Source organism: Vicia villosa, linkage group LG7 (genome assembly GCF_029867415.1).
Source record: "Vicia villosa cultivar HV-30 ecotype Madison, WI linkage group LG7, Vvil1.0, whole genome shotgun sequence".
NCBI classification, from domain to species: domain Eukaryota; kingdom Viridiplantae; phylum Streptophyta; class Magnoliopsida; order Fabales; family Fabaceae; genus Vicia; species Vicia villosa.
The window spans coordinates 14916064-14988152 of NC_081186.1; the positions used below are offsets into that span (position 1 = coordinate 14916064).

Sequence of the window (72089 nt, forward strand, 5' to 3'; positions counted from 1 at the left end):
TAGGTCGACCTAAGCACTACAAGTGGTCGACCTAACTGATCAAGAAAGTTCAAAAATCAGTTTTTCTTGGTTCTAACTGTTATGCAATCATATATATTGTACAAGGGTAATTATTCATGCAACACCAACGACTGAAAGATACACAAACGCTTCTCATCTTCGTTCTTCATCATCTCCAACACAATTACACATAATCATTCTTGCGTTGCGGGTTAGTGATGAGTTCGATAACGTCCATGGAACGGAATTGAAGATTCCTAGTGGGTGAAGGTTTGTGGGGTTTGTTGGTGAATAAAATCTGCGGGTTTTGTCCTCCACGACGGGTGGTTCTTGGGGGTTTTTATCAAGAGGCGTTCATTGAGGATTCGGCTGAGTGTAACGATTGAGGAACGGGGAGTTCAAGGAATCAAGACACTGCAGAAGGGAATCAAAGTGAAGCTCTTGGATAACCTTGATCTGGCTCAAGATTAAGGGGGAAGAAGATTCAAAGGATCGACATAATTGGTTTATCGTTTATCGCTTTGTTATCTTCTTTGTATATACTACTTTCAACATTAATGAAAGATTACCCAATTTCAATTTGGAATTGGGGGCAGACGTAGTCGTAGCGAGGACGATCGACGAACTGCCTAAACAAATATCGTGTTCTTGTCCCTTTTACTTTCTCTTTTACTTTCTGTTCATAATTGGTTATAAGTGCAAAATTGATCAACGATTCAAGTGTTAAAATTGTGAATTAAAGTTCTGCACAAACATCACAATTCACCACAACTTGAATCACTATCAATTTGAACGTATCACCAAGTGTTTGTGTTTTTGCTTAATCCAATCTTACTGCATTGCAAATCAAAGTTGTCAATCTAGAAGTTAATTGGTTTTCAGTTGTAAAACGTATTGTTTAGCTATCATATTACTTCACCATCAAATTCCACTTACTCTTTGGTTTTGAAACACATACGACCTTTGCAATAGCGGTCCAGAATAGACGCAAGTCGATTCAGAACCGCTTTCGCTCGAGTCAGTAGAAAAATCCTTAAAAACTAAGAGAGATCTATTCACCCCCCCCCCTCTAGATCTTTAGGCCAGCGTCTAACAAGTGGCATCAAGAGCTCTGGTTTATTCCGTGCTACGTGAAACACTTATTGGAAAGATGGCTTCTGGACCTAAAGGGGCTCATAATAGAGCTCCAGTTTTCAACGGAGAAAACTACGGCTATTGGAAGGATTGTATGTGTGTCCATATCAATGCAATTGATAGGAACATCTGGACAGCTATTGTCAATGGTCCATTTCAGATCACTATGACAAATGCAGCTGGTGCAGTTGTTCCAAAACCAGAAGATACTTGGAATGCTGAAGATGAAAAGAAATATGCATACGATTGGAAAGCGAGAAACATTCTAATCTCAGCTCTAGGAGTTGATGAATACTATCGCGTTTCCCATTGTAGATCAGCTAAAGCTATGTGGGACACATTGCAAGTTGCCCACGAGGGAACGGATGATGTCAAACTAGCTAGGATCAATACGTTAACTCAAGAGTTCGAGCTTTTCCACATGGAAGATGGTGAAACCATCGAAAGCATGCAGAAAAGATTCGTTCACCTGAAAAATCGATTAAATTCTCTTGATAGACCTGTTTCCAATGCAGTTGCTACTAACAAAATCTTAAGGTGTTTGAACAGGGAATGGCAGCCCAAAGTTACAGCAATTAAGGAAGCAAATGATCTCAACACTTTAGACATTACCACTCTCTTTGGTAAACTAGAGGAACATGAACAGCATCTTAAATGCCTTGACATGCATGAGAAGAGGACAAAGAAAGAAAAGAACATGGAGAAAGAGGTAGAGAAGAAGTCAATAGCTCTAAAAGCTTCGAGCTCCAAGACCTCAAAACGAGAGCCAAAGGATAGTGACACAAGTGATGACGAAGACTCCGATGATGAGGAAATGGGACTGTTTGTGCGAAGATACAACAAATATCTAAAGAAAAATGGAGCAAAACATTCCGACAAAGGATTGATCAACTATAGAAAGCAATCAAACATGTTCAAACAAGATGACGACAACAAAGGAAAGATCAAAGGTCTTTGCTTCAATTGTGGGAAAGCCGGTCACTACAAACCGGATTGTCCATACCTTAAGAAAGAAAAGGAGAAGAACCAAAGCAAAGGTCATAACAAATCTAAAAGAGCTTACATAGCATGGGAAAGTGATTCATCTAGTGAAAGCTCGTCAAGCGATGAAGAAGAATCAGCAAACCTATGTTTCATGGCTCATCAAAACAAGAAAAAGAAAGTTGTAAGTCATCTTAAACCTGAACTCGTAGATAAGGTATCTCATTCTCAACTAAAACTTGCTTTTGAAGAATTACATAGAGATGCAATTAAAGCTTTCAAACTTTTGGCCTCAAATAAGAAAATATTTTCATATCTTGAATCAAAAGTTGAGAAAACCGAAAGGGATATGGAAGCTTTAAAAAAATCTATGCTAGACATTCAAAAGGACAAAGTTGAGTTAGATCCTACATCATGGTTTGGTTGTGAGACATGTCACATTTGGCAAAAAGAAGTGAGAGATCTAAAAGCCAAGTTAGACATGGCTCTACAACCAAAAGTGACTTTTGCGGTTGATCCAAACAAGTTCAAAAGATCGTATACTCCTTTATATAGTAAATACACTTTTGTACCAAAAGTATAAACTAGCAAAACTCCATATTCTCATCATATTACCTGTCATTATTGTTGCAAAAAGGGACATACCATTGAAAAATGCAAATTTAGGAGAATTTTAGTTCCTAAAGGAGTATTTCAATGGTTGCCTAAGTGCAACAAATTGTGTACTCACTACCAAGGACCCAATGAAAATTGGGGACCTCCCTCTTTAAATTAATCTTGCAGGAAAAGTGTCTTGACATTGCCGAAAGGTTGTGGTTCCTTGATAGCGGATGTTCAAGACACATGACTGGAGACCTATCTCTTTTCGTTGAGTTTCAAGCAAAGAAAAAGGGGTATGTCACCTATGGAGATAACAATCGGGGAGCCATACTTGGTAAAGGAAGTGTAGGTAACCCTTCTACCACTACTATAACTGATGTGCTGCTAGTAGAAGGTCTTAAACATAATCTTTTAAGTATAAGTCAATTGTGCGACAAAGATTTTAAAGTAATGTTTACAAATTCTGGATGCACAATAGAACATACTAAGAAAAGAGACATTATGTTTAAGGGATTAAGAGTAAACAACATCTACATGCTAAACTTGGATGAGGTATCTAAGTCTAGTACCAAATGTCTAGTTGCTCTAGGCGATGACTCATGGCTTTGGCATAGACGTCTCGCCCACATAAATTTTGACTTACTAAATAAAGTTGTCTCAAAAGATTTAGTAATCGGCTTACCCAAAATGAAGTTTTCAAAAGATCATCTATGTGATGCTTGTCAAAAGGGAAAGCAAACAAAAATCTCTTTTAAATCAAAGAACGTGGTTTCAACATCACGCCCTCTTGAACTACTTCACATGGATCTCTTTGGCCCTTCAAGGACTAAAAGCATAGGTGGAAACACCTATGGTTTTGTCATTGTCGACGATTACTCGAGATTTTGTTGGACAATCTTTTTACCTAGTAAGGATCAAACTTTTCCAGCCTTTACACAATTTGCAAGATTATGTCAAAACAAAATGAACAACAAAATAGTTGCAATTCGAAGTGATCACGGTGGAGAATTTGAAAACATTCTTTTTGAAAAATACTGTGATAAACATGGAATTGAGCATAACTTTTCAGCTCCTAGAACACCTCAACAAAACGGAGTAGTTGAACGTAAAAATCGAGTTCTAGAGGAGCTGGCAAGAACAATGCTGAATGAGGGTAATCTACCAAAGTATTTCTGGGCTGACGCGATTAGTACAGCATGTTATGTTTTGAATAGGATAACAATACGTCCTATACTGAACAAAACTCCCTATGAATTACTAAAGGGTAGAAAACCAAATGTATCTCATCTCCATGTATTCGGTTGCAAGTGTTTTGTTTTGAACAATGGTAAGGATAATCTTGGCAAATTCGATGCTAAAGCTGATGAGGGCATATTCCTTGGTTACTCACAATCTAGCAAAGCATATCGAATATATAATAAGAGATTACTTATAGTAGAAGAGTCAGTACACGTTTCTTTTGATGAATCTTATGCAAAATATGTCGAGAAAGGTCTTTCATTTAATGGTGCAGGCCCATCCACTGAAGACATTGTCAAGGATAAGGAAGATGAGGATGAAAGTATTGTAAAGAAAGATGCTGAGAGAGAGAAAGATGAGTCTCACGATGAAAATGAAAAAGAAAGCATCTCAAACAATGAAGAACTTCCCAAGGCCTGGACAAACGTGAAAGACCATCCAATTGACAATATAATAGGAGACATCTCAAGGGGCGTTACAACACGCTCAAAGATAAGTAACTTCTGCCATCATTTTGCTTTTGTTTCACAAGTTGAGCCGAAAAACGCTAAGGACGCATTACTTGATGAGCATTGGCTAATGGCCATGCAAGAAGAATTAAACCAATTTAAACGGAATGATGTTTGGGACTTAGTCCCTCATCCGGGAGATCATCAAGTAATAGGCACTAGATGGGTTTTTCGTAACAAACTTGATGAAAACGGTGTTATTACTAGAAACAAAGCTAGATTAGTTGCCCAAGGTTACAATCAAGAGGAAGGTATTGATTATGAAGAGACATACGCTCCTGTAGCACGTCTCGAAGCTATTCGCCTCTTACTTGCTTATGCTTGTTCTAAAGACTTCAAACTATTCCAAATGGATGTTAAGAGTGCCTTTCTAAATGGCTATATAAATGAAGAAGTCTATGTTGCTCAGCCACCCGGCTTTGAGAATTACATGTATCCAACTCATGTTTATAAGCTGAAACGTGCTCTATACGGTCTTAAACAAGCCCCTCGGGCTTGGTACGAACGTTTGAGCAAATTTCTCCTTAGTCAAGGGTACTCTAGAGGTAAAGTTGATACTACTCTCTTTATTAAAATAAAAGATAAGGATATTCTCTTAGTCCAAATTTATGTAGATGATATTATATTTGGGTCCACTAATACAAAACTTGTCAAAGACTTTTCTAAGCTTATGCAGAGTGAATTTGAGATGAGTCTCATGGGTGAGCTAAATTTCTTCCTTGGCCTACAAATCAAGCAACTCAGTCATGGAACGTTTGTGAATCAAACTAAATATTGTACGGAGCTGCTCAAAAGATTTGGAATGAGTGAAGCAAAGGAAATTGACACACCTATGGCAACAAATACAAATCTAGACAAAGATGAGAAAGGTAAAGAGGTTGACGTGAAATTATACCGAGGTATGATAGGTTCACTATTGTATCTTACTGCCTCAAGACCAGACATTATGTTTAGTGTGTGTATGTGTGCAAGATATCAATCTTGTCCAAAAGAATCTCACTTGAAAGCTGTCAAAAGAATTCTGCGATACTTACGTGGAACTACTACATATGGCCTATGGTATCCAAAAGGAAATGAGTGTCATTTGGTAGGATTCTCCGATTCAGATTTTGCTGGCTGCAAATCTGATAGAAAAAGCACTAGTGGAACGTGTCATCTATTCTCAAACTCATTAATAAGTTGGCATAGTAAGAAACAAGTATCGGTTGCATTATCCACTGCTGAGGCAGAATATGTAGCTGCTGGAAGCTGCTGTGCACAAATATTATGGCTCAAGAAACAACTTCTTGACTTTGGTATTAAGCTTGATCACATACCTATCATGTGCGACAACACAAGCGCCATAAACTTAAGTAAAAATCCTGTCTTACACTCACGTACCAAACATATTGAAATAAGGCATCACTTTCTACGAGATCATGTAGAGAAAGGAGACGTTACTTTTGAACATGTAGAAAGCAAGAAGCAACTAGCTGACATCTTCACCAAACCGCTAGCAACGGAGCAATATTTCAACATTCGTAGGGAATTAGGGATACTCGATATCTCTAATTTGGGCTAATTACGTTTGTTTTCTCTTAATATTATTTCTTTACTTTATGTATATATCTATTTGTCTTGCTAACATTTTTTTTGGCATAAAGGTAGTTCATCATCAAGCCAGGCGTCATATTGAAAAAGCGGTAACGTAATTGTTGTTCACTTCCAAAAATATTATTGATACTATAATATGCTATCAATTAACATGCTTATAGTGACCTCATGCATAAAAACTGCTCCTGCTCACATATGTGTCTCATTCTACCATTAACTACCTTTTACCTACTATACGATACATGCTAGCATTATTACCTATGGTTCTCTTGTTACTCTTCTATTCTCCTGTTTTCTCTTTTTGATGTTGACAAAGGGGGAGATAGATGCTGGATGTACGGGGGAGCTTTGTTGAGAGATTGCCCTGTTGAGAGATAGATGCTGGATGTACGGGGGAGCTCTCCTGAGTCTTTATCATTTACTACCAAAGCTTAGTCGAATGGTTTGCCATCATCAAAAAGGGGGAGTATGTGAATACAAGATTACACTCAAAGATGTTTTTGATTCATGGCAAACTTAAATAAGCATTCAAACAACAAGACGGAAGCAGAAAACTTAAAGAAAAGCAAGCATTGATCACTCATAGGTCAACCCATTATGTTTATATGTTTATAGGTTGCCTCAACACAAGCAAAACAAGAAGAATGCAGAAAAACAGCAGTTAGGTCGACCTACCATCAACCCAGGTCGACCTAAAATGGAGAAAAACTCATATATCCCTGCTAGGTCGACTCACACATCATTTAGGTCGACCTAAATTGATGAATTCCACATACCAGTCTGTTAGGTCGACCTACACATCAACTAGGTCGACCTAATCTGTGAAAATGTCCCCAGAATGCATCAGAAGAGGATTCTGGTCGACCTACTCCTTCAACAGGTCGACCTAACTGGGAGCAAAATTCTGCAAGCTCTGTTAGGTCGACCTAAGCACTACAAGTGGTCGACCTAACTGATCAAGAAAGTTCAAAAATCAGTTTTTCTTGGTTCTAACTGTTATGCAATCATATATATTGTACAAGGGTAATTATTCATGCAACACCAACGACTGAAAGATACACAAACGCTTCTCATCTTCGTTCTTCATCATCTCCAACACAATTACACATAATCATTCTTGCGTTGCGGGTTAGTGATGAGTTCGATAACGTCCATGGAACGGAATTGAAGATTCCTAGTGGGTGAAGGTTTGTGGGGTTTGTTGGTGAATAAAATCTGCGGGTTTTGTCCTCCACGACGGGTGGTTCTTGGGGGTTTTTATCAAGAGGCGTTCATTGAGGATTCGGCTGAGTGTAACGATTGAGGAACGGGGAGTTCAAGGAATCAAGACACTGCAGAAGGGAATCAAAGTGAAGCTCTTGGATAACCTTGATCTGGCTCAAGATTAAGGGGGAAGAAGATTCAAAGGATCGACATAATTGGTTTATCGTTTATCGCTTTGTTATCTTCTTTGTATATACTACTTTCAACATTAATGAAAGATTACCCAATTTCAATTTGGAATTGGGGGCAGACGTAGTCGTAGCGAGGACGATCGACGAACTGCCTAAACAAATATCGTGTTCTTGTCGCTTTTACTTTCTCTTTTACTTTCTGTTCATAATTGGTTATAAGTGCAAAATTGATCAACGATTCAAGTGTTAAAATTGTGAATTAAAGTTCTGCACAAACATCACAATTCACCACAACTTGAATCACTATCAATTTGAACGTATCACCAAGTGTTTGTGTTTTTGCTTAATCCAATCTTACTGCATTGCAAATCAAAGTTGTCAATCTAGAAGTTAATTGGTTTTCAGTTGTAAAACGTATTGTTTAGCTATCATATTACTTCACCATCAAATTCCACTTACTCTTTGGTTTTGAAACACATACGACCTTTGCAATAGCGGTCCAGAATAGACGCAAGTCGATTCAGAACCGCTTTCGCTCGAGTCAGTAGAAAAATCCTTAAAAACTAAGAGAGATCTATTCACCCCCCCTCTAGATCTTTAGGCCAGCGTCTAACACTGCATACTCTCGAATCTAAGGGATTTCCATTGGCGTGTCATAACATCTGTCTTGCAAGGATTTCACTAGGGTCTAATGTCGCCTCTAAGGCTATTCCTAGGATTACATGTTACACATCTGCATTGTATACACGGAGTTATAATACAAGGAGTCTCTCGCATACGCATGCGTTTGCATTTTCATGCATTCATACATTTTCATATCCATCTCCGCCTGCATCCACACTTTTCGTGCTAGCCGATTTCCCGAGACTCATGGAGGAAAATCAAAGGATCGTAGACTATGGAGAAAGGAGGACAAATTATCGAGAACGAACTCGGTCTCACAAGGAGGAAAAAGGATGCCTTTCGTCATGCCACGTGTCCATGCCTTGTCGCAACAAGATTATAAATGCAACCAAGGTTATCGTCAAGCAAGGATTAGTTCAACAAAGAAGTTCCTCATAGATACACTCAAGATGTATCTAGTCAAAAAGAGGTTCATCTCAGAACATATCAAGTTTACAAGGACGCTCTACGATAACCTGGAGGCAAGGGTCAGTCCAACTGGGGCAATACCCTGAACAAAGATGCCTATCTACAATGGGGAAAAGCGACATATGTTAACCCCCCATCAAGGGTCAAAAAGGGTCATAAGTGTTCTTTGTCAATTTACAAACGCTGAAGGTTGCGAATGGTGTGATACTATCCTTTAGAAAAAGCAAAAGAGGTTCAGTCAAAGGAAGCTCATGAAGTTCCGATACGACGAAAACCCACCGCTAACAAATTTATTCCCGACAGATTCGACATGCCTAAGGAAAATTCGAGGTTGCCCTCACTTCTACAAGTCTAAAGAACTAAGGAGTGAAACAAGGTCAGTGGATCTACAAAGGAGATTATCCCTAGGATCACTAGGTGTTTATCATGCTCGGAATTTCGACCCCGGCGATCGCTTAGTGTTACTCAAGAAGTTGTACCTTCGGATTAGCAATTCTAATAGGATGACCATGCAGGTTTTGGAGTCAATTCATTTTCTCACTACTACGACTTTCCAGTCGCACACTTCTATTTTTAGGATTATTAACAAACTTAAGGGAGAATGACGAATACAAATAACTAAGTCTAGCTAAACATATGCTTTCAAGGTAAGACCGAGCCGAGGATGTACAGGCATTGTTTCATTTCCCAAACAGTGGAGATATAAGGATGTTAATCCCTCGTTACCCCCTCGAGCCAGGAGTTGGAGTTTTGTTTCTACTGTTCAAAAAAAACCTTGATTTTAACCAGGGGCAGGGTAGATGTCAACTAATTCAATGATGTATTTTGGTTGCCAAGAGAATCAGTCCATCCAAGCATAAGGTTCAAGCGTATCTTCTTCCTCGCATTCATCCAAGATTGAGGAAGCAATGGAGATAACATTCACAAACATCTTCTTCCTCAATACGTCATTCAGGATCGAGGAAGTATCAAAGTCGAAGCTTGCAAATCAAAGTCGACATGGCAGTCACAATATTCAATATCCAAGGATCAATCTCAAAAGGAGTATTCAAAAGAAAAAGGAAAAAAAGCGCCCGCTAAGTCAAAAATTCCATGAATAAAAAAAACGACTTAGGCAAAATTTAGGGCATCCCGATGGATCAAATTCAAAAGAATTGGTTCATGCAAAAATAAGGGATAAAAACAAAGGCTAAATACAATGGATAATCTGGTGACTGCTAAATCATCAAAGCTTCGCATCCATGCTTGGATCTTTACAACATTTTTCATCAGTGCTTGGATCTCTACTAGGGCTTCTGCTCAACATCGAAACTGAAACAATTCTCTTGCAAACAAAGCACATCCATTGGATTAGTAGAATTTTTAGGATCTGGAGAACATCAAGGAGAAAGGGGTGGGATAAATAAAATTTTGAGCCTTATATCCATTGTTTCTTAAAACATGAACCAGGCCAAGTTACAACATTTAAAAGTCCTAATTGAGGCAAGGTTAACCATGAAAGCATGTTAAGCAGGATTTGTTATACTGACTCCTATGTTTGTTAAAACTACTTCTAATCACTATGCTTCTTCAAGCATTCTTTTCAAAACCATCCAGTCCTAATTCATAACGGACTTCGATTTCAAAACTTGCATACGCATTCCATTGGAGCTACTTCTCAAAAAGTACAACACCATCTACGAGTATACACTTAGCATCGAGGAAATCTCGAAATGGGCTAATCAAAGGTGATCATTTCTAATAAAGACCCTGGAGTCGGGGGAACCACATCTAGGGGGTTCTCCTAAACAGGGGCAAAAATTTCAAGGAGCACAGGGGCATACAATCGAACATCCTATCAACTAGGGGCACTCTTCCTAAGGTTCAATCGACTTGGGGCACATCTCAAAGCAATCTCAAACAGGGGCATGTCAGACATGGGAAGAATTCAAATTCAAAGGATAGAACACTATGGATAACCTTCCATGACCTGGAGATCAGGGGCACACCCTTCAATCTAAACATCGAAGCATATGACAAGGCTATTCCCTGGGGCACTTCCTTCATAAGCATCTTTCTCCATGAAAATACTGGGGCAATGGATATCAAATCCGCAAGACACACAACAAAAGGAAAAAGGCGTTCTCGCACTTTACAACATCGAACAAATTCTTTCTCCTAACTACGATCTTCCGAGCTCAAACAAGACAGGTATTGGGAAATCGCGCTAGCATCACACCCCATCCTAGCAAACAGACCTGCAACTCCAGCGAACTATATACGCTTTGGTTATTAATAACCTACCGTCGGAGCATCACACAAATACATACAAATCACGCATTACATACATTGGTTGATACATTACACCGTAACTCTTTATGTGGTCTTCTGCAAGACAAACATTCACATCCATTCAAAAGACCTTTTTCGGGTAATCTTACAGAAGAAATTACTTCGTTCCACTCATTACGTCAACCAAGCATACGCATATGCATAAGCATACATAAACATTACAAAGCCAGCATAAGCATAGTCAGGGTATAGGTGCAAGCATGGAATAAACAAGTTCAAAGGGTTTGAGGAGATAAAACCATGAGATTGCATCAGCATTAGCATACATGCATACGCATTAGCATGAGCATATACATATCACAAAAGCCCAATTGGCAATCCAAACCATTACAAAGTCCAGTTCCCGTCTGGTAGTCAGTCCTCGTCTGACCGTTTCATCAGTATACATACAACATATACATGTGTAAGCATTCACACATACGCATTATACAAACAACAGGGGCATGTGCATAACGCATAAGCATGATGCATACGCATTCACAAAACAAAATTCTACATAGGTAAATTTCGCGATAACACTCGCGGATAACCCTATTGGTGGTACAGGTAAATTCTGCGATAACACTCGCAGATAACCCTGATAACATAGGTAAATTTCGCGATAACACTCGCGGATAACCCTATTGGTGGTACAGGTAAATTCTGCGATAACACTCGCAGATAACCCTGATAACATAGGTAAATTTCGCGACAACACTCGCGGATAACCCTATTGGTGGTACAGGTAAATTCTGCGATAACACTTGCAGATAACCCTGATAACATAGGTAAATTTCGCGACAACACTCGCGAATAACCCTATTGGCGGTACAGGTAAATTCTGCGACAACACTCGCAGATAACCCTGGTGACATAGGTAAATTTCGCGACAACACTCGCGAATAACCCTATTGGTGGTACAGGTAAATTCTGCGATAACACTAGCAGATAACCCTGGTGAAACAGGTAAATTCTGCGATAATATTCGCCGATAACCCTGTCGGTGCAGGTGAACTTGCTAGAATTATAGCAAGCAATCCTATTGGGGTCCAAACTGCGATGTAACTTGCCAGAACTATGGTAAGTGAGAGGTACAAACTGCGATGTAACTTGCCAGAACTATGGTAAGTGAGAAGTTCACAAACTGCGAGTAGCTTACCAGCACTATGGTAAGTGAGAAGTTCACAAACTGCGATTAACTTACTAGCATTATAGTAAGTGGGGGTTCACAAACTGCGGAAGCTTGCTGACCATAGCAAGCCAATTACACAACCAACAGAAGGTCCTCGCTATTCCTTTTCAGGAACCTTTCCACGAAGTCTTCTTCAAGACGTATTCCATCCTTTCTAGGAGCTTTTCCAGGCACACAAGGTTTTTCAAATGATTCCTCAACTGGGTTTATCACGTTAGTCCCTCGGCAGTGATCTTCTCCGTCAACAACAATCAGAGGTGTTATTTTTCTTTTCAGAATTACTAACACACCTCATTCACACATATTGCATATACATACACCGCTCTCATTTATTTTGAGAAACTCACTGCATCATGCATCGCATGCATCATAAACATTGCATAAAGTCAAAGTTGCCTTTTTAGGCCACGCTACGATCTAAATGCGTAGCTCCTTCAAAAAAAGAGAGCGTCTGCTTCATAGTAAAAAAAAGAGAAGAGAGAGAAGAATGGTATTCACCTTTGGTGGCATCTGTAAGCCCATCTCTCACAGAACTTCTTCCCAACAAGAGCAAATTTCAGGGCATTCTCAGTGTTCAATCATTTTCTACCTTTAGATCACGATAGGCAGACGTGCCTATCCGACTCTTCAAGTTTAAGAAGATTGAACAGGGGCAGCTGTAATACCCCAAAATTTGCCCAATCAAATCTATGTCTTTTAAGTCATAAAGGATCAAAATTAAGAGTCATGGGTTTTGACATTCTTATTGTCAAACCCGTTCTCTTATAAAATATCCTGAGACAAAATGGGGTGCAATTAACAGGTGCTTTGGGATCCAAACCTCGGGGCCCAATTATTACAAGGGTTTTATCCTTTTTTGGGGATTATAGTTTTTTTACTAACATTTGTTTTTATTAATTTTATTATTACTAATTATTAGTATTAATATTATTAATTTTACTAATTAATTATTGTTAATATTAGAATTGTCATTAGAGATTATTAGTGTTATTATTAGAATTAGTATTAATGTAAATATTATTATAATTAGGATTTTTATAGTTTTTTATAATTAAATTAGTTGGGCAATAGGCCCATTAGGTGTAGAAAGACCTAATCTAAACATTATAAATAGGGTGTTTTTTTGTCAATTAGGGGAGGCCAATTTTCACTAACCCTTATTTCATTCACCTACAAACATTCTCTCACGTAGAAACAACAATTTTTCTACCCCACACATGTGTTATACTGTAGCAATACATCTTTTTTATAGCAATTCTTTTTCATGTGTAAACCCTTTTCTATAAACTAACCTTTTTCCTACAATTTCTATCAAGCTTTCACCAAAAAATAACAACAAAAGCAAAAAAGAAAGAATAGAATAGATATATTAGATCGCAAGCCACACTGTGTTCTCTTTTCTATAATAATACTTGAAACAACTACAAAGAAAAAAGGAAGAACTGAAACCATTGTTGTATCGCTACGAAGATCTCATCACCGCCGTTACTCAACCACGGAGCCGCATAAAATCCGCTCAACACGCTGCTTCAACCGCGAACAGCCACTGATCTCGTCGCCGTTCCCGAGCACCGCCGCGAGTTTCATCTCGATTCATAACCAACGCCATCAATCGCATCATCCCGCGAATTCAAGATTCGAATCTTTTTAGCTTAAATTTTCGTTCATGGAGAAGTTGTTGTGTGGTTGACTGTTCAGTAACTGAAGATTGCAGAGAAAAAAAGAAAGTAAACAAAGAAGAGGAACAGTGCACGCTCTTGTTCTATCTTGGATTTTTGATACGGTTTCGCTTGATACTTATAGCTTTTGAAGTATCCTTATGTCAACATGGAGAAGTAGCACAGTTGGTTATGCGTATGGTGGCAAGAGGGTAAACCCCAGATCGATTCCCAGGGGCGCCACTATTTTTATCAGTTTGTTTATACAAAGGTGCCACCGGATCCAGTGTGTTTCACATAAGGGCGCACATGATGCTCCCTCACATCACAACCATAGGATCATACCAGATCCAGATCTAACGCTCCAGGAGAAAGGCATATACCATGGACCCTCAATAGCACCCACACAGGATGATTGCCAGGTTCTTTTTATAATATATTTATTTATTTACTATCTATTTATTTAGATTAATACATTTGATTCAATTAGTTTATTTTAATTAGGATTAGAATAAATTAGGATTAAAACTAGGATTAGGGGTAGGAGTACAATATTTTCCCGATTATTTTGATTACTCGATTATTCGAGTTAATTAATTTAATTTATTTTAACTATAAAAATCACAAAAAAACCCTAGAAAGGTTTATTCACCCATTTGGGTTTGTCCAATCCCATTTGGCAAAGAATATTAACCTTCGAATAATTCTCTCCTCGACCCGACTAAAGCTATTAGTCGCATTAGACGAGAGATAAAATAATAAAAACAATAAACTCTAACTTCCCCTTTAACGGATAAATGGCGGATGAATATCTATTTCATCCCGCTTTCGAATTAGTCGACTCTCTATGTCGTACTGATCAAATATCTGAATAAAGGAGTAAAATAATTTAATTAATCCTTTATTTAAATTCTCTCCTCGACCCGACTAAACCTATTAGTCGCATTAGACGAGAGATAAAAATATACATAAATTAAAATACGTTTAATTTGCTGCCCGCGACGATCAATCTATCGATCCGAGTAACCAGCAATGCCCATTAATCCGTTAACTATAATGATCAAACCTATTGATCACTGCAACTAACGGTGACATATTAAATCAGGGTTGTACGCCCAAATCTCAAAATACACTAAACCACGACACTACAGAAATTCACTTCTTCAAATACTGCGATGTTCAAACTACGATAAGGTAATTCAAAATACCTTCGAACTTCGCATTTCAAAACTGCGATAGGCCATTCAAAAGCCTTTAAAACAATTTTCAACCATAACAAATCAAATTCAATTCTAAGGCGTACAACCCTGTGCCCGAACTACGTTGACTCTGATTCTCCATAAGGAGATACGTAGGCACTTGGATAACCAAGGCGAGTCCCCCTCCCTAAAATCTCAATTTTCCCCCTATTCAATTCTTTAGCTATTGAACCTAAATTTTAGCCATAAAACCTTTACCTTAGATTCAAAACCTTTAGGAAAGGGTTGAGGGTGCCTAACACCTTCCCTCGACCTGAATATAGTATCTTACCCTGATCTCTATACTGCGTAGGGTTTCCTATTCGCCCTTCAGAATAGGTGGCGACTCGAAAGCTGAAATTTTTAGGCAGGTTGCTACAGGGTCCAATTGCTTTTTCATCCTTCTTGTGTGGTATAATTCTGGATCAGTACCCAAACATTCTCAATGAACATGATGTAGTGTGCAAAAGAGAAAGTTCCTTGGCATTCCATTACAAACTGTTTCAGGGTAAGCATGTTCCAGACATTGTCATGACATCAGCTGAAACTTCCAAATCTGGAGCATCAGTCAGCACACTAGAAGTCATAGCAATGCTAAAAGAGACATGCAAAGAACTGGAATCTAAAAAAATATCTCTTGAAAAAATGATACGTATTCTGGAAATGGATGAGAATGAGGAATTTGCAGATACTAAAGAGATGGAAGATAAAGATGAACAAGAATTGGAAGAAGAAAATGCCAGTCCGGCTGATGACTCTGAGAAAGAAAGTTCTTCAGACACCTCAAGTGGGTCTGAATCTGGGCAATAATTGCAGCTGGAGTCCTATTTGTTTTGTTTTGTTTTTGTTTGATTTGTTCTCTTTCAGTTAGTTCCGTCTGTTTTATTTGCTTTAGTTCAATTTAAATTTTTGTTGAACTTATTTAAACTTGGTGGGGGAGAAGACATTTCTGTTGGCTTTGGCAACTTTTATGGCCAAACAGGGGGAGAGGTAATACATGTCACCCCAGAACAACAAGAATGGTGGATGTGTGTGATCAACAATACTAATTTGCTTATTTTTGTGTTGACCTGTTTGTGCTTGTGCTACTCTTGTGGCTGTTTGTCTGGTTTGTCTAAGCACTGTGTGCATACTGGTGATGTATGCTGTCAGTTGTGTATTAGCTTGTTTTTATTGTGTTTTGGTTATCTTGTGTCCGCTGCAAGTATTTCTCTGGTATGGTGTGACAGGTTGTTTTAGCCAAAAATTTGTGAAAGGGGGAGATTGAAGGTGTTTTCATATTGGCTGCATTAATGGTAAAACATACCTGGTTGATATTGTATTATGTAGGTTGCATATGTGTGAAGCTAATACAGGTTTTGTAGTGAATGTCATGATCGATGTCATGACATCCGTGTGTGACAGCAGGAGCTGTTATTATTTATTAAATGTGTTTCCTGATTTATCTCAATTATCAGTTTAGGAAACCTTTTATTGAGTGCTGAATATTTCGTCCAGAAGATCCTGCTGACAGCACATTTTGTAATAGACAGATGGCGTGGGAATTAGGTTAACTTGGTTAACCCTAGTTTGTTTCTTAAAAAGCCTAAGACCCAAGACTGCATATAAAAGGACTGCAATCCTATTTTGAAACGCAGACAGAAGATTTTGTATTGTGAAGAACTATTGTTCCGTAGCTATCTCGTGTTATCCAAGCAATTATGCTTGATGATTGCGTTGGATTAAGTTGTGTATGTGTAATGTCACTCTAAGCTTTTAAACAGGAGTCTGTGTCTCTTGATTGAAGCTTTTAAGCAGATCAAGGTGTGTTTTTGAAGAGTGTCTTCTCTCTGTAATTGTTATTTGTTTATGTGTAATCACTGCTGTGATTGAGGGGGAGTGGAATGGAGATATTCCATATCTAGGGAGAACCTGGGTAGAAGGGTCATTGGGTAGTGATTAAGTGAGAAGTTGTAAACGGGGGAGTTTAACTTTGAATTGATACTACTAATAGTGGACTTCATCTCTGGCTTGGTAGCCCCCAGAGTAGGTTGTTTGAACCAAACTGGGTAAACAATTCTGTGCGTTCTTTATTGTTTTTATGTTGTTCTGTTATTACTATATGTGCTGCGTAATTGTGGATGTCATAACATCCAGTTTGACATCGAGCGTGTGTTACTAGAATTTTCAAAAAGTATCATAAAAATACTAACACATTCTTATGTGTTTTTTTATGAAGGAATTCAATTAACCTAAAGTCTACTATTTTTTATGAGTTTTTAATGTCAACAATCACCTAAAAATCTAACAACATTTTTATGGTTTTAATTACATTTTATTCCTAAAAAAACTACCCAAAAATATATGGTTTTTATCATGTTTTTATCAACTAAAAATAATAGAAAGAAGACTATGTGAAAGAAACTAAATCTAAGATGAATTAAAGGAGTCAGGGGGTGAAATGCATATTGTGGTATTACAAGCAATAAGGCGCTGAGCCCAAAGGAAATGTCCCAACATTGTTTTTTTGTTACAGACTTTATTCTATGTCAAAAACGGTTGTAATGGGCGCAGGGGTGTGCAGAATTCGCATGGCTCAAAGGATTTTCAATCCATTCAGATCTATCATATAAGAAAATTATATGTTCTGGATTTTACCAAAATACCCTGCTTGCTCTTAGATTTGACACGTGGCTGCCTTGTCCATCCATCATTCTTTTTGTCTTTCTTCCAACATCTCACACCATGTGAGTAAAATGATGATGACAATGCTATATAAAACCATTTTCTCTTTCTTCCAACATCTCACACCATGTGAGTAAAATGATGATGACAATGTTATATAAAACCAGAATATTGTATTATTTTTATGATTTTTTTAATTATTGTTTAATAGACTTTAATTATTTTAATTATTAATTAATACCATCCTAACTTATCAAATAAATACGGGGGTAGTACTATCATATATATTTCTATATATTTTTTATTTTTTCAGTAAAAAAAGACTAAATTATTGTGTTACCTTTTAATTAATATATTATTTTTAAATTTATTTTGCTTATATATTTTTCATAAAATTTCAATTTAGGGAATGATAGAAATTAATGGGAACCTGAAGTTACTGATTAAAATATTGAATATTAACGGGAACATGAAATTACTGATCAAATTATTGAATATTAACGGGAACCTGAAGTTACTGATTAAAATATTGAATATTAACGAGAACATGAAATTACTTATCAAATTAGTGAATATTAACGGGAACATTAAAATATTGAATGTTAACGAGAACATGAAATTACTGAACAAAATATTGAATATTAACAGAACATAATATTACTGATCACAATATTGATTATTAACGGGAACCTAAAGTTATTGATTAAAATATTGAATATTAACGAGAAGATGAAATTACTGGTCAAAATATTAAATACTAACGAGAACATGAAGTTACTGACCAAAATATTGAATACTAACGCGAACATGAAGTTACTAATCACAATATTGAATATTAACGGAAACATGGAGTTACTAATCACAATATTGAATATTAACAGAAACATGAAGTTACCGATCACAATATTGAATATTAACGGGAACCTGGAGTTACTGATTAAAATATTGAATATTAACGGGAACATGAAGTTACTGATCAAAATAGTGAATATTAACAAGAATATGAAATTATTGATCACCATATTGAATATTAACGGGAACCTGAAGTTAGTGATTAAAATATTGAATATTAACGAGAACATAAAATTAGTAATCAAAATATTGAATATTAACGGGAACATGAAGTTACTGATCACAATATTGAATATTAACGGGAACTTGAAGTTATTGATTAAAATATTAAATATTAGTGGGAACATGAAGTTACTAATCACAATATTGAATATTAATGGGAACTTGGAGTTACTGATTAAAATATTGAATATTAGCGGAAACTTGAAATTACTGATTAAAATAGTGAATATTAACGGGAACATGAAATTACTAATTACCATATTGAATATTAACGGGAACCTGAAGTTATTGATTAAAATATTGAATATTAACGGGAACTTGAAGTTACTGATCAAAATAGTGAATATTAACGGGAATATGAAGTTACTGATCACAATATTGAATATTAACAGGAACCTGAAGTTACTGATTAAATTATTGAATATTAATAGAAACATGAAGTTACTGATCAAAATAGTGAATATTAACAGGAACATGAAATTACTGATCACAATATTGAATATTAACGAGAACTTGAAATTACTGATTAAAATATTGAATACTAACGCGAACATGAAGTTACTTATCACAATATTGAATATTAACGGGAACATGAAATTACTGATCACAATATTGAATATTAACGGGAACCTGGAGTTACCGATTAAAATATTGAATATTAACGGGAACATGAAGTTACTAATCAAAATAGTGAATATTAACGGAAACATGAAGTTACAAAAGGCTATTTAGACACAATTTAATTTTGGTGGTTTCAAATTTGTTCTTTGATTTTTTCTAGACACAATTTAATGTTATATTTTTTTTAATTTTTTTTCAAAAAAAAAATGTTAATTACTTTTAATATACATTTTTTCTTATTAAAAATATACATGTGAAACAAATGCACGTTCCATACCGTGCGAACGCACGAGTTTATTAATAGTTTTATATTATGGTGATTCACTTAATTGGACCTTAATTAAGAGGTTAATCATATCAGAATTAATTCCATCCAATACAATTAACCATAATTAATATCAATTAATCAAAAAATAAAATAAAATAAGAAGAGGCTTAGGCTATGTTTGGATATCACGAAATGAACGGAGCGGAATGAAGCGGAGCGGAGTGGGATGGAGCGGAATGGAATGGAGCGGAACGAATGTACCATTCCATTGTTTGGAAATTTTAGGACGCATTAAGACAAATTGTTCATTCCTCCCAAATCGGAGGGGAAGGAATATGGTGGTAAGTGATGGAATGGAATGGAATCTATACCACTCCTTTCCGCTCCGCTCCATCCGTTTTTAAATTATCCAAACAACGGAATATCATTTTATTCAATTCCATTCCGCTCCGCTCCATCCGATTCCATCAATCCAAACAAAGCCTTAGGGTTATTATCTGTGCGACACACCAGCTTTCCAATGAAGCTTCTTTTTCTTCCCCTGGCTCAGACGATCGGCGCGCGGCGGGCTCCATCTCTTCCGATCGAACTCATCGACACAGCCGCGAGAGATTTCCCCTCAGCCTCACATCTCGTCTCTTTTCTCCGACGAAACTCTCAATCTCTCTCGACTCAAACATTCGCCGCGGAGGCTGGAGGAATCAACCTTCTCCGACGAAGACTCGGCCTACGTTGCCGTGAAACCAAGGACGAAGCAATGCTTCACTTCTGCGGCCTTTTTCTGATTTGTTTCCGTTGTAGCAATTCCTAATGCGGATGATGCTACGTTATTGTTGCTGTGTACAACGATGAGGATGAACGAAGCATTGATGTGTGAGGTTGAGGCTGCTGAAGTTAGGAAGCGGATTGAAGTGTGAAGATGGAAAGTAATTGCATCTTTTATGATTGAAACGATGACGAAGATGATGATGATTCAAAGTTACCGATGATCTCGCGGTGAGTTTTCTTGTTACAACCTTTTTCTTGATATACTTTCCTGTGAATCTCTTCTTTTTTCCGTTGAACTTTGTTGCCTTCTTGTTGTTGAAGGTTGCTGAAGATCGTTGTCGCTTGCAGTGAAGAGGATGTGAGGATTGATGAGGCATACGATTTGCAATGGAGTGAGGATTTTCCTTGGAGAATTCTGATATCAGGTTGTGAATATTGCAGAGACTTGAATGGAGATTATTTTTTGGTTTTCTTCTGCAGATTCGTTAAGATTTTCTTGTTGGTGATTGAATCAAGAGATTTTTCTTGCAGGATTTTGGAAGATGAATGAAGTGTTTGAAGATAAGTTTGAGGAATGGTGAAGACCGGATTTAATGAATTCTCAAGAGTGAAGAGGAAGAGAGAAAGAAGAAGTTGTTAAATTGTGGAGAATGAAGGTCAAGGAGATTGAAGAGAGTATGGTGAGGTTGTGGATTGAAGAAGTGATGGAAGAAGGTGAAGGAGATTGAAGTTGAAGAAGATGGATTGTGAGAGAGTGAAGGAAGAGAATTGAAGAATGTGGAGAAAGAGATCGAAAGATAAAAATTCAAGAAGTTGGTTCCGGTTCAGTTTTTTGAAGAGATCGAAAGATAAAAATTCAAGAAGTTTGTTCCGGTTCAGTTTTTTGAGGTGAGTTTCTCTTTTTCAGATTTCTGTTAAATTTCTCCTCTCCCTGATTTTTTCTGTTATGCTGTTGTGTGTTAGTTAGTTATACTGAATGATGTTAGGTTAGTTATAGATTGTTATGATTCTTTTTTTGGTTCTAGGTACAGTTACATGTTAGTTAGACGTTAGAAGGTTTTGGAGGTTAATTTGACAGTTAGGATTGGTCACTGTTAGTTTTGATTAGGTGCACCTAACTGGTTTTCCTCTTTGTATTTACTGATGCGGTTCTTTTCTTTGCAGAATTTTGGTTTTCTGTTAGTTGGCTATTGTTAGGACAGTTGGGAAATTTGAATGTGGTAAGTGATGTGTAACTCATGGGTGAATTTGTTGATGAAAACTGCTGGGCTGAATTGATTATTGTTTGAACTATTTTCATGGATGCAGGTATGGTTGGTTTGGCATGAGAATGAACATGAGTTTTGCATGATGGAATGAAGATGAAATCTGGAGGAAAAATAGGATCTTGGCATAATTTAGTTTTTTGTTTTGGCATGCTTGGAGAAGAAGATGACTAGTTTAGGAATTAGGGCCCTTGGTAGACTTTGTATAAGTTTGTATGGATTGTAATGAAGTGTAATGGATGATGGATTTTTGTAATGACAATTGAATTTGTAGCGGGACATAGCTTGTAACAGACTATCTTTCCCTTTTTTATGAATGGGATTGAATTAACGGGATGAACGGAATTGATGTAATGCGATCTTATTCGGATGATAGGTTGGTATGTAATTCTTCTCTTTTTCTTGTATGTGTAATCATCTTTTTTTTTTTTGATGTAGTGATTTTTGGATGTGGAAATTTGTAATGAACTTTTGTCTTTTGGTATGGAGACTAGCTTTGTAATATGTCTTGTGCTTGCATCTTGAATTCCAAACAATCACCATGAATGAATCTTTACACATGCATATTTGAAATGACTTTTGGTGTCATGGAGAAATCGTGTTTGAGAACCTTGATTGTGCCACTTGAGAATTATTCTGCCTTTTCTCTTTTAATCTCTCAAGAACAAACGACTTCGTAACTTGCAATAGTGGTAATGGACATAAACCAAATACTTGCACCGAATTTGTGAATAAGATTAAAGTAACTCTCCTTAATATGAAAACCATAGCCATATGCCTTGTGATCTAAACAATAAGCCGTTTCTTTGAATTGATGAAAGACGACTTCCATAAAATTTCCTTACACAATGGGATAATCCTTGATATAAAACCATGAAGAAGTTTATACATCCTCTTGCAACCCTTGAGTTAACAAGAAGAAAGCCATATGATCCTTGAGTCAACCCTAGTTCGCGTTAACCTCAGTTGATATTTTGGTTGATGCACACCTTGTAATTTGATGAAGAAAGAATCAATGAACCAAACCTCAGCTTCCAACTATGACGAATGAGGAAATAACTTGAGTCAGCCTTTGAATGAAGGTGAGAGCCTCAAAGCATTAGGGGAACCCTAGATATTTCCAGATCCTTAATCCCAGTGCCAAATTTATTGATTTAAATGAATGTATGATATGCTAGATGACCTAATAGAGGTATGCAAGTGAAATGAGAAGCATGGGCCGGATAAAAAGAAAGGGTAGGGACAAATTTGGGGTATGACAACATACTTCAGCGGGAGAAATCACACGAGGCATCACTATTATGAGAAAAATCATTCTTAATAGAGATAGAGGAGTAAACTATGATGTAAATTGGAATGATGATAACCAACTAATTGAGCCTAATGGTGCAAAGTTGACAAGTTACATTGATACACTTGCTCGTATGCACATTCCAATCACTGCTGATAGATGGACTAAAGAAGAGTTGGATTCCGGTAAAGATAGAATTTGGACTGACATAAAGGTACCATATATGATTGTTGTTATTTTCTTTTTGTTGATGATAATGTGTTTAAATTGCTTATAATAACACACTCTATGCGTATGTTTTTTCGTAGATGTCTTTTAACAATGAAGATAACCGAAAAAAGTATTGTCTTCAATTGGCCAGAAAAAGACACCGAGGGTGGAGAGCTTTTTTAACAAACAAGTATCTTAAGGATAAGCAAGGAAATTTCCTTAAAGCGGAACGTCCAATGAAGTATAGAGTCTTCATTGGACTTGGAGAATGGGATGATTTTGAAGCAAAACAAGTAGAAGATGAGAAATTCAAGAAAGAGAGTGACATAAATCACCAGAGAGCATCAAAACCCACGTATCCATACAAAAAAGGGCGTTTGGGATATGCACGCTTACAGCGAAAAATTGTAAGTATATATAAATGCTACGATCTTATTAATTGTCTCAATATGTTATAATTGATGATCTTATTATTTGTGTCAATGCGTAGTTAGACGAGACGAAAAGTGACGAAACATCACTTCCTGTACATTTTTTGTGGAAGGAAGCTCTTGTGGGCAAGGATAGAGTCGTTAGTGTCATACCCCAAATTTGTCCTACCCTTTAACTTCTAACTGGCTTAGGCTTCGCATTCATGTACATACCTCCACTAGGTCATCATCATATTGTACATTCATTTAATCAATGGTTGGCATCGGGATTAAGGATCGTGAAAAATTAGGGTGTCTATATTGCCTTGAGGCTCTCACATTCATTCAAAGGCTACAAGGTTGTTATCCCTCAAGGTGTACCAAGTTTGAAGGATTAAGGTCTATATCCCCGTGTGTATCAAAAGATTAGAGTTGTTTCATTTGAGCTCATTGGACTCCATATCAAGATCGTTCTTACGTGCTTCAACTCTTATATTCTTCAAGGATCCCTCAAGGCACTATTGAAATTGACTTAGATTAATGATTGAAGTTGAATGTTCATTAAGGATGTAAGATGGTTCGAGGTTGCAAAGTTAATTCAAGGTGTGCCATTAAAAATTTGAAGGGATTGAAGGCTTGCTAAATGAACCAAAGATCTTAACACTTTGTGTACAAATTCTTGGGATTTGTTAACCAGAAGCGTTGGTTCGAGTTTTAGTTGGAATTCAAGAGGTTAAAGTCGGTATCCCAATCATCATTCAAATCATTCCAAAAGAAGATTTTGTTTCAAAAATCCTTACAGAAGAGAGTTGAAGTATCAACCCATTCAAATGTCTATCTATAGTCATTACAAAATATTAAAAGTACATACAATCCTATCATAGCCCCATCAAAACATGCACCATATTTCAAAAGCAAAGCTGAATCCATGTAACCTCCACCATCCTGTTTTAAACAGTCTCTCATTTTAAATACACATATCTCCAAGAAGCCCACCTACTGACAGTTCCATGTTATCCACATTGTAACATCCATACACTTCCATATTATCCATCAAAATACAAAGGAAAAAACCAACACAAGAAATTCACAGACCTTACATAATTTAGTCCATATCCCATACTATACTTGATTCATGTCACTGACTATTACAAAAATCCAAATTTCATTATAAAAATCCATTACAATACCTATCCATTTACAAAAGGACTACACTAAACAAAAGTTTACACCATATTTCATCACCAATATAAAGAAATTACATAAGGAAATCTTGGCTTCATCTTCACCCTCCATGGCAATTCGCGCTTCATCAACAAATCATGATCTTCCAAGCTTTCCCACCTCTTTTGGGATCCTTCAATTCCAATACCATGTACTTGATCTTCTCAAAACCATGACCAAACCTGCATAATAAACAAAACCCTCCAGCATTCAGTTTCATATCAACACAGGTCCATCAATATGCCAACCAAAGTAAACATAAGGCTTAGTGCATCACTAGTTCAACACATGAAAACCTATTGCAGTCCAAACATAAACAGGTTTAAGTCAATTTCATTCATACAAACTGTCCACAACCTATCCAACTAACCTATCCTAACAATTCCATACAGTTCCTAACCAACATTCCAAGTGAGTTTTGTCCTAACAATCACCTCCCAACAACCTTGAAATCACAACAGAAAAGAAAACCAAATACACACACACTAACACACATACCATTGTTGAAACCACACACTAGAATCAATCCCGCCATCAAATTCTTACCCGCCATTTTCAAAACCATACCGCCCTGCACCATCATAAATAAACCAGTCCTAACTTCTTATCAATCCATACATATTGCACAGGTCAAAGTCATGTAATACAAGAAAAAACCAAAACAGTATCATTTCATATCATTTTCAAACCAATTCACTTCTAACATAAAACAGTCTCTACCTCTAACCGTACCATAGCATTCGAAATTAACCCTCAACTGTAACGCCCGGAAAAATAGTTATTTGCTTAATTTAGATATTTGTGATGTTTTCTGAAATTTTTGCGTTTTGGGACGATTTAGTCGGTATTAGTTCGGGATAGCGGATCGACATTTAATCGATAATTTTAATATTTTTAGTATTAGAAATATTAATGAGTTAATATTTAGCGTTTTGGGAATTTTCTGAGTAATTAAGTTTAGACCGGAAATATGAGACACTGTGTAATAAGTCGGTATATTAAAATAATCGAATTTTATTTTAATTGAGTTTTAGTGGAAGTATTATTTTTATATTAAGTGTGGAAATAATATTGGGCTTAATTAATGACATCTTTAGGTATTAAGGGGGTATATTTTATTAGGCCCATTTGGGTATTAATAATTAAAATAGTTTATTTTTTTAAAAATAAAAGTAGAAGAGAGGTAGAGAGAAGTAGTGGTATCAGTAAAAGAAAACAAAGAGCAATCCGAGGGAGAGAAAGTAAAGAGGGGTTAGGGTTTGAAGAGGAGACCCAAAGTGTTGCTCTAAAGTGCATTTTTTCTCCAATTTTCAATTGAATCTTCTTAGAGCTGCACTCAATCCAAGGTAAGGGGGGATTCTTTCTACCTAAATGGGAATTTGATGCATTTTATGTGGGTTTAGGGTATAGATTATCATTGGGTTGTTAAATTTTATTTGCTGTCATTGTTTGAAAATATTGCTGTTCATATAAAAATGGAATTGAAATTGGATTTGACCAATAGATTATCACTTTTGCGTTTTATACTATGTGTTGTCTCTGTTCACTTTGTTTTCTAATTCACCCATATGCCATATACCATTTCTAAGTTTTCATGCTATCATTTAAAATATATATACTGATCTAATGCAATTAGGATTGAAACCATAAAAATGAGATAGCATATAATGGAAATACAACATGCTGAATTTGTTTCTTTTCTGTCCGTATATTGACTTGTTATGTTGTTTGCTTCTAGTTCTCATATGGACATTGTTCTATTCATGTTCCATGCTGTGCATAAAGGTTTTATATAATGACATATTAAAATTGGATATGAACTTAAATTATGAGAGGAAAAATATTAGAAACATAGAATGTTAGAAATTGAAAAATAAAAAAATAAAATAAAATGAATAGAAATATAAATGAATTGAAATTAATATAATATAATTATTAATTGGTTGATTTAATTAATAGTAGAATTAATCTAAATAAGTCTAGTTGGTTAGAAAATACTTAGACTTAGATTAATTATTCGGTTTATCGGTAAATTGCGATATCTTGAGAATTTGACCGTAAATGTGTTTTGGTTGAACATTTACGTTGAGAATAATATATTGAGATGTCAATGATGTTGTTTTGATAATTAAAGTTATCTCTAATTGAGTTAGATGTTAATTTGGAAGTTGTTTTAGCTTATTTAATATATTGGCATATTGTGATTATTTTGCGAATTGGTCGCAATTTGTGATTTTGTTTTGGATGCTTCTGTTGCGATTAATGTTGTGATTTCCAATATGATTATTTTGTGCATTCTTATGTGAATAGCCTCATAGTGTGAATTATAGCAAATTTTGATATTATGTATATAACGCTATGAATTGATAAGTTGTGTTGTGAGCCTTTGGCTAAAGTGGAACGGTGTGATGTTGATATGTGATCGTGGTTGTGTTGTTGATATGTCGTTGTTTCGTTGTCGAATTGTGGTCGTTGTATATTTCCGCATAGCATAGCATAACATAAAGTTGAACGGTGTGATGTTGATATGTGACCGTGTTGAAGGCTTTGCCTTATGCCTCGGAATTACTGGCAATGTTCTAAGTTGGGAGTTTTACTCCAATGGTACCACATGCATATGCATAGTTGAGTTGCATTCGAGTTGTTGTTGGTCGAAGTTGTTGTCTATGCATTGTGATGCTTATGTGTTGATTTGTTGAAGATGCCGATGTGTTGATATCAAGACTATTCTTTGATGATGTTCTTTGTGTTGTTTATGTTGATGTTGTGTGAAACGGTGATTCATTTATATTCCTTACCTAATATATGATTTATCATAATCCTATTTATATAGTTTGATATCTCACCCTTTCTGTTTGAATGTTGCCTCCACGTGGGTAACGTGCAGGTAATCCAGATGAGTAGCTGTTTCTGCTTATAGTCGAGTTTTGGGTGTCATTGCTCTGATACGTAGCACTCGGGGGGAAATGAACACTTGCTTGATGTTGTTATTTGCTTATTGAACCTTATGATGTATTTGAGGATTTGTTTGTATTGTTTCTTTTTATGATTCAAAAGATGTTATGTCTTAATTGTTGAATCATTGTGAATCTGTTGCATGTTGAACCTAAGTTTGGGTTATGCTTTGAATACTATGTTATTCAAAAGTAGAGGTATATGTTATGAGTTTTGTTCACTCCAATCCTGATAGTGTTATGTATTAGTTTAAAAAGCATGACAGGTTTATGTTTATGTTGAATGTGTGACATCCTGATTTTGTTGAGAATTTTTATACTCTGATTTTTCCGCATAAATGTTTGGGGTAGATTTGGGGTGTTACATTAGTGGTATCAGAGCAGGTCGGTCTTGTCCGGCCAAGTGTCGAGTCGTAGTGTAGTCTAACAATCGTGTATTGTTGTCTGTGCTGATTGCTTTTGTGTTGTAGTGACGCTATGGCTGGGAGGAATGATGCTGCGATAGCTGCTGCTTTGGAAGCGATGGCTCAGGCTATGCAGAACCAACCGAATGCTGACGAGAATGCTGGATCTCGTAGTTTGGCGACTTTCCAAAGGGAGAATCCGCCGGTGTTCAAGGGTACGCATGACCCTGATGGTGCTCTTGATTGGTTGAAGGAGCTCGAGCGAATCTTCCGTGTTATGGATTGCACTCCTGCTCAGAAGGTCAGATATGGAACTCATATGCTGGCTAAGGAAGCTGATGATTGGTGGTTGGAGACACTTGCTAGGTTGGAGTTTTCAGGTGAGGAAGTCACTTGGAATGTGTTCCGTAGGGAATTTCTGAGGAAGTACTATCCTGAAGATGTTCGGGGTAAGAAAGAGATAGAATTCCTAGAGTTGACGCAAGGGAACAAGTCTGTGACCGAGTATGCTGCCAAGTTCACTGAGTTGATTAAGTTCTATCCTCACTTTGATGGCGAAGGTGCTGAATTTTCTAAGTGCATCAAGTTTCAGAATGGGTTACGCTCGGATATCAAGAAGGCTGTTGGGTACCAAAAGATCCGTTTGTTTTCTGATTTGGTTGACAGTTGTAGGATCTTTGAGGAAGATAGTAATGCTCATCACAAGATGGTTAGTGATAGAAGGGGCAAGAATCAACAAAGCCGTGGGAAACCGTATGATGCTGGTAAAGGGAAACAAAGAGTTACTCATGGTCAGAGGTCTAGTGGGGGAGATGCTCCTGCTAGGATTGTATGTTTCAAATGTGGTCAACCTGGTCATAAGAGCAATGCTTGTACTGCTGATGCGAGGAAGTGTTTCAGATGTGGTAAGATGGAACATGCAATGTCTGATTGCAAGCATAAGGACATGGTATGTTTCACGTGTGGCGAAGAGGGACACATTGGTAGCTAGTGTCCAAAGAAGAAGGCACAATCCGGTGGAAAGGTGTTTGCTTTAGCTGGGACTCCTACAACTAGTGGAGACCGACTCATCAGAGGTACATGTTTCATTAATAGTACTCCTTTAATCACTATTATTGATACTGGTGCTACTCATTGTTTTATTGCTTCTGATTGTGTTGAAAGATTGGGTCTTATGTTGTCTTCCATGAATGGAGAGATGGTTGTCGATCTTCCAGCTAAGGGATCGGTGACTACTTCTCTGATGTGTTCAAAGTGTCCTTTGTCGATCTTCGACAAAGACTTCGCTGTTGACTTGATTTGTTTGCCGTTGAGTGGATTAGATGTAATCTTGGGTATGAATTGGTTAGAGTATAACTATGTTCATATCAACTGTTTTAACAAGTCCTTGAGGTTTTCTTCTCCCGAGGAAGAAGGAGTTGGTTTGTTGACTGGTAAGCAGTTGAGGCAATTGATGCAAGACGAAGCACAAATGTTCTCATTGATGGCGTCATTGTCTTTTGAGAATCAAGTTAGAATTGACGAGTTAAAGGTGGTGCGGGAATTTCCTGATGAAATTCCTGATGTACCTCCAGAAAGAGAAGTTGAGTTTGCGATTGATCTTGTACCTGGTACCAGACCTGTTTCTATGGCACCGTACAGGATGTCTGCATCTGAGTTATCTGAATTGAAGAAGCAATTAGAAGAGTTGCTTGAGAAAAAGTTTGTAAGACCAAGTGTATCGCCGTGGGGAGCGCCCGTGTTGTTAGTAAAGAAGAAAGATGGGAGTATGAGACTTTGTGTTGATTATCGGCAGTTGAATAAAGTGACGATCAAGAACAAGTATCCGCTTCCAAGAATTGATGACTTGATGGATCAATTGGTGGGTGCTAGTGTGTTTTCTAAAATTGATTTGAGGTCCGGATATCACCAGATTAGAGTAAAAGAAGATGATATTCAGAAGACCGCGTTCAGGACTCGGTATGGACACTACGAGTATTCGGTGATGCCCTTCGGTGTTACTAATGCGCCGGGAGTATTCATGGAGTACATGAATCGTATTTTTCATACTTACTTGGATCGGTTTGTAGTGGTATTCATTGATGACATTCTGATTTACTCTAAATCTGAAGAAGAGCATGAAGAGCATCTGAGAATTGTGTTGCAAGTTCTGAAAGAGAAGCAGTTGTATGCCAAGTTGTCTAAGTGTGAATTCTGGTTGCATGAAGTTAGTTTCCTTGGTCATGTCATTTCTGGTAGTGGCATTGCCGTGGATCCTTCTAAAGTTGATGCTGTGTTACAATGGGAAGCTCCGAAGTCAGCTACTGAGATTAGAAGCTTCTTGGGTTTAGCCGGTTACTATAGACGGTTTATCGAGGGATTTTCTAAATTGGCACTTTCGTTGACAAGATTGACTTGCAAGGGAAAAGTTTTTGTGTGGGACATTCGATGCGAAGAAAGTTTCAATGAGTTGAAGAAGAGGTTGACGTCGGCTCCGGTTTTGACTTTGCCTAATCCAGGAGAGCCTTTTGTTGTGTACTGTGATGCTTGTTTGATGGGGTTAGGTGGCGTGCTCATGCAGAATGGTAAAGTGGTTGCTTATGCGTCTAGGCAATTGAGAACTCATGAAAAGAATTATCCTACGCATGATCTAGAGTTAGCTGCAGTGGTCTTTGTGTTGAAAATTTGGAGACATTATCTTTATGGTTCGAGATTTGAAGTGTTTAGTGACCATAAGAGTTTGAAGTACCTTTTTGATCAGAAAGAGTTGAATATGAGGCAGCGAAGGTGGTTAGAATTATTGAAGGATTATGATTTCGGTTTGAATTATCATCCCGGAAAAGCTAATGTTGTGGCCGATGCTTTAAGCCGAAAGACCTTGCATATGTCGGCTATGATGGCTAAGGAGTTGGAGTTGATTGAGCAGTTTCGAGATTTGAGCTTAGTTTGTGAAGTGACACCACATAGTGTTATGTTGGGAATGTTAAAGATTAACAATGACTTTCTCGACAATATCAAAGAGGCTCAGAAGCTAGATGTGAAGTTGGTGGATTTGATGGTAGGAACCGATCGACTTGAGAAGGATGATTTCAAGTTAGATGCGCATGGTGTGTTGAGATTCCGAGATCGTATTTGTATTCCTGCGATGAAGAGATTAAGAAAGTGATTCTTGAAGAGAGTCATAGAAGCAGTTTGAGTATTCATCCAGGAGCTACAAAGATGTATCAAGATTTGAAGAGTTTGTTTTGGTGGCCTGGTATGAAACGTGATGTGGCACAGTTTGTGTATGCTTGTTTGACTTGTCAGAAGTCAAAGATTGAGCATCAAAAGCCTGCAGGGTTGATGCAACCGTTAGAAGTTCCAGAATGGAAATGGGATAGCATTTCGATGGACTTTGTAACAGGATTACCTAATACCTTGAGAGGATTTGATTCGATTTGGGTGATTGTTGATAGGCTTACGAAGTCGGCACACTTTATACCTATTAACATCACATTCCCGATTACGAAGTTAGCAAAGATATATGTCAGGGTGATTGTAAAGTTGCATGGTGTTCCTTTGTGTATTGTGTCGGATAGAGATCCGAGGTTTACTTCTGATTTCTGGAAGAGTTTGCAAGAGGCGTTGGGTTCTAAGTTGAGGTTGAGTACGGCGTATCATCCACAGACAGATGGTCAGACCGAGAGGACTATTCAGTCATTGGAGGATTTATTGAGAGCATGTGTTCTTGAGCAGGGAGGTTCGTGGGATACATATCTTCCGTTGATTGAGTTCACTTACAATAACAGTTACCATTCTAGTATTGGGATGACACCTTTTGAGGCGTTGTATGGTAGGAGGTGTAGGACTCCGTTATGTTGGCATGAATCGGGTGAGAGTGTGGTACTTGGACCCGAGATTGTTAGGGAGACTACTGAGAAAGTGAAGCTTATTCGAGATAAGATGAAAGCTTCTCAAAGTAGGCAGAAAAGTTACCATGACAAGAGGAGGAAAGATTTGGAATTCCAAGCTGGTGATCATGTACTTTTGAGAGTCACACCTGTGACTGGTGTTGGGCGAGCTCTGAAGTTTAAAAAGCTCACTCCTCGTTTTATTGGTCCGTATCAAATATCAGATCGAGTTGGGAAAGTTGCTTACCGTGTGGCGTTACCACCAAATCTTGCTAATTTGCACGATGTGTTTCATGTGTCACAACTCCGAAAGTATGTTTCCGATCCGTCTCATGTGATTCAGATGGACGATGTGCAAGTGCGTGATAATCTCACAGTGGAGACGATGCCTGTGCGAATTGTGGATCGTGAGATGAAGACTCTAAGAGGTAAAGAGATTACATTGGTGAAAGTTGTTTGGTTAGGAGCAGCTGGTGAAAGCTTGACATGGGAATTAGAGAGCAAGATGCGAGATTCCTATCCCGAGTTATTTGAATCAGGTAAATTTCTATTTTCGAGGACGAAAATATTCTAGTGGGGGAGAGTTGTAACGCCCGGAAAAATAGTTATTTGCTTAATTTAGATATTTGTGATGTTTTCTGAAATTTTTGCGTTTTGGGACGATTTAGTCGGTATTAGTTCGGGATAGCGGATCGACATTTAATCGATAATTTTAATATTTTTAGTATTAGAAATATTAATGAGTTAATATTTAGCGTTTTGGGAATTTTCTAAGTAATTAAGTTTAGACCGGAAATATGAGACACTGTGTAATAAGTCGGTATATTAAAATAATCGAATTTTATTTTAATTGAGTTTTAGTGGAAGTATTATTTTTATATTAAGTGTGGAAATAATATTGGGCTTAATTAATGACATCTTTAGGTATTAAGGGGGTATATTTTATTAGGCCCATTTGGGTATTAATAATTAAAATAGTTTATTTTTTTAAAAATAAAAGTAGAAGAGAGGTAGAGAGAAGTAGTGGTATCAGTAAAAGAAAACAAAGAGCAATCCGAGGGAGAGAAAGTAAAGAGGGGTTAGGGTTTGAAGAGGAGACCCAAAGTGTTGCTCTAAAGTGCATTTTTTCTCCAATTTTCAATTGAATCTTCTTAGAGCTGCACTCAATCCAAGGTAAGGGGGGATTCTTTCTACCTAAATGGGAATTTGATGCATTTTATGTGGGTTTAGGGTATAGATTATCCTTGGGTTGTTAAATTTTATTTGCTGTCATTGTTTGAAAATATTGCTGTTCATATAAAAATGGAATTGAAATTGGATTTGACCAATAGATTATCACTTTTGCGTTTTATACTATGTGTTGTCTCTGTTCACTTTGTTTTCTAATTCACCCATATGCCATATACCATTTCTAAGTTTTCATGCTATCATTTAAAATATATATACTGATCTAATGCAATTAGGATTGAAACCATAAAAATGAGATAGCATATAATGGAAATACAACATGCTGAATTTGTTTCTTTTCTGTCCGTATATTGACTTGTTATGTTGTTTGCTTCTAGTTCTCATATGGACATTGTTCTATTCATGTTCCATGCTGTGCATAAAGGTTTTATATAATGACATATTAAAATTGGATATGAACTTAAATTATGAGAGGAAAAATATTAGAAACATAGAATGTTAAGAAATTGAAAAATAAAAAAATAAAATAAAATGAATAGAAATATAAATGAATTGAAATTAATATAATATAATTATTAATTGGTTGATTTAATTAATAGTAGAATTAATCTCAATAAGTCTAGTTGGTTAGAAAATACTTAGACTTAGATTAATTATTCGGTTTATCGGTAAATTGCGATATCTTGAGAATTTGACCGTAAATGTGTTTTGGTTGAACATTTACGTTGAGAATAATATATTGAGATGTCAATGATGTTGTTTTGATAATTAAAGTTATCTCTAATTGAGTTAGATGTTAATTTGGAAGTTGTTTTAGCTTATTTAATATATTGGCATATTGTGATTATTTTGCGAATTGGTCGCAATTTGTGATTTTGTTTTGGATGCTTCTGTTGCGATTAATGTTGTGATTTCCAATATGATTATTTTGTGCATTCTTATGTGAATAGCCTCATAGTGTGAATTATAGCAAATTTTGATATTATGTATATAACGCTATGAATTGATAAGTTGTGTTGTGAGCCTTTGGCTAAAGTGGAACGGTGTGATGTTGATATGTGATCGTGGTTGTGTTGTTGATATGTCGTTGTTTCGTTGTCGAATTGTGGTCGTTGTATATTTCCGCATAGCATAGCATAACATAAAGTTGAACGGTGTGATGTTGATATGTGACCGTGTTGAAGGCTTTGCCTTATGCCTCGGAATTACTGGCAATGTTCTAAGTTGGGAGTTTTACTCCAATGGTACCACATGCATATGCATAGTTGAGTTGCATTCGAGTTGTTGTTGGTCGAAGTTGTTGTCTATGCATTGTGATGCTTATGTGTTGATTTGTTGAAGATGCCGATGTGTTGATATCAAGACTATTCTTTGATGATGTTCTTTGTGTTGTTTATGTTGATGTTGTGTGAAACGGTGATTCATTTATATTCCTTACCTAATATATGATTTATCATAATCCTATTTATATAGTTTGATATCTCACCCTTTCTGTTTGAATGTTGCCTCCACGTGGGTAACGTGCAGGTAATCCAGATGAGTAGCTGTTTCTGCTTATAGTCGAGTTTTGGGTGTCATTGCTCTGATACGTAGCACTCGGGGGGAAATGAACACTTGCTTGATGTTGTTATTTGCTTATTGAACCTTATGATGTATTTGAGGATTTGTTTGTATTGTTTCTTTTTATGATTCAAAAGATGTTATGTCTTAATTGTTGAATCATTGTGAATCTGTTGCATGTTGAACCTAAGTTTGGGTTATGCTTTGAATACTATGTTATTCAAAAGTAGAGGTATATGTTATGAGTTTTGTTCACTCCAATCCTGATAGTGTTATGTATTAGTTTAAAAAGCATGACAGGTTTATGTTTATGTTGAATGTGTGACATCCTGATTTTGTTGAGAATTTTTATACTCTGATTTTTCCGCATAAATGTTTGGGGTAGATTTGGGGTGTTACATTAGTGGTATCAGAGCAGGTCGGTCTTGTCCGGCCAAGTGTCGAGTCGTAGTGTAGTCTAACAATCGTGTATTGTTGTCTGTGCTGATTGCTTTTGTGTTGTAGTGACGCTATGGCTGGGAGGAATGATGCTGCGATAGCTGCTGCTTTGGAAGCGATGGCTCAGGCTATGCAGAACCAACCGAATGCTGACGAGAATGCTGGATCTCGTAGTTTGGCGACTTTCCAAAGGGAGAATCCGCCGGTGTTCAAGGGTACGCATGACCCTGATGGTGCTCTTGATTGGTTGAAGGAGCTCGAGCGAATCTTCCGTGTTATGGATTGCACTCCTGCTCAGAAGGTCAGATATGGAACTCATATGCTGGCTAAGGAAGCTGATGATTGGTGGTTGGAGACACTTGCTAGGTTGGAGTTTTCAGGTGAGGAAGTCACTTGGAATGTGTTCCGTAGGGAATTTCTGAGGAAGTACTATCCTGAAGATGTTCGGGGTAAGAAAGAGATAGAATTCCTAGAGTTGACGCAAGGGAACAAGTCTGTGACCGAGTATGCTGCCAAGTTCACTGAGTTGATTAAGTTCTATCCTCACTTTGATGGCGAAGGTGCTGAATTTTCTAAGTGCATCAAGTTTCAGAATGAGTTACGCTCGGATATCAAGAAGGCTGTTGGGTACCAAAAGATCCGTTTGTTTTCTGATTTGGTTGACAGTTGTAGGATCTTTGAGGAAGATAGTAATGCTCATCACAAGATGGTTAGTGATAGAAGGGGCAAGAATCAACAAAGCCGTGGGAAACCGTATGATGCTGGTAAAGGGAAACAAAGAGTTACTCATGGTCAGAGGTCTAGTGGGGGAGATGCTCCTGCTAGGATTGTATGTTTCAAATGTGGTCAACCTGGTCATAAGAGCAATGCTTGTACTGCTGATGCGAGGAAGTGTTTCAGATGTGGTAAGATGGAACATGCAATGTCTGATTGCAAGCATAAGGACATGGTATGTTTCACGTGTGGCGAAGAGGGACACATTGGTAGCTAGTGTCCAAAGAAGAAGGCACAATCCGGTGGAAAGGTGTTTGCTTTAGCTGGGACTCCTACAACTAGTGGAGACCGACTCATCAGAGGTACATGTTTCATTAATAGTACTCCTTTAATCACTATTATTGATACTGGTGCTACTCATTGTTTTATTGCTTCTGATTGTGTTGAAAGATTGGGTCTTATGTTGTCTTCCATGAATGGAGAGATGGTTGTCGATCTTCCAGCTAAGGGATCGGTGACTACTTCTCTGATGTGTTCAAAGTGTCCTTTGTCGATCTTCGACAAAGACTTCGCTGTTGACTTGATTTGTTTGCCGTTGAGTGGATTAGATGTAATCTTGGGTATGAATTGGTTAGAGTATAACTATGTTCATATCAACTGTTTTAACAAGTCCTTGAGGTTTTCTTCTCCCGAGGAAGAAGGAGTTGGTTTGTTGACTGGTAAGCAGTTGAGGCAATTGATGCAAGACGAAGCACAAATGTTCTCATTGATGGCGTCATTGTCTTTTGAGAATCAAGTTAGAATTGACGAGTTAAAGGTGGTGCGGGAATTTCCTGATGAAATTCCTGATGTACCTCCAGAAAGAGAAGTTGAGTTTGCGATTGATCTTGTACCTGGTACCAGACCTGTTTCTATGGCACCGTACAGGATGTCTGCATCTGAGTTATCTGAATTGAAGAAGCAATTAGAAGAGTTGCTTGAGAAAAAGTTTGTAAGACCAAGTGTATCGCCGTGGGGAGCGCCCGTGTTGTTAGTAAAGAAGAAAGATGGGAGTATGAGACTTTGTGTTGATTATCGGCAGTTGAATAAAGTGACGATCAAGAACAAGTATCCGCTTCCAAGAATTGATGACTTGATGGATCAATTGGTGGGTGCTAGTGTGTTTTCTAAAATTGATTTGAGGTCCGGATATCACCAGATTAGAGTAAAAGAAGATGATATTCAGAAGACCGCGTTCAGGACTCGGTATGGACACTACGAGTATTCGGTGATGCCCTTCGGTGTTACTAATGCGCCGGGAGTATTCATGGAGTACATGAATCGTATTTTTCATACTTACTTGGATCGGTTTGTAGTGGTATTCATTGATGACATTCTGATTTACTCTAAATCTGAAGAAGAGCATGAAGAGCATCTGAGAATTGTGTTGCAAGTTCTGAAAGAGAAGCAGTTGTATGCCAAGTTGTCTAAGTGTGAATTCTGGTTGCATGAAGTTAGTTTCCTTGGTCATGTCATTTCTGGTAGTGGCATTGCCGTGGATCCTTCTAAAGTTGATGCTGTGTTACAATGGGAAGCTCCGAAGTCAGCTACTGAGATTAGAAGCTTCTTGGGTTTAGCCGGTTACTATAGACGGTTTATCGAGGGATTTTCTAAATTGGCACTTTCGTTGACAAGATTGACTTGCAAGGGAAAAGTTTTTGTGTGGGACATTCGATGCGAAGAAAGTTTCAATGAGTTGAAGAAGAGGTTGACGTCGGCTCCGGTTTTGACTTTGCCTAATCCAGGAGAGCCTTTTGTTGTGTACTGTGATGCTTGTTTGATGGGGTTAGGTGGCGTGCTCATGCAGAATGGTAAAGTGGTTGCTTATGCGTCTAGGCAATTGAGAACTCATGAAAAGAATTATCCTACGCATGATCTAGAGTTAGCTGCAGTGGTCTTTGTGTTGAAAATTTGGAGACATTATCTTTATGGTTCGAGATTTGAAGTGTTTAGTGACCATAAGAGTTTGAAGTACCTTTTTGATCAGAAAGAGTTGAATATGAGGCAGCGAAGGTGGTTAGAATTATTGAAGGATTATGATTTCGGTTTGAATTATCATCCCGGAAAAGCTAATGTTGTGGCCGATGCTTTAAGCCGAAAGACCTTGCATATGTCGGCTATGATGGCTAAGGAGTTGGAGTTGATTGAGCAGTTTCGAGATTTGAGCTTAGTTTGTGAAGTGACACCACATAGTGTTATGTTGGGAATGTTAAAGATTAACAATGACTTTCTCGACAATATCAAAGAGGCTCAGAAGCTAGATGTGAAGTTGGTGGATTTGATGGTAGGAACCGATCGACTTGAGAAGGATGATTTCAAGTTAGATGCGCATGGTGTGTTGAGATTCCGAGATCGTATTTGTATTCCTGCGATGAAGAGATTAAGAAAGTGATTCTTGAAGAGAGTCATAGAAGCAGTTTGAGTATTCATCCAGGAGCTACAAAGATGTATCAAGATTTGAAGAGTTTGTTTTGGTGGCCTGGTATGAAACGTGATGTGGCACAGTTTGTGTATGCTTGTTTGACTTGTCAGAAGTCAAAGATTGAGCATCAAAAGCCTGCAGGGTTGATGCAACCGTTAGAAGTTCCAGAATGGAAATGGGATAGCATTTCGATGGACTTTGTAACAGGATTACCTAATACCTTGAGAGGATTTGATTCGATTTGGGTGATTGTTGATAGGCTTACGAAGTCGGCACACTTTATACCTATTAACATCACATTCCCGATTGCGAAGTTAGCAAAGATATATGTCAGGGTGATTGTAAAGTTGCATGGTGTTCCTTTGTGTATTGTGTCGGATAGAGATCCGAGGTTTACTTCTGATTTCTGGAAGAGTTTGCAAGAGGCGTTGGGTTCTAAGTTGAGGTTGAGTACGGCGTATCATCCACAGACAGATGGTCAGACCGAGAGGACTATTCAGTCATTGGAGGATTTATTGAGAGCATGTGTTCTTGAGCAGGGAGGTTCGTGGGATACATATCTTCCGTTGATTGAGTTCACTTACAATAACAGTTACCATTCTAGTATTGGGATGACACCTTTTGAGGCGTTGTATGGTAGGAGGTGTAGGACTCCGTTATGTTGGCATGAATCGGGTGAGAGTGTGGTACTTGGACCCGAGATTGTTAGGGAGACTACTGAGAAAGTGAAGCTTATTCGAGATAAGATGAAAGCTTCTCAAAGTAGGCAGAAAAGTTACCATGACAAGAGGAGGAAAGATTTGGAATTCCAAGCTGGTGATCATGTACTTTTGAGAGTCACACCTGTGACTGGTGTTGGGCGAGCTCTGAAGTTTAAAAAGCTCACTCCTCGTTTTATTGGTCCGTATCAAATATCAGATCGAGTTGGGAAAGTTGCTTACCGTGTGGCGTTACCACCAAATCTTGCTAATTTGCACGATGTGTTTCATGTGTCACAACTCCGAAAGTATGTTTCCGATCCGTCTCATGTGATTCAGATGGACGATGTGCAAGTGCGTGATAATCTCACAGTGGAGACGATGCCTGTGCGAATTGTGGATCGTGAGATGAAGACTCTAAGAGGTAAAGAGATTACATTGGTGAAAGTTGTTTGGTTAGGAGCAGCTGGTGAAAGCTTGACATGGGAATTAGAGAGCAAGATGCGAGATTCCTATCCCGAGTTATTTGAATCAGGTAAATTTCTATTTTCGAGGACGAAAATATTCTAGTGGGGGAGAGTTGTAACGCCCGGAAAAATAGTTATTTGCTTAATTTAGATATTTGTGATGTTTTCTGAAATTTTTGCGTTTTGGGACGATTTAGTCGGTATTAGTTCGGGATAGCGGATCGACATTTAATCGATAATTTTAATATTTTTAGTATTAGAAATATTAATGAGTTAATATTTAGCGTTTTGGGAATTTTCTAAGTAATTAAGTTTAGACCGGAAATATGAGACACTGTGTAATAAGTCGGTATATTAAAATAATCGAATTTTATTTTAATTGAGTTTTAGTGGAAGTATTATTTTTATATTAAGTGTGGAAATAATATTGGGCTTAATTAATGACATCTTTAGGTATTAAGGGGGTATATTTTATTAGGCCCATTTGGGTATTAATAATTAAAATAGTTTATTTTTTTAAAAATAAAAGTAGAAGAGAGGTAGAGAGAAGTAGTGGTATCAGTAAAAGAAAACAAAGAGCAATCCGAGGGAGAGAAAGTAAAGAGGGGTTAGGGTTTGAAGAGGAGACCCAAAGTGTTGCTCTAAAGTGCATTTTTTCTCCAATTTTCAATTGAATCTTCTTAGAGCTGCACTCAATCCAAGGTAAGGGGGGATTCTTTCTACCTAAATGGGAATTTGATGCATTTTATGTGGGTTTAGGGTATAGATTATCCTTGGGTTGTTAAATTTTATTTGCTGTCATTGTTTGAAAATATTGCTGTTCATATAAAAATGGAATTGAAATTGGATTTGACCAATAGATTATCACTTTTGCGTTTTATACTATGTGTTGTCTCTGTTCACTTTGTTTTCTAATTCACCCATATGCCATATACCATTTCTAAGTTTTCATGCTATCATTTAAAATATATATACTGATCTAATGCAATTAGGATTGAAACCATAAAAATGAGATAGCATATAATGGAAATACAACATGCTGAATTTGTTTCTTTTCTGTCCGTATATTGACTTGTTATGTTGTTTGCTTCTAGTTCTCATATGGACATTGTTCTATTCATGTTCCATGCTGTGCATAAAGGTTTTATATAATGACATATTAAAATTGGATATGAACTTAAATTATGAGAGGAAAAATATTAGAAACATAGAATGTTAGAAATTGAAAAATAAAAAAATAAAATAAAATGAATAGAAATATAAATGAATTGAAATTAATATAATATAATTATTAATTGGTTGATTTAATTAATAGTAGAATTAATCTCAATAAGTCTAGTTGGTTAGAAAATACTTAGACTTAGATTAATTATTCGGTTTATCGGTAAATTGCGATATCTTGAGAATTTGACCGTAAATGTGTTTTGGTTGAACATTTACGTTGAGAATAATATATTGAGATGTCAATGATGTTGTTTTGATAATTAAAGTTATCTCTAATTGAGTTAGATGTTAATTTGGAAGTTGTTTTAGCTTATTTAATATATTGGCATATTGTGATTATTTTGCGAATTGGTCGCAATTTGTGATTTTGTTTTGGATGCTTCTGTTGCGATTAATGTTGTGATTTCCAATATGATTATTTTGTGCATTCTTATGTGAATAGCCTCATAGTGTGAATTATAGCAAATTTTGATATTATGTATATAACGCTATGAATTGATAAGTTGTGTTGTGAGCCTTTGGCTAAAGTGGAACGGTGTGATGTTGATATGTGATCGTGGTTGTGTTGTTGATATGTCGTTGTTTCGTTGTCGAATTGTGGTCGTTGTATATTTCCGCATAGCATAGCATAACATAAAGTTGAACGGTGTGATGTTGATATGTGACCGTGTTGAAGGCTTTGCCTTATGCCTCGGAATTACTGGCAATGTTCTAAGTTGGGAGTTTTACTCCAATGGTACCACATGCATATGCATAGTTGAGTTGCATTCGAGTTGTTGTTGGTCGAAGTTGTTGTCTATGCATTGTGATGCTTATGTGTTGATTTGTTGAAGATGCCGATGTGTTGATATCAAGACTATTCTTTGATGATGTTCTTTGTGTTGTTTATGTTGATGTTGTGTGAAACGGTGATTCATTTATATTCCTTACCTAATATATGATTTATCATAATCCTATTTATATAGTTTGATATCTCACCCTTTCTGTTTGAATGTTGCCTCCACGTGGGTAACGTGCAGGTAATCCAGATGAGTAGCTGTTTCTGCTTATAGTCGAGTTTTGGGTGTCATTGCTCTGATACGTAGCACTCGGGGGGAAATGAACACTTGCTTGATGTTGTTATTTGCTTATTGAACCTTATGATGTATTTGAGGATTTGTTTGTATTGTTTCTTTTTATGATTCAAAAGATGTTATGTCTTAATTGTTGAATCATTGTGAATCTGTTGCATGTTGAACCTAAGTTTGGGTTATGCTTTGAATACTATGTTATTCAAAAGTAGAGGTATATGTTATGAGTTTTGTTCACTCCAATCCTGATAGTGTTATGTATTAGTTTAAAAAGCATGACAGGTTTATGTTTATGTTGAATGTGTGACATCCTGATTTTGTTGAGAATTTTTATACTCTGATTTTTCCGCATAAATGTTTGGGGTAGATTTGGGGTGTTACATCAACAGTCTTTTAGTGAAATTCCTAATTACTAACCATAAGGATGTTCAGCTTTTGGTTTAAAAACATTGAATTCTACCAACAGTTTCACTTACTAACTATTAACAGAAAAAAACAGAAGTTCTGATAACCAAAGGACTCAACCGATTCCAGTTCAGCTATAACTAACCAAACCTCTAAACCCACTTGCAACTAATAGAACCTACTAACTACCACCAGCTCATCCTAACCGATTTTGTAACAGGAAAATAACTAACCTAGTAACTAATTCAACTCACCACAACTGACTGAGTTTGTCAGTTAACTCAGTGAGTCTACCCTAACTGAATCCAAACCTCCCTGTAACAACCTTCAATCCTAGTCAGCAATCTCCAAACCTATCTAACTGAAACCGAACCTCACTCCAAACCTAACTCACCCGAGCCTACACCCTATATAATCTCCATTCCCTCCATAATTCAAACTTCAACCATTTTTCACGCCACTTCCATCCATCTCTCACCACTCTCTCATTCTAACATCTCCTTCATCTTCTTCACACTCATCTTCAACCTCACTCTACCTTCTCCACTCTCAGAACTCTCCCTCTCCAGTTATCCTCACCTCACCATACGCACGCTTTCAGAGCTGTTGAAGTTCATCACCAGAACTTCAACAAAGCTTGTGCGAAACCACTGTCCATTCTCAATTCAATTCGCTCACGCACTCGACACGCAACAACAACAACACAACAGTTCACCGATAAATCAAAAAAGAAGAAGAACTCCAGAAGAAGAAGAAGACCACGGACGATATGCACAAGAGGGGAGAATCAACACAAAAGGCAAACCGAAGAGTAATCGAGATTTAACCTGAACAATTTCTGGAGAGCATCACAGTTCCTCCACCGGTGTTCTCGTCATCTCGCAAGCGTCTCCATTCCAGGTACGCCTCATCCTCGCCGTCTTCACTTGACTATTGTTACCATGGTGAGGTATTAAGTTGCCTGAACACTTCCCCCATGATTTCACCCCTTAATTCGCTTCCGTTGCCATTAACTTCGTTTTTTGCTAGATCTAGGGTTCATTTGTTGTCTGGATTAGAGAGGATTAAGAGAGAATCGGAGAATTTAGGGTTAAGGATTGGAAAGAGGAGGTTAAGGCGGAGGGGATGACGGAAAGTATTGAACGAAAGGCCGTGCTCCGCCGCCTCCGGCGCGGTGGAGCGATTTCCGGCGAAGGGATCGGGAAGGAGAGGGCTCGAGAATGAGGGGAAAGAATGTGAAGAGTCACAAATTTTGACTCTGAGACCTAACTCTAAAACGCACCGTTTCATCCTTTTTTTTAAATTTTAATTTTAGTTTTATTTTCTGATAATTGAGTAGGAGGTACTTTGGGGCCAAGATTGCTATTCCACACCCCTCTGGCCCGTTACACTCCATAAAATCTGAACAAAGATAAACCTCTGGGCCTGAATGCTATCACTACCCCTAAGGCCCGTTGCTACACATTTTTGTTAGCAAAAAATCTGTTACTCCAAAAACGCCCCTGGGCCTCCAGCTGAGTGGGCTTGCGCCCCAATCACTCTTTGCACCCTTCTTTTAGGTATGCACCTCCCTGTTTTCCTCTTATCTTTATTAACAAATGGATATTTTAGTTAGTTTTTATCTTTTTTCTTCTAGACATTAAAAATGCTATTTTTTCCTATTAATATTGAGACTCTAATACAATTGTTGACACATAAGAATGTTCATAAAAAATATTAGTTTTTAGGCTAATCATTTTAATTCATTTTGTTCAAATTAGAACTCATTTTCTCTCTCATAAAAATTAATAAAAATAATAGTACTTTTAATTCGCTTTTGTGCTATATTTTGACTTGTTCTTTTTCATGCTATTTTCAATATTCTACTTAGCGCTTTATTTTTCATGTTTCTTTTAAATCCTAACCTTAGGTAGAAACCATGATAATATTAGGTAGAAATTCCCATTCATATTAGGCTAGTTTACTTAGGCTAGTTTCTTTTTCTTTTTCAACATAAAACATCTAAAAATATTCAAATAAACTCCCATTAAAAAACACCAAGAAAATACTTAAAACACTAATATCAAAGTGAAAATTCTTAAAAAGGGAATGGAAGCTTGAACGTCCCTTGCTTAAGGGAATGTTCGAGTGCTTGGATCTTCCTTGCTTAAGGGTCCCATTCAGGCGTAAGTTCCCAACTTCTAAAAAACACCAACCAAAGAGTAACTCGAGTTTCCCTTGCTTAAGGGATTTCCTCGAAACACTCAAACTCTCTCTCTCTCTCTCTCTCTCTCTCTCTCTCTCTCTCTCTCTCTCTCTCTCTCTCTTATCTCGCTTTCTTAAGGGCACCGTTATTTCCGCTCCATTGCATCCTAGGCTGTCCCCTTATGCAAGAGCGCGAACGTTAACGCCGCCCAACTAAAAAACACAAAAACAAACAAAAACATATGAGCCGAACTACGGTCGCTCTGATTCCTGAAAAGGATACGTAGGCATCAAGTCGCGGGGCTTGAACGAGCACATTTGTAAATAAATCCTTCTTTTCCCCGTATTTCTTTTGCATTCATTCGTATGTAGACATAGACATAGTACACACCCTTTAGATAGAAACAAACATAGGTGGATACCATCGAGTACGATGGGCGCGAGGGGTGCTAATACCTTCCCCTTGCGTAACCGACTCCCGTACCTTGATTCTCTGGTCGCAAGACCCTGTTCCTTCCTTTGCTAGGTTTTCTGATATTCCTTTCCCTTATGGGATAAATATATTGGTGGCGACTCTGTTCATTTTTCGCGAGCGTGCGACAGTTAGGAAGATGTTCAACATATTTATGATGAATGTGTAATTATAACATTGTGTCTTTAATTAAATCAAAAGTTTATTAATATATAATTAATTTTTTATCTCCACTAATAATTTTTGATTTGTAAATGAATTTCAGGAGACTCTATCTCAATCGGTAAGCACAGGCGAGGACCAGGATAACAGGAGCATACTTAGTCGAGCACTAAAAGTTCTTGAGTATCCCGGTCGGGTGAGGGGTAAAAGACATGGTGTGACTCCAACTTCCTTGTATAAGTATCCAAGGAAAAAAATCCTAGCAATCAAGAAGTGATGTAAACGTTGGAGGAATTAAAGGCGCAAGTCCGTGAATTGCAAAAAGATAAAGAGAGATATATGGCGGAAAAGTGTAGTTCAGAGGTGAAAGAAACTAGTGACAAAGCTAGTATCAATTGTCAAAATAAATTTCCCGAGGTAATTATATATGTTATTATGAAATTAAATTAGCACATTTATTTTAATAGACATACATACACATTAACAGTAACATATTTATTATTGGTTTAGGGAATCTCATCTTGTCAGCTATACTTATCGTCACCGACTTATCGCCTAGTTGGCAAGGGAAAAGTTCATAATATTTTGGGAGATTTACTTCACCATAGACCGCTCCCTGATGGACATCTTAAAGTATCGGTTGATGTTGCATTTGTAACACCCCATGTTTTCCCTTAATTAATTTAAATTGAAATTAAATCATTTATTGGAATTATTTGGCATTTTATTGGATTTATTGGAGAATTATGGAAAATAAGGCTAATGGGCCAGTGTTGCTTTTAGTAGAAGGGGGTGTCAATTGTGAAGCCCATTGCCAATAATAAACTTATTTTCATAAAATAGGAAAAAAGAATGATTTGTGAGAATAAAACCAAAAGAGAAGAGAAGTCTGAACGTGAAAAGAGCAGAGAAGCGAGGAAGTGCGACGCGAGGAAGAACGAAGAATCAACCTTCAGGTAAGGGGGGACTCTTCCGTTTAACTTCTATTATGAGATTATAGATAGTAGGATAGATTGAGCATGTTGTTTGTATCAATTGGGTTATGGTTAGATTTTAGGATGTTAGGTTTGGGAGAATTGTTGAATTGTTTGCATTAATTGTGTATGGTAGTAATTGGATGTTTGAAATGAGTTATAAACATGCCAAATTGTGTTTGTTGATGCTGTTTGATGTTGCAATACGTTATGGTACGTTCTGGTATGGTTTGGAATGATGCAGGTGCTGTAAAAATGGTGATTTTGGGTTGAAGACTCGAAGTAATCGGTTACCGTAGGGTGGGTAATCGATTACCCATAGTAAAAATAGCAAATTTGAGTTTTTGAGTCTCAGTAACCGATTACTGGTGTTTGGGTAATCGGTTACCGCTGTACGTTTTTGAAAAATACTTGTTTTTATAAAACTCATAACTTTTGATCCGTAAGTCCGTTTTGGGTGCGGTTCGAAGCGTTATGAAGCTAATGAAATGCTCTTTATGATTAAAATAAATTAATTAGAACTAGATAATTTAATTATTATGTGGTTTTGAAAATGACATGTAATTGTATTTGTGTTGGTGATTGGACTATGGTATCCATTGAGTGATGTTGGTATATAACATGTCGTAGATGATGCATGTTTCGTGATTATACTGTTGGGTTGCTTTGCCAATTTATTACATTGTGTGCAATGATGATAAATGTAACAATGTATGATTATGGTGATGATTGATGATTTGTGAATTATTAATATGCTGTTAATATTAATATGTTGATTGTGGTGAACGTATGTGAATGATTGAATGACGCTTGGACATGTACATACTTGTTTGTGATAATATTGGTGAGACGAAAGGAGACGATGTTAAGCATCGGATCGGTGATGATATAAGTATGTGATATGTGTGCATTCATTCATAAATCATTTGCATTGGATCCCGTTGATGAGTGGATCGTTGGTGGCTAATTCCCATTGTGCGGAGATTAGTAAGCAGTCATCGTGTGCCCATGGGGGTGTGAGCGATGAGGTTAGTCGTGTGCCATGTGGGGTGTGAGCGACTTGAAGGGCAGTATCATAGAGAGAAGTCCTGTGAATGTGATTCACGAATTTTGGTACCACATGCATAGTGTCAGTTGAATCATATGCATTGGTCATAACATGATTGGATGAAATCCAGTGTTATGCCTTGGTGTGTTTATATGAATGATGTATTAAGGATTTGTTGTTAATATAACTTGATTATTGATGTGATGATGAGTTGTGGGCCGATGGCCAATATTGCTGAATTGATGCATTTGTATGTAGATATGGTAAGTATGACGATGTTCGATAACCTGGATATCTGAATGCATGTAGTTGCATTGCATTAGGTGTTTGATATATTATAACATGAATGAAAGTTGTCCAATATTATAATATTGTGTGTTTGGCCAATTGTTGTATTTGGTGTATGTGTGTATAGCCTGAATCTGATCATAACTGTAATTGGGTGAATAATATGTGATTGAATATTTTATTATTTATATCTTATAACATTGGTTAAATGTGAATGAGACTCACCCTTACTGTTGATTATTTTTCAGATTAAAGATTAGCGGCTTGTGCAGGGTGAGGATAACTCGTAGAGTTACTTCGTTAGTACGATTGTGTCGGTGTCATGCTCTGGTCTTGTAACACTGGGGGAACGTCTATTTTAGTATTTGATTGATGGATTATTTCTTATGTGGAATAATGTTTTGTTTGTTTGGATCGGTGAATTTGGATGTGAATCCCGATGTTTCATATTTATTTAGTTTGAGATAAATTCCGCTATGTTAACATAATTACTGAATAATGTGTTTTGAAGTTCCTCATAAGGCATGGCATGGCTTAATGTTTTAAATATTTTGAAGTTGTAATACCCTTTTTATGTTTTACTCTGAATTTTAATTGATATTCCGCGGGGTTTTAGGAGGGTGTTACAATAGTGGTATCAGAGCAGGTCGGTCCGTCCGGCCAATTGTCGAGTCAGTTGAGTTGCACGACAGTTGTATACTGTCGGCGTTTTATCCCTTGGTACACGACATGTGAGTGAATCACTGTCGGTACTTGTTTGTTTTGTTGCAGGTGTTGGATTGAAACAAGTGGGGGAGAAGCTTCGCTTCTCGGTTATGTTTCAGTTGTAAGATGATGGTTACGTAGACTGTTATTGGAAATAGTGCAAGTGTTGTTGGAGTTGGTTGTTTCCCGAATCGAAGGTGACTTGGAATTAAGACTTGACTGGTAATTAAATTGGAGCATCTCGAAGGAGGATGATTATATGTAATTGATGATTATTTGTAGGAGAGGGAAATTAGAAAGTTGCAATGTATCAGCTCTGCTGGTGGACTGCGAAGTTGTCAGTTGAGTAGCCTTGCATCTCGGAAGAGGTTCAATTGCAAGTTTGCAAGGAGGATTACGGACGTAATGTTTCAGAAATCGCACTTCGACGATGGGATGTATTGCTCAAGTTATAAGAATGTTTGGAAGTGAAGAGATATGATAAGGGGCTGTTTAGAACGTGATTGATTTGAAGAGGATGAGTTTCGAAGTGGAATTTCCGCAGGCAAAACCAGGAAAGTTGCCGAATCGTTATGAAACTTCGAAAATTCATAACTGGAGTTCTGGACATCCGATTTGAGTTCCGTTTGAAGCGTCAGAAATCTAACAAGATGAACTTTGTTATAAAAATGGTTGCAGTAGCCATAACATATTTAATTGTGACAGGATGACATTGGAAAGAGGTGAAGTTACGGTTACACTTGTCCTTAGAACTAGACTTGTTAGCGCGTACTGCACGGGATGTCAGTGTCAGAGTTGAACGGATTGAAGGAATAATTAAAGGCTTATTGAGAAATAATTTTAGAAAATTAAGTGTACCATTTGAGGAGTTTTGGAAATATCGTTTAAAGTGTCGCTGTATGGCGTCGGTGTTGCATTTTCGGATAACGATTGGAAAATTCATATCTTGAGTCCTGAGTGTCGGAATTATGTGCCGTTTGAGCCTACGAAGAGGAGAGGTTATGTTCTACCTTATGGGAGGGTTATAAATACAGTAGAGTGATCCTATGAGGAGAGGTTATGAAGTCGGTTATGGAAGCGTGAAACTTGTTGAATAAGAATGCCTACTACCGTGATTGTTTGAAACAAAATTGAGTAGAACATGTTGTTGATGAATAAGTTGATGAGATGTTCGGTCATAAAGACGATTTGAGTACCGATGGATTTTAGGAGAAGTGAATTTGTAGTAAAGGTGGAATAAACTTTAGAACTCTTAGAGTCGTATTTATGATGATAAAGTAACGATAGGTATAAAAGAAGAATTGTAGAGAATTTCTAACACCTGTTGATGTGAGGAATGCTTTGTTGAGATGTCGAGTGGAATGACATTTGGGCGCGAAATATGTCATGGAATTTAGAGTAAAACCACGAGTTATGAATGTTGTCGCGGTCTTTTGCTAAGATGAGGATTTGATTTGGAACGAGATGAATAGTAATGTTCGAGTATATTAGTGATTATGAAGTTTGAAAGTACTTAACAAGTATGTGATGCTAAGTGACTATGAAGCGGATTGTGTAAAATATGTGAATGTTGGTGTCTCACCGACAAGATCCACTGAGAAGGAAGTGTGCGAGTTGTAAAGACTCAAAGTGAATTATTGAATTATGATGATGTTAATGAGTTTGAGTGCAAACTCAGGAAGGACACTATTATGTAGTAACGACAGTTTATGCTTAAATATGGTTGTCGGCTAACTATTCACAAATTGAGGACTTGATCACCCTTGATCTCTTGTTGATAGTAGACGGAATCATATAAATGAGATGAGCTTGTTTTGTTACCTTAATGGTATAAGATGTGATGAATACTAAGCCGTGAGAATAATCACTCATCATGTTGTGTGAACTTATGAAGAGATGAATATGAAAGAGTGCAACATAATTGACGGTGACTTGAGACGGGTAATCCGAGTCGCACAGCGAAAGTGTGATGTGGAGTAATGTTATGAGTACTACTCGGGGGCAGTGAGGAAGTAATATGTCGGAAGCCTATGTAGAGAATATGTATTGATCTATATGTTGGATTTGGGATCTAGTGAATGTAAGGATGTTGTACCAGAGAATTAGAACCCTTTTGAATAATTGTCGAGATGATGAATATGTTATTGTGGTTGTACGTAGTTAACGAGTATGTATTCGGCGAAGTTAAGACGATGAGTTAATACTATATGATGCTATAAAAATTTTGTGCTGTTGTAAGATGTTATTGTAGATTCCAAATATAATGAGGAATTATACTCTAAGAAGGACGGAGTTGATTTAATTCTTAGAGAAGAGCGGGACTCAGTTTGAGCTATTTTGTAAGCAATGGTATATTGAGACTGATGAGTGTGATCATGATTACTTGTGTGTACTCGTTCTGATGGTTAATTTTTTTTTATATATATAGATAAAGTAAAGCAGGAATTTGTTTTTGAGTACGAGTAAGTATTGCTAAGTGGTAGATTGGTACCATGGATGGTAAAGAATGATTCTTGAACAAATGAGTAAAGAGGGCCAGAATTGGGTAAAAACTCGAAAATCTAATTGGTAATGATGATTGTAATGAGTAATCAGAGCAGTGCAGCGGGAATGAAATGTAACGTGTTGGATGATTGTTGGTCTGACTTGAGAGGAGTCAGATGGTTGAAATTTAATGATATGAGGAATACGATTATTGAGTTTTCTTGAAGAAAGTAGTTGGTGAAAAGTGTTAGTATTATGTTATCGCTCATATGGAAAAGTATGTTTAAGGTTGGCACGTTCGTTAGATGGAATGTATTACTGCAGTGTTGATCAGGTGTGATCATGCTATGGGTAAGGAATTATTTTGCACAACGTGTGCAGCGGAAATCTATATAAGTGTTGAATGACAACCTTGTTCACAGATGCAAATCAGTTAATGTCCTAATGAAAGTGATATTAAGTAGTAGGGTACTGAGAAGGGCGGATAGGATTGTGGGAAGATCCTTGTCTTAAATAAGGTTGTGATATAGCTTTCTAGGATGGGATCCTAGTGTGTTTGTATAACCTTCTAAGATGGAGAGGTTAGAGCAATGCTATACATCTTCCTGACGTGGGTAGAGTTCTCTTTCAGTTTGAGGATGCATTTAATTCTAAGGTAGTACGATGAAGAATAGTGTATAACTGTGATTATGCATTGGGTGACCATTCATGTCTTATTCAGTCATTGGGTGCATTGTGTGGGTTGTACCTCAATGTCCCATTGTTGTTAAATTTTGGAGGTATAACGAGTGGTACATCTTTGGATGGCCAAATATGACGTAAGAGTTGAAATTTGAATGCATGAGACATGCTTTCTGTTGGCTATATCAGATGAATTTTGAGGATCAAAAATAGGAAGTTGAAGTAATTGCGTGGTAAATAGATAGCATTGGCCAGAGTAGCTTGGGGAGGACCATCAAGTGGCAATGTTAATTGGGAGTTGGAGAGTCATATGAAAAACTCTTATACGAGCTGGTTGCTTGAGGTATGTTTTCGAGGACGAAAACTCTTTTAGTGGGGGAGAGTTGTAACACCCCATGTTTTCCCTTAATTAATTTAAATTGAAATTAAATCATTTATTGGAATTATTTGGCATTTTATTGGATTTATTGGAGAATTATGGAAAATAAGGCTAATGGGCCAGTGTTGCTTTTAGTAGAAGGGGGTGTCAATTGTGAAGCCCATTGCCAATAATAAACTTATTTTCATAAAATAGGAAAAAAGAATGATTTGTGAGAATAGAACCAAAAGAGAAGAGAAGTCTGAACGTGAAAAGAGCAGAGAAGCGAGGAAGTGCAACGCGAGGAAGAACGAAGAATCAACCTTCAGGTAAGGGGGGACTCTTCCGTTTAACTTCTATGATGAGATTATAGATAGTAGGATAGATTGAGCATGTTGTTTGTGTCAATTGGGTTATGGTTAGATTTTAGGATGTTAGGTTTGGGAGAATTGTTGAATTGTTTGCATTAATTGTGTATGGTAGTAATTGGATGTTTGAAATGAGTTATAAACATGCCAAATTGTGTTTGTTGATGCTGTTTGATGTTGCAATACGTTATGGTACGTTCTGGTATGGTTTGGAATGATGCAGGTGCTGTAAAAATGGTGATTTTGGGTTGAAGACTCGAAGTAATCGGTTACCGTAGGGTGGGTAATCGATTACCCATAGTAAAAACAGCAAATTTGAGTTTTTGAGTCTCAGTAACCGATTACTGGTGTTTGGGTAATCGGTTACCGCTGTACGTTTTTGAAAAATACTTGTTTTTATAAAACTCATAACTTTTGATCCGTAAGTCCGTTTTGGGTGCCGTTCAAAGCATTATGAAGCTAATGAAATTCTCTTTATGATTAAAATAAATTAATTAGAACTAGATAATTTAATTATTATGTGGTTTTGAAAATGACATGTAATTGTATTTGTGTTGGTGATTGGACTATGGTATCCATTGAGTGATGTTGGTATATAACATGTCGTAGATGATGCATGTTTCGTGATTATACTGTTGGGTTACTTTGCCAATTTATTACATTGTGTGCAATGATGATAAATGTAACAATGTATGATTGTGGTGATGATTGATGATTTGTGAATTATTAATATGCTGTTAATATTAATATGTTGATTGTGGTGAACGTATGTGAATGATTGAATGACGCTTGGACATGTACATACTTGTTTGTGATAATATTGGTGAGACGAAAGGAGACGATGTTAAGCATCGGATCGGTGATGATATAAGTATGTGATATGTGTGCATTCATTCATAAATCATTTGCATTGGATCCCGTTGATGAGTGGATCGTTGGTGGCTAATTCCCATTGTGCGGAGATTAGTAAGCAGTCATCGTGTGCCCATGGGGGTGTGAGCGATGAGGTTAGTCGTGTGCCATGTGGGGTGTGAGCGACTTGAAGGGCAGTATCATAGAGAGAAGTCCTGTGAATGTGATTCACGAATTTTGGTACCACATGCATAGTGTCAGTTGAATCATATGCATTGGTCATAACATGATTGGATGAAATCCAGTGTTATGCCTTGGTGTGTTTATATGAATGATGTATTAAGGATTTGTTGTTAATATAACTTGATTATTGATGTGATGATGAGTTGTGGGCCGATGGCCAATATTGCTGAATTGATGCATTTGTATGTAGATATGGTAAGTATGACGATGTTCGATAACCTGGATATCTGAATGCATGTAGTTGCATTGCATTAGGTGTTTGATATATTATAACATGAATGAAAGTTGTCCAATATTATAATATTGTGTGTTTGGCCAATTGTTGTATTTGGTGTATGTGTGTATAGCCTGAATCTGATCATAACTGTAATTGGGTGAATAATATGTGATTGAATATTTTATTATTTATATCTTATAACATTGGTTAAATGTGAATGAGACTCACCCTTACTGTTGATTATTTTTCAGATTAAAGATTAGCGGCTTGTGCAGGGTGAGGATAACTCGTAGAGTTACTTCGTTAGTACGATTGTGTCGGTGTCATGCTCTGGTCTTGTAACACTGGGGGAACGTCTATTTTAGTATTTGATTGATGGATTATTTCTTATGTGGAATAATGTTTTGTTTGTTTGGATCGGTGAATTTGGATGTGAATCCCGATGTTTCATATTTATTTAGTTTGAGATAAATTCCGCTATGTTAACATAATTACTGAATAATGTGTTTTGAAGTTCCTCATAAGGCATGGCATGGCTTAATGTTTTAAATATTTTGAAGTTGTAATACCCTTTTTATGTCTTACTCTGAATTTTAATTGATATTCCGCGGGGTTTTAGGAGGGTGTTACAGCATTAGATGTGGATGCGTTGCTACCTGAAATTCTAGGATAACAGATCCAAATATCGTGAAAGATGTCGAGACATGTGATTTATCAAAAACAAATAGCAAAGAATATACACAGAATTATGCCAAATTGAAAGATAAAAGACACCAGAAATTGTTGACCTAGTTCGGTGAAATCACACCTACTCTAGGGGCATACCAAGCCAGGAATGAAGTCCACTATCAGCAGTATTAATTTGGAGCTAAAATAGTCCTAAGCTTACAACCCCTCACTTAATCCCTACCCAATGACCCTTCTACCTAGGTCCTCCCTAGATATGGAATATCCCCATCCCACTTCCAATCATCGCAATGATGTTGTACAGTTTTCCAGTTCCAGGAGCTGTAGCAACGACTCAATATCCAACTCATTCTAATCCCAAAATAAAATAGCTTGGAAGACATACTTCCATGACAATCCCTAGCCAAGAACCTTGACTATGACCACCTGGAGTTACTTCAAAGCTTCCTCCAAGAACAATACTCCTCTTGCCTATAGGCTTCGAGGATTACATAGGTAACCTTCCCACAGGCCGAGAGGTTTAACTCGACAAACCCTAAAGATTACATCTTTTCTATTCGCTGGTTGTCACTTTTTTCTAGGTTACAAAGTCTTCTATTTATAACCTATACCAGACTGGATTTGGACCTTCAATCACAACACATTTGCTGTTACAATATAGCAGTATCTTTTGCTACAATCAAGGTCTTCAATCTGATAGTTTCCGAGAATATCTCTATAATTAGAAACTATATAATCTTCAAATATTCTGATTTGATTCTTCTGAATGATTCCTCAAATCTTCTGATTGATTCTTCAGACGTGTTAAGTAATATATCACGCATTTATTTGATTTACACAATATCCCAGAATATTCTGCATTCTTCTGTATTAATTAAATCACATGGATTTAATTAAATATCTTCACTTCAGCTCAGGCATGGTGTCGTAACATCCCATGTGACATGTTATTCCAGATGTTGAATTACTCCAACATAACATGTTATATCCTTTCAGTGGGACTCTTCTTGTTGTACCTGTTGTGCTTTTGTATCTATTTTTCTATTTGCAAGTGTTACATTCTATGATCATAAATAGTTTAGCCAAACATAAATGCCAACTACAGAATTCAGAGAATTAACACTATCGATACCTAACATTGTTTCAGAGACAACATTGTTGCGAGATGCAATAGGATCATTTGTTGCATGGCCGTCGGACCTCATTTTCATAGATTATGAGGTATGTTGAAAACCATTATGAATCTTTTAGTATTCAAATTTTAATTCTGAACCATTACGTACATTTTTATTACATGTTAATTTTGGACTCCTACAAAACCCGCATCTAAGGATAAAGGAATTTTGCGGCACAACGAGTCTGTTGCATCACAAAAAGAGGTACATTTAAAGTGTTAATTATATGATCCGAATTCAAAAAGTGCATGATTTTATAATTTACCTATGTTATATGATTTTTAGGTACCTTCTCAAGAGTCACAATAAGTGACCCAGAAAATTAGTAGCGTACCCAACAAGAAAAAGGATCTTCCAAGAACTGTGGCAAGAAAACCTTTTGTACCTCGATTCCGGATGTGTCTCGAAACACATGTGCGAAATTCAGATTTGATGAATGGTGCTATTCGTCAAATGGATATGGAGGAGGGTATCTTTGGTTTTTCTTGCTCCGAAACAATTGCAAAAGAGGAAATGGAACAAATCTTTTAGCATACAGAATTAGGCATCGGTGTTGTACACTCATACATCCGGTAATGCGATCAATCTTTTATTTAATTAGTCGAACAATTTGTTTACACATTTCAATGAAAATAGTCTAATGTTTATTATGTTTTTATTTAAGGTTCTTGTATGAAAAATTGATGCGCGGGAATCAATTGTCAAACAGATTCCATTTTGTGTCTCCTCCCGTATCAACGGAGCGTCAATTGTTCAGGATCCATATTCAGTAAGATATCACTTAGTTGAGAGATTCACGGCCAGCAATATAGAAAGCTTGTATCTTTTAGCGTATAATACTATTCGTGTGGGGTTAGTACTTCATTCTAAGTTCATTCTAATCTTTGAATCTTTTGAGTTGAAAATTTCCACCTAAACTTTTGTTTTAATTTATAGACGTCACTGGTTGTTGGTTGCTATTGATCCTTTCAAAGAAGTGGCGTGTTATATGAATTCGATAGATGGTGAATGGACAAATTATCCAGATATGAAGTTAATGATTGATACGTAAGTGAGATTATTCTAAATATTCATGTGTATGTGTATATTTAATTATTCCTGTGAGATTTTTCTAAATATATGTTTTTATTTTGTTAGATCAATACAAGTATTTCGCTCTCAAAGAGAAGCTCGAGTATCACGGTCTAGATCAAGCAACATTACATGGATCAAAGTGGAGGTACATTAATTTTCACAATTTTGCTTATAATAGTGATGCTACTTGATAAAACAAGACAACTATACATTCTTATTTGTTTTTCTATGTAGTGTGCTCAACAATGTAACAGTATAGATTGCAGATACTTTGTTTTGAGGTTTATGAAAGAAATCCTTCCTTTGAATTGAATAGAGATTCCAATCACGGTATGGATTTATAACTTAGGATTTATTTTAATATTTATCGGATATTTTATATAATTTATTACTTTTAACTAAATCATGCATATTATGTTTTGTTATGTAGTACTTTGATGAATACAAGTGTGCTCATTACACGAAAAATTAATTGGAAGAAATCAAGGAGGAATTGTGTGAATACTTTATTGAGAAAAGAATCATATAAGGTATTGGAATTTGAAAAGTGTTATGAAAAATTAGGTTTAATTGTGTTGGAGCCAAGTTAGTTTAATTGACCGTGTTGTTCTGTTCATACCTTGCAGGACCAGGATTTTCCGCTCGTCGGATTTTGGCAATTTCAGGCTGATTTGGTTAGGGCTGATTTAGTTATTGTTAGGGTTGATTTTGTTAGGGCTAATTTAGTTATTGTTAGAGATGATTTTGTTATTGTTAGGGCTGATTTTGGTTCTGTTGCAAACATGTGAATTGCATTATATTGGTGTATATATTTTGGATTATAATGGTATATAATGTCTTTTTTTGTATATAACGAATTCTTGGTTGAATTAAAGGCCTGTTGAAATGTAAGGCTTGAATTATAGGTTTATGGGATTATTCCCAAAAATATGTTATCTAAAAAAGAAAGAATAGGAAGTGCTTTTACACAAAAAATGATGAAGCAAAGAAAGCGTTTTTTAGGAAACGCGCTGCCTATAGTACACAATAGAAAGCGTTGCCTAGTCTGAAAAATACATTAGACAGCGCTTTTAAAAATGCTGTCTAAAGAGAGTCAATAGAAAGCGTTTTTTCCTTAAAAAGCGCTGCCTAAAGATGCCAACAGAAGTCATAAAATACTAGACAAAGCGATGCTAAAGGCCTACTTTAGAAAGCGCTTTTCTTTGAAAAGCGCTTTCTAGGCCTTTAGCAGCGCTTTTGTGTAAAAAAAAACGTTGTCTATACCTACAGTAGTGCCCGTTAAGCGCTGTTAAAGGCCAAAAAATGCGTTTTCTTTATTCTTTTTTGGCGTAGTGTGCGGCAGGGATAATTTAGGAACATTGTTGGGAGCTTTCCTAGTTAAGACTGGAGTTTGCACTTTCTTTTAAGCTGAATTACATGAAATCATGTTTGCAATCAAATATATTAACAAGAAGAATTGGAGAAATTTTTTATTTGAAACAGTTTGAATGTGTTCATTCATTCAATTTCTAAATTTAATTATTGCCCCTTGACATCTTTTAATTAATAGAAATATACTTTACACTATACATTCATTTTGACTCAAGATATTTCACATTTTCGGATAGAGAAATACATGCGTAAATAGATCATCTAATACAGATTTTTTCTGTTGATGATGACACATGGTGGAATTCACTTTTTATTTGTGTTTTTGAAAGTGTTTTAAGAGATAGATTGAACATATCCAACTATCATTTTTACTAATTTTTTTATGGATTAGATTTTATGTTTTCTCATCTTTGTTTTTTATTAAATAAATTACGTTTATTTAAAAAATAATAATTTAAAAAATAAAAATAATTATGGATATAAAGAAATAACTATTACTATGTTTTTTTTTATATTTAAGTAATATAATATAAATTATTCAATAACAATGTTCCATCATTATCCCACTAAATAGAGCTGCATGATCAAATGATATTATAATGTTGTATTTAAATCTATGTTCTTATTAAATTTGTTAATTTAAAGATTTTTAATAACATAAAACTTTGTCAAATTTCTTTTGACATGGATTACATAATTATAAAAATAAAATAAAATAAATAGATATATCGCCTTTTAAAAATTGCAGGGTGTTGCACTTGGACATGTTTGATATATATATATATCTCTCATTCTTCAACTCATGATGAGAAACTAAAAGAATTGAGTGTGGGATGAAAATGTCTGTCCAAATCTCCAATTGGAAGGAACCACATTGAGAAACACCAATGTTTTACCATCAACCAAACTAATCTTGAATGACAGTCTCTGGTTCCTTAGATCTCCACTGCTCTGCCAATTTGCACCCCAATTTCTATGCATTGCCAACCAACCTCCACTTCTCCCTCCTCTGATCAACACTCCCTTCACATCACCACTTCCACCCACGTTTGTTATCATCACCATGTTGAAGTTAGATTGCCCCTTCAATGTGAACCGTACTCCACCTCTTCTTTTGCATGCCACCCTGCTCATCAAGTATATAATAATATATCAATCATGATCAATGATTTTTTATATGGTATAATATAAGATAGAAAATATGTTGTTGTTTCTACGTACCTTCTATAAAGGACAGGAACAATGCCTTCACTGCCTTGTCGTGCAATGCTAGAGAAAGAAGGCATGGACATATCAAAGTGATGGTTAGGAGGATCACACCATCCACCGTGATTATTTGGAGGACAAAAATTAGTCACAGTTATTGTAACACTTCGACTTCTAAGACACCATTTAGGGTCTATTTTATAGTCACATATAACTTGGTAGCAAGCACCACAAACCTCACCCTCTCTGAAAAGCATACTGCTTACTGCTGCAGTGTTCACTCCAAATCCAGCATGAAACGTATCATCATAACCACAAGCTCCTCCTGAAATCACAAGATTTTATTTTATTTTATATTTAAGAGAAATGAAACGTATCATCATAACCACAAGCTCCTCCTGAAATCACAAGATTTTATTTTATTTTATATTTAAGAGAAACGAAACGTATCATCATAACCACAAGCTCCTCCTGAAATCACAAGATTTTATTTTATATTTAAGAGAAATAAGTAAGCATTAACAATGAAATCATTTCAATGAAATACAAACATGATACGTGTATCGAATACGATACAATCTAATACGTCGATATGTCAGTCATAGAAAAATTTTAAGATTAGAATATAAAGGCATATATGTTACCAAGACTGGTTGGACTTTTATTGGCCCCATAGAAGGTTGCATGAGCGTTAAGCCAACCGTTAGCTTGGACAACCTGAATTTTAAGTACTACACATAAAACCAATAAAAGATACCAAATAAAGTTAGATGAATAAATCACAAGAGGTCCCATTTTTCTCAAGGAACAAATAAGATTTATTTTGTTTTCTTAAACAAACAAGTACTACGTATGACCACTAAGGAAAGTGCATGGTTTTTATAGATTGAATACGCGGTTGTCGGTGATTTAAATAATAAAATTGAATCTGTTAATTAACTACTTTGATGGGTGGGATTTTGAATTTTCTTAAAACGCGTTTATCAATACCTTCTGTCGAGTACGGAAGAAAGGTACGGTGGATGATACAACTTTCAGACAAGAAGATAAATAAGCACATGTATCCAATATGTTGTATGTCAAGAAATCAAAAATACAACTAAAGTATTACTAATGTGTTCGCACAAGCTATATTTATGAATTATAAATATATGACATATGCGTTACAATGAAGTTGTCCCTCAATTTTTTGAACTATGAGATGATCACGTTCTAGTTGTATTCTTGTTCATGATCGATTAATATGAGGTCTGTCGAATGACAAATTTAAAGGGATTCATCGAGATTTGTCTCTAGGGAAATGTTTCGTCAAGGAAAATTTTATGCTACTAAATATAAGGGAAAAATTGATAATTCAAGTACGATAGTCGATTACCACGAGAATGTAATCGGTTACAGTTGGATAAAATTCACATCTAAGTTGAAAAAACAAAAAAGTTAATTGTGGATGTAACTGGTTTACCATAATCGATTTGTATTAGTTACCACTGATTTGATTTTAATTTTGCAGCAGATATAACTAGTTACAGGTTTAGTGTGACCGTTCGCAGGTCCGAAAATTCTGTTTTTCTGTCAATTGTCTTATGTAAATTGTGTCTCAATCCACTTGTAATAGATGTATAAATGCCTTTAAGGCATCCTTAGAAATGTTAATAAAAATTCATATGCTCACCTTCAACTATCTCTCTCTAATTCTCTCTATCTCGATCTTTCTCACTCTCCACATTTGATCCCTCCATTTCCACCAACGAAGTGATTCCAAGTTTTAACATTCGGCATCAAGAGTCTGATTCGATCCACCAAACACTTAGTGTGCAACATGAATTTTGTCTCCAATGAAAGAATCCCTACAAACCTACTAATCCTTGATGCGAAGAATTGCGACAAATGAAAGTGTTGTTTAGCTACCAGGATGTTCTTGAAGTGATCAAGAACGGGGTGAATCCTTTTGTCGAATGTGCAACAAATGCATAACAAGCAACACGTAAGGAAGAGAAGAAGAAAGATTTCAAGGCGCTTTTTTATTCATCAATATGTGAATGGTGACAACTTTGAGAAAATTGATGATTGTGAATCGTCAAAGCAAGCGTGAGAAATCTTGGAAAAGACATATGCAGGGGATGACAAGGCGAAGATGATAAGGTTACAAACTCACAAACGTCAATTCGAATTAATTCAAATAGAGGAAAAATAGACAATCAACAATTATGTGACGAGAATTACTTTATTGGTGAACCAAATAAAGTCATGTGAAGAAACTGTTACGAAGCAGAATGCTATATTGAAAATTTACATTCTTGTATGACAAGATTTGATAACATTATGGTGGCGATTGAGAAATCAAAGGATCTTGCGACGATGAGCAAAGAGAAGCTTTAAAGCTCTCTTGAGGCTTACGAGCAGATGATGGAGGAGAGAAATAGTGACAAGGAAAATGCAGAGATCACTTTTCAAGCTGTTGCACCCCAAAATTTGCCCTCTTTATTCGAGCTATAAGTTAATAATGACATTTATTTCGTCATTCAAAAATTGAAGAAAATCAATAAAGAGTTCTCGTGGTTTTAAGGAAGCGCGATGTGAAAAATGGTTAAAAATAGTGGAAATACGAGAAAATTCACAAATCTTATTCTGAAGGTGATATGGACGGAGTTCTCGCGTAGCCCCGACTGTTTCGACGATATCTACAACTTTCATGTTCGACTCGGAATCCAAATCTTTGAGGAAAGTTGTCAGATTTACTAATTACTTGAGATTTCACAGTGAAAAATGGTGCTGAATGCAGGGTTTCGGGCCTCGGAAAATTCATATCTCATGATCCGCTCGCCGGATTCGCTCGAAAATTTAACTGGAGTTTCGTGTCATTATTACCGAGATTTCATATGTTCGGACCAAAGACCAATTATGCACTAAAAATTCCCAGCATTTTGAGGAACGTCGTAGTCTTCCGGAAAAAAGTGTGTTTTCGAGTATGTCGCGTCAAGTTTGAAAATTCATAACTTCTTCGATTTTTATCATATGAAGTCCATTCCGGCGGCATTCTCTTGGAAATTTCGTTAGCTTCGATTCTTCGTCACACATGCCTGTTCATATTCTGAGCCGAAGATAGGGTTTTATCGGGTTCTTTGAGCGGTACTCACAAAATTCTGCACAGTCGCGCCAGATGAATCGGCGTTTCTCGTCGTTCAAACGGGCGTATTTTCTTCATCGTTTATCGGATTGAGACAATTCTTGCGGCTACGAGTCACGAATTTGGTCATCTTCACAATGGCATTGGTTTCGTTCCGGAATTCAGAGCCGAACCGAGTTTCCTTAAAAACGAGCCAAAATAAGACGCACCGAGGGCAATTTGGACATTTCGCGTTGACAATATATAAACATTTTGCTCTTCACAAATGAGGGAGAGGACTTCATAACTTCAATTTCACCCAAAAGATCAAAAACACTTTCTCCCAGTTCTCTCTCAATTTTCTTGGATCAAAACCACAAAAACTTACAAAATCTTCATCAATCTTCATCAATTCAAGATCAAATCTCAAGAACAAATGAAGGTCAAGGCAAGAATCAAGAGTCTCCTTCATTGTTGATCATCAAAATCGCATCTCTCTCCCTCTCCAAGGATCTCACGCGCCACTCTCTCCCTCTCATCTCTTGGATTTCGCTCGTGTTCGCGTTCGTGTTCATCCGATCTCACTCTCGTCGCTTGATCCGGTAAATTCACTACAAACCTTGCCAGATCATTGATTTTGTTGCTTAATTCGACATTGATCATGATTATTTTTGATTGCGGATTATGGATCTATGATAATTGATGATGATAATTACTTGTTGATTGAATGATTCGTATTGATCTTGATTATTTGATTGAATTCGATATTTACCGGTGAATTGTTGTTGATGATACATGCATGTTGCTTATGACACAAGAAATCGTATGCTAAGTGTTTGATCATTTGAGTGCGTGAATAATTTATGCTTAATTTTGAATTCTAGCATGAGATAATGAGTTGTTGATTGAGGATACATGATGATTGTGCTTAATTGAATAAATTTAAGTTTCGGTGAGGAGTTAATCTTGATGTTATGTTCATAATGCCTATGCTCCAATTCTTGCATGATAAATGTTTGTTGAAATGCTTAATTGAGGTTTTTTGAGTGGGAATTCACGGAGCCTTGTTGTATTGAGCCTTATTTGTTGTTACTTGTTGATAATGATCAAGTCTGGAATTGATTGAAGTCTCCCTTTGTCACTTGCACCATACTTGTTCATGTTTTGTTGGCATGTTGTGTGTCGACTCGTTGCTATTGTTTAAATTTGCCAAAGCATGAAATGTTTGTTCACAAGGTGTTTAAATTATGCACTCATTGATATGTGAAGTCATGGATTAATCGTGAATGCTTGATCTTGCTTTCGATGCTCATAATTGCTAATTCATGCTCATGTTGCGATACCGACGCGTCGGTTGTTTGTGTATCATTCGATGTTAATGTTCATGCATGAATTGAATCATACATGTTGAACAATGTAAATGTTCTTGGCTTTTTAAAATTGCATGTCGTATTGTTGTTCGTTTGATGGCCGTTGGTGGTGGATTGCATTGTGTTTGTTTTCTCGAAATGCTGTTTTTTGCTGTTTTTGCCTATGTAGGTCGACCTAGACTGAAGCTAGGTTGACCTAAATCCTTCTTGTGCGCCTCTGGTCCGTTTAGGTCGACCCAGGATGAGTTTAGGTCGACCTGGAGCTGTTTTCTTTGATTCTGGACCATTTAGGTCGACCCAGGGTGAGTTTAGGTCGACCTAAAACCTTCATTTTTGATTCTGGACCATTTAGGTCGACCCAGGATGAGTTTAGGTCGACCTGGAGCTGTTTCTTTCGTTTCTGGACCATTTAGGTCGACCTAGAGTTGTTTTTTTTGCTTCTTTTACTTCCTAACTTCAATCTTTCATATCTTTTTACTCGTAACTCTGATTTGCACGTTCTTTATATCGTTGGAAAGCTTGTGAAACGTGCTATCTTGTGAGATGATTGGTATTGATTGATTATGGTTTATTCATATTTTTTCCCCTTGACATTTTGTTGTTCATTTCATGTTTGCATTAGTTATTCATTTTCTCTTAGATTAGAATGCAATAACGCAATTCCTATTGTGATGTTTTGTTATCTCTAACTTGTGTGCTAGTGTGCAAGGCTTTTGGATAGTCACTGATCGACGCTTATTACGTGAGTGTTCCGCTTTATTTGCGGGACACGATTTCATTCACTCGCATCGTGTTCTCATCTTGGAGACACGTTCCTGTTACTTTATATCTGCTTGTTTGGTTTGCTTGTTCCTCTTTCAGGTGTATTGTGATTATGCTCGACGCGCATGTCGACCTTTGTGTGCTTTCATGGCTAATCGGTGTGCTGACTATTTGCTTTTGCTTTACTAGCTCGCTCGCAGGATTCTTTAGTTTCTTTGCTCTCTTCGCTATAGTTTACGGATCATCATCCGTATGGTATTGATTCCATTTCATTTTATTTTTCTCGCACTTTATCGCTTTCTCGCATCATCCTTTAACATGAGAAGTAGGACCTAGACATGCATCTGGCCAAGTCCTCGAAAGAGGCTCTGTTTTTGTTGGTGTGTTTATATTTGTGCTTTTCAGCAGGGAGTCACGGTGTAATAAGTCCTAGATGGCACTCCGTTAAGTCCTCATGGAAGGCATGCGGAAAGGGTTAGCAATCAACCCCCGCCTAGTCTCATCGAGTCTGTTCAGTATGCGCACACTACGCGTGGCTCGCTTCTGAACCTGCACAAGATCATGTTATCGAGTATGTCAGGAAAAGGGTTCATGCAGCCGGACCCCCGTATTTCCTATAGCTCGCGTCGCTCGACGTTGATGCTCGGTGTACGCACGCACCGTTTTCCTTTCAGATCCGTGACGGCTTGGTTGCTGAGAGGGAAACGCTCCTCTTGTCTATGGCCTGATCATTTTCGCGAGGTCTAATGCTTGGTTGACTCGGGTGATTCTCTCCCCTTGGCTATGGCGGGACCGCCTTTCTACCACTCGGCCAGTGCCGTTGGTTTGTTTGCTTTACGAGCGGAGCTCGTTTGTGTGATATTCTTGTGTGTTGTTTCCGCCTTTCCCCATAGGTTGCTAGTTAGTTTAGACTTGTACCCTTTGTATGATAACATTAGGTAGCAAGCTTTCCTTCTTAACTTAGATTTTCCTCATGCATTCTTTAAAACATAAACCACACTCTTTGATTTTCTTTTCTTAAGAGCTTGTTATTTCCGCTCCAATCCCAAGCATAAGTCTCCAAAGGTCGAGCCGCGGAGTGTGAATGTAACTCGTTCACCTAAAAAACACAAAACAAATAGAAACTAGTTAGCCGAGCTACGGTACCTTTGATTCCTCAAAAAGGATACGTAGGCAGCGGGGTAGGGCCCGTGCGAGTATAACTCTTTCTTTTCCCTACATATTGCATGCATTTAGTCCAGATTAGCGCAGTTTGCTTACACACCCATAGTTTTAGACACAAGCGTGGATACCATCGAGTACGATGGGCGCGTGGGGTGCTAATACCTTCCCCTCGCGTAACCGACTCCCTTACCCTTTTTCGCTGGTCGTGAGACCGTTGTTTTGTGTTGTGGTTTGCTGGCATTCCCTTCCTTTTCAGGATATATATGTTAGTGGCAACTCTGTTAATTTTCACGGTAGCGACACAAGCTCAGTTCAATGAGAAGAACAAGAAGTCGGAAGGAAAATGGCACATGAAGAGTAAAGGAAACTTACATAATTTTGGTGGAAAAGAGTCCCAAAATTCGAAGACTTCGACATGTCAAAATGGTGAGAGCAGCTGCAACATAAATGGTGGTCAAGGAAACTTTATAAGTGAAAGAGGAAAGTTTGAAAAGAACAATGGGCTATGCTTTAATTGTCAAAAGTTTGTTCATTATGCAAAAGAATGAAACAAAAATAAGAAGGAACCTCAAGTGGATGAAGCCAAAGTTGCAATAAAAGATTTTGATGAAGAGAACACACTATTGGTCATGATCACAGAAGGGGAATGCAACAACGACAGGTTGTGGAACAATAGCAACAGTAGTTTTGGGAATGCTGCAGAAACATGTTGTAACCGATTACGTAAAACCTATAACTAGTTATAGGAAGAAGAAAATATTATGATGACTATAAGATAAGGAGTCCAATGCAGCGAGGAATGTTTTTGGATTTCGTTTGTTCTACGCATATGATAGACGGGATCAGTGATGTTTTGATAATGAGAAGTGGTGGTGGGAATTCCTTGATAAACAATGTACTGTACATTCCAGGAATCAATTGTAACCTTCTAAGTATTGGCCATTTGCTTGAGAAGGGTGGTTACAAGATTCACATGGAGAACAAGGCGATATGCGTTATGGACGCAAATGGGATTTTGTTCCTAAAATCTCGTATGTCTGCCAATAGAACTTTCAAGGTTGAGCTGAAGGTTATGGAGCATAAGTGTCTTGCTACATTGGCTAGTCGAGAAGAGTGGATATGGCACTACCGTCTTGGGTATCTCAATTATTTAGATCTCAATGCATTGCAAAAGAATGAATGGTAACGGGGTTGCCATTCATCACCATACCGGCTGAAATTTGTGAAGAGTGTGCAAGCAGGGCAACACAAAGGTAAATTTAGCAAGGATGCAAGTTGTAGAACCAAGCATCACCTTGAAGTGATGTATTTCGATGTGTGTGGAACGATGCAAGTTGACTCAATTGGTGGCAATAGATATTTTGTCACATTCATTAACGGTTATATTAGAAAGCTATGGGTATAATTTATCAATAGAAAGGATGAGGTATTTGAAGTGTTTAAGAAGTTCAAGTCCATGGTTGAGTGACAAAGAGGTTGCAAGCTCAAAGTTCTCAAAATGGATGATGGAGGCGAAAACGTCTCAAATAACTTTGAGAGGTTTTTTTATCAGGAAGAGATATTATAGGAGATTGAAGCATCCTATACATCGTAGAAAAATGGTGTTGCCGAAAAAATGAATTGATCAATTATGAACATGGTGAGAAGCATGTTGAAAGGGAAGAACTTACCGAAAGATTTATAGGAATAAGTTATATTCAAAGCTACCTATTTTTTTAATAGGTGTCCAACGAAGAAGATTGAGAAATAACACCGAAAGAGGCATTGTCCAAATTCAAACTGAATCTAAACCATTTGAGAGTTTTCGACTACGAAGTGTATCGACGTGTTCTAGGGCAGCTTAGAATGAAGTTGGTCTATAAAGGATAATTGATGATACATGTTGGGTATCACTCTATCGCAAATTACAAGTTGTCTGATGGAACAAACAGAATAAAGGAGTTACAGCAGCCTGTAACTAGTTAATTAAAAGTTGTAACTAGTATTTCTCCTGTTGAACTTACTAAAATGTGATACTTATTAAGTCTAATATGTAGAAAATTTTGTCTATTTTCTTATGATATAAGGTTTACTCTTAAATAAATTTTATAAAGTGAGTCATGCCAAATTACTAACAACATGTCAAATAGTTCTGCTACATAGTTTTCAAAGTATTAACTGAACTTGCAATTCAGTTTTCTTGCCTTTTCCATAAAGGAATTAAACCGGATCAAAGTCTATCTTATGCTAAATCTTGTATACTTTTTAATGGTATCAGTTTCATTCTTAAAAGATCTAGATAACTAAAGTTGTAACACTCCATATTTTCATAATTTAATTTCAAATTAATTTAATTGAATTATGGAGAATTATTTGGAATTAGTTGGAATTATTGAGAAATTAAGCAATTGGGTTTGAGTTGTGATTAGTAAAGAGGGAGGGTGCATTGGTAGGCCCTATTACTAATCAAAATAGTTTTATTTTATTTTTCACAAAATAGAGGGATTGTGAGAAAAGAAGAATAGAACCAAGGAGAAGAGAAAAAGCTTGAACGTGAAAAGAGAAGAGAAGCAGAGAAGTGCGACAGAGGAAGAGGGAAGAATCAACCTTCAGGTAAGAGGGACTCTTCCATTTATCTTCTATTATGGGGTTATAGGTAGTAGGATAAAATTGAACATGTTGTTCATGCCAATCGAGTTATGGTTAGGTTGTTGAATGTTAGGTTTTGGGAGAATTGATTAATAATGTTGTATTGATCATGTATGGTGTGAATTGGATGATTAAAATGTGTTATAAATGTGTTAATTGTGTTTGTGGTTGCTGTTTTGGTGTTATAATACATTTGGGTGCGAATTGGTATGGATTCGGGTCGATACGGTGCTGAAAAAATGGTATTTTTCTGATACAGCAGCGTAGGAACCGGTTCCCAGGGGGGAGGAACCGAGTTCCAGTAGTAGAAACCAGAAGCGAAGGAATTCTGGACAGCATGAACCGGTTCCCATGTAGGTACAACCCGGTTCCTAGTAGTAAAAACTAGAGAGGAGTTTCTGAAGGATTTCAGGAACCGGTTCCCATGTAGGGAGGAACCGGGTTCTGCGTGACTTTTTCTAAATTTTCTTAACTTTCAAAACTCCTAACTTTTAAACCGTAAATCAGATTCTGGTGCCGTTTTGAGCATAGTAAAGCTAATCAAATGATTTACATAATAAAATAGTGTTTTGGATCGTGATTCGAAATTATTTTAAAAACACTCGATTTTATTTAATTGTGGCGGTATATGCGTACAGGTACATTAATGAATGTTTACCGTTATGAGGTCGTGGTTGTAATTGGTGTTTGTTATACATATATTGTGATGTAAAATATGTATTCTATTTGGTTGAGAATAGCATAACTGTGTGTGGCTATTGATTTCTGTATTGGTTGATGATTATGTCATTGGTTGGTTTATGTGGATGATGAGCATGTTATGGTTGATACATGCATTTCATAATCATTACGTGGCTGATCCTTGACGATGGTGGATCAGTGGTAGCTAATTCCCATTGTGAGGAATTAGTGAGTGGGTGTCGCCGTATCCTTGACGATGGTGGATCGGTGAGATGGGTTATCCCAGATTTTGGTACCACATGCATGTAGTTGCATTGCATTAGGTTACTTGTGTTATTATAACATGAATGGAAGATTGTCCAATGTTATAATACGTGTGATTGTGTATTGGTTGTGACTAATTGTGTAGTTTGGAATCTGATCGTAACTGTAATTGGGTGAATGATATGTGATTGATATTTTATTATCTATATCTTATAACATTAGTTAAATGTGAATGAGACTCACCCTTACTGTTGTTATTTTTCAGATTGAGGAGCAGCTTTTGTACATGGTGAGGATTAGCTCGTCAAGTAATTCGTTAAAGTCGGTTGGGTCCGTGTCCTGCTCTGGTCGTGTAACACTGGGAACGTTGTTTAGAGTTACTTGTTAAACTATTTTTAATTGGGTGGATTGCTTATGTTGGTGTTTTAAGTCTATGACTGGTTGTTTTATTATTCAGATGTTAAATATAATTCCGCTGTGTTAACATGATGATCTGAATAAGTTTGGTTTGACGTTCTCTTTTATGGCATGACATGAGTATTGTTTAATTATATGGAAGTTGTAATGCCTTTTTTCATGTTACTCTGATTATTGTTAAAAAATTTATGCGGGGTATTAGAGGGGTGTTACAATAGTGGTATCAGAGCATAGTCGGTCATTTGAGTCAGAGTCTTAGTGTCGGTTAATCCCTCGTATGCGATTAGTGTAAGGTTGACACTATTGATACTTCTTGTTCTAATAAATATTGTTTTATATTTAGCAGAACAATGGCCGGAAGAGGAGGAAGAAACGACGACGCGATTGCTGAGGCTCTGGGTATGATTGCTGGTGTGCTGGGAGGGAATGCCAATGGGGCTGGAATTGGTGCTGACAGGCAGCTGAAAAGTTTTCAGAGGAACAACCCTCCGTTGTTCAAAGGCACTCACGATCCCGAAGGCGCTCAGAGGTGGCTGAAGGAAATTGAAAGGATCTTCCGGGTGATTGATTGAGATGAAAATCTGAAGGTGAGATATGGTACTCACATGCTGTCTGAAGAAGCTGATGATTGGTGGATGGCTAGTAGGAATGAACTGGAAGCTGCTGGTGTTGCAATTACTCGGGCTGTGTTCAAGAGAGAATTCTTGCGGAGGTACTTTCCTGAGGATGTTAGAGGCAAGAAAGAGGTTGAATTTTTGGAGCTGACACAAGGTAACATGACTGTGCCGGAGTATGCGTCCAAGTTTGTTGAACTGGCAAAGTATTATGTCCACTACAACAATGATGAGGCTAGCGAGTTCTCGAAGTGTGTTAAGTTTGAGAATGGTCTCCGTGATGAGATTAAACAGGGTATCAGATATCAGAGGATTCGCAGGTTTGTTAATTTGGTTGACTGCAGCCGAATCTTTGAAGAGGACAATATAAAGCTGAAGTCGTCACACTCTCGCGAGTTAGTCGACAAGAAAGGGAAGAAGCATATGGATCGTGGCAAGCCATATGGTAAAGGTAACCAGAAAGCTGGAGGCTGGAAGAAGCCTAGTGGGGGAGACTCTAGTGCCCCTATTAAGTGCTTTAAGTGTGGAGAACCTGGACATCGCATTCACGAGTGCAAAAGTGAAGAAAAGAAGTGCTATATATGTGGAAAGGCATGTCACATTGCTATTGATTGCAAAGGAAACACTGTAACTTGTTTCAACTGCGGAGAAGAGGGCCATATTAGTCCTAAGTGTCCTAAGCCTAGGAAGAATCAAGCTGGTGGTAAGGTGTTCGCCTTATCTGGTTCCGAGACTACTCAAGAGGATCGGTTAATTAAAGGTACGTGTTTTATTCATGGCACTCCTTTAATTGCGATTATAGATACTGGCGCGACACATTCTTTTATTTCTATGGATTGTGCTAAAAGGTTGAATTTAGAAATATCTGATATAAATGGAAGTATGGTTATTGACACTCCTGCGTCGGGTTCAGTGACTACTTCGTTTGCTTGTTTGAACTGTCCAATTGATATTTTTGGTAGAGAGTTCGGAATGGATTTAGCATGCCTTCCGTTGGAACAACTCGATGTTATTCTGGGAATGAACTGGTTGCAATTCAATCGGGTTCATATCAATTGTTTCTCGAAGACGGTTATTTTTCCAGAAGATGTGAGTGTAGAAGGTTTGGCGATGACTGCTAGGCAAATAGATGAAGCAGTTAAGGACGGGGCTGCTGTGTTTATGTTGATTGCATCTATGGCAGTGAAGGAGAAAGTAGTGAGTGGTGAATTACCGGTAGTGTGCGACTTTCCCGAAGTCTTTCCAGAAGATGTTAGAGAGTTGCCACCTGAGAGAGAAGTGGAATTTGCTATTGAGTTAATTCCGGGAACTAGTCCTGTGTCGATGGCACCTTATCGTATGTCGGCATCGGAATTGGCTGAATTGAAGAGTCAATTGGAAGAGTTACTTGAGAAGGAATTTATTCGTCCTAGTGTTTCACCGTGGGGTGCACCGGTGTTACTAGTAAAGAAGAAAGAAGGCTCAATGAGGCTGTGTGTGGATTACGGAAAGCTGAATAAAGTTACTATAAAAAATCGGTATCCGTTGCCGAGGATTGATGATCTAATGGATCAACTGGTTGGGGCGTGCGTGTTCAGTAAGATCGACTTGAGGTCGGGATATCATCAGATTCGGGTGAAGACAGACGATATTCAGAAGACTGCATTTAGAACAAGGTACGGTCATTACGAATATACTGTGATGCCATTTGGAGTTACTAATGCACCTGGTGTTTTTATGGAATATATGAATAGGATCTTTCATCCCTATCTCAACCAGTTCGTAGTGGTGTTCATAGATGATGTTTTAATATATTTTAAGAATGAAGAAGAGCATGCAAATCATCTTAGAGTGGTATTGAAATTGCTGAAAGAGAAGAAGCTATATGCTAAACTGTCGAAGTGTGAATTCTAGTTAAGTGAAGTAAGTTTCCTTGGACATGTGATTTCCAAGAATGGTATCGCCGTGGATCCAACAAAGGTAGAAGCTGTATCTCAGTGGGAAGCTCCGAAGTCAGTTTCCGAAATCCGTAGTTTCCTTAGTCTTGCGGGTTATTATAGGAAGTTCATTGAAGGATTTTCAAAGTTAGCGTTGCCATTAACTAAGTTGACTAGGAAGGGTCAAGCGTTCATCTGGGATTCGAAATGTGAAGAAGGATTCCAAGAGTTAAAGAGGAGGTTGACTAGTGCGCCGATCTTGATTTTGCCGAATTCGTCGGAATCTTTTGTTGTGTATTGTGATGCTTCATTGATGGGATTAAGAGGTGTGCTAATGCAGAATCAACAGGTAGTCGCTTATGCGTCAAGACAACTCAAAGTGCATGAGAAGAATTATCCAACTCACGACTTAGAGTTGGCAACAGTTGTAT

The 72089-nt window shown here is 37.1% G+C and overlaps 3 protein-coding genes and 1 long non-coding RNA gene across 4 annotated transcripts; 3 read left to right on the forward strand and 1 right to left on the reverse strand.

Moving 5' to 3' along the window:
• Window positions 1–20067: 20067 nt before the first annotated feature.
• LOC131616977 (uncharacterized) lies at window positions 20068–21954 on the forward strand. The gene is made up of 5 exons (XR_009288365.1): window positions 20068–20563; window positions 20657–20760; window positions 20867–21223; window positions 21500–21555; window positions 21644–21954. It is a non-coding gene; the product is annotated as an uncharacterized LOC131616977 (long non-coding RNA).
• A 3954-nt stretch (window positions 21955–25908) lies between these two features.
• LOC131620333 (uncharacterized) lies at window positions 25909–34971 on the forward strand. Its single transcript, XM_058891376.1, has 3 exons — window positions 25909–26081; window positions 28160–29169; window positions 34678–34971. The coding sequence occupies exon 2, from the start codon at window positions 28167–28169 to the stop codon at window positions 29082–29084; it is 918 nt and encodes a 305-aa protein (XP_058747359.1). The 5' UTR covers window positions 25909–26081; window positions 28160–28166; the 3' UTR covers window positions 29085–29169; window positions 34678–34971.
• On the forward strand, window positions 32979–42025 carry LOC131620334 (uncharacterized). The gene is made up of 3 exons (XM_058891377.1): window positions 32979–33135; window positions 35215–36224; window positions 41732–42025. Exon 2 carries the CDS (start codon window positions 35222–35224, stop codon window positions 36137–36139), a length of 918 nt encoding a protein of 305 aa, XP_058747360.1. The 5' UTR covers window positions 32979–33135; window positions 35215–35221; the 3' UTR covers window positions 36140–36224; window positions 41732–42025.
• Window positions 42026–58332: 16307 nt separating this feature from the next.
• Window positions 58333–59531, reverse strand: LOC131618690 (expansin-A12). The gene is made up of 3 exons (XM_058889859.1): window positions 59381–59531; window positions 58752–59061; window positions 58333–58656 (listed from the first exon to the last, which is right to left on the reverse strand). Exons 1-3 carry the CDS (start codon window positions 59529–59531, stop codon window positions 58344–58346), a joined length of 774 nt encoding a protein of 257 aa, XP_058745842.1. The 3' UTR covers window positions 58333–58343.
• Between the last annotated feature and the right edge of the window lie 12558 nt (window positions 59532–72089).

What these genes read in the sequence shown, in the direction of transcription:
- LOC131620333 (XM_058891376.1), top strand. Translation starts at nt 28,167, where the DNA reads ATGGCTGGGAGGAATGATGCTGCGATAGCTGCTGCTTTGGAAGCGATG.
- LOC131620334 (XM_058891377.1), top strand. Translation starts at nt 35,222, where the DNA reads ATGGCTGGGAGGAATGATGCTGCGATAGCTGCTGCTTTGGAAGCGATG.
- LOC131618690 (XM_058889859.1), bottom strand. Translation starts at nt 59,531, where the DNA reads ATGGGACCTCTTGTGATTTATTCATCTAACTTTATTTGGTATCTTTTA. An exon ending in TAAAAGTCCAACCAGTCTTG is followed by an intron (nt 59,062 to 59,380) that starts GTAACATATATG and finishes TTGTGATTTCAG; the next exon opens with GAGGAGCTTGTGGTTATGAT. An exon ending in GTTCCTGTCCTTTATAGAAG is followed by an intron (nt 58,657 to 58,751) that starts GTACGTAGAAAC and finishes CTTGATGAGCAG; the next exon opens with GGTGGCATGCAAAAGAAGAG.